Below are 60,948 nucleotides of genomic sequence, written 5' to 3' on the forward strand. Positions count from 1 at the left end.
CTCTTGAAATTTAAAAGTGATTAGATGATGCATAATTCAAATATTTAAATTTACATGAAATTGGTTAAGGTAATAAATAGAAAGGCTAACTATACATTCAGAAGTTAACTAACAACTCAGAATTACCTTTTGGTGAATGCAAATTGAACTTTTCCCAAAATCTTTAGCTATCTTGTATTCATTCGTATAGTTGTTAGTTGTTGGTTGACTTCTAATCATATAATTAATATTTTCGGGAGTGATTATACACTCACTGTCAAACAAAAAAAAAGGCGTCATGTAATGAGTTTAGCATCGTATAAAACGTAAAATTTATAAAATTAATTATAGAAAAGCATTGAATGCAAAACTAAAGTGTTTTTCATTAGAAATAATTACATATTAAACAATTTAAAAAAAACTAACGCGCATACAAAAAATCAGTCTATAAATTAATTATTATATTTATGTATAAATATATATAGTTTAATTTATTTTTAATATATATTTTATATATAATAATAACCAATTTTTTATATATACATAACATGATTGTAATTTTAAATATAATTTGATATAATTAATTTTGTTTGATCATTTAATATGATTAAATTTTACTTTTTCCCTTATAAATTGAAAGTATTTTTGTGTTTGATAGATATATAGTTATTCGTATTTTTTTTATCGATTTAAACTTAAAAAAAGTAATTTTATGATAAATTATTAATATTTTTGTAACCTAAAAATTTAAAATTTGATTCTTATTATTTTCAAAAAAATTTTTAGACAAGTAGTTCTATAATCGTAATTAACCTAATAAATCTTTAATTATAAATCTTGACAAGAGAATAATTAGTCAATTTTTGTTAACAATTGATATATTTTGAGAGACAGAAAAAAGCTTTGACCATTAATAATTATGTTAGTTTAGTACTATTCTTAACAAAAAAGAAAGAGAAAAATTTTCAGAAGGATTAAATATTTATTTTGAAATTTCGGTCCCTATAAAATTGTAATTTTGGTTTTGATCTAGTAAAATTTAAAAGATACGTATTTTAATTCCTACTTTTAGTTTGCTCCATTATTTATTAATGTGATAAGTTAAATGTTAATAATGTGTGACGTGTAACACTTAATTGAATAAACTAATAACAAAGATTAAAATAAATATTTTTAAAATTTACTGGATACCAAAATTTGAGGGAAACAAATTTATAAGAACTAAGATTTAAAAAAGTTGTGTCAGAATATATCACTAGACACTAATTAGTTTTAGGAATTTGGATTGGATTTTCAAAAGGAGTATTTATTTTAAGGTTGTGAGAATCGGATCGATTATTAAATCAGTTAAATAACTAGTTTAATAGTTTAATAGTTCAACCGGAGTTAAATCGTGGTTGAACTAATTTAATTAAATATAGAGTAAAATCATAAAAAATTCAATACATAATTTTAAAACGTTAAATGCAATAATTTTTAAACTAATAAGATTCAAAATTTAACAATTTTACAAAATAAACAATACATAATTTATCATTAAAAGGTCATAAACAACTTCAAATATCAAAATTTATAACTAAAGAAATTAAAACACACATAAATGATAAATACAATGTTTTGCAACCAAAAGAAACAATATTCAACAAACAATACTTCAACTAAACAAAGATACTAGAAGTCATAATCATCATTAAGTATTATTGTACAGTAATCAAAAGAAACAATATTCAACAAATAATACTTCAACTAAATAATATTCCCAAGCCAGGTCAGATTTTCCTCGAGAGGAACCTGTCTGAGATTCTTGTACAGCATTATGTTGTTGTTGCTGATCATTTTGTGACTGTTCCATCTAAATTCAGAATGAGCAACCCAGAATCCAGACCAATATATCAATTCATAGTTCATAATTCATACAATTTATATGGCATTCAACAGAGCAGAATTGACAAAATCAAAAAATTGAACAGAGCAGAATTGAAAAGATAAAAAAAAAATTAAAGAACATAGCAGAGCAGAATTCTCAAATTCAACATACATCAAATTTATTCTCAAATTCAACATACAACAAATTTATTCAACATTTGATTAGTCATATAAAAAATAAAATTAAAAAATTAAAAAACAGAAGAACAGAAGCCCAGAACAAAAAATGAAAAACAGCACAAACAGAAGCTAGAAGGCAGAAACCCAGAACTTACCGCAAGAGAAGAACGAACAGAAGCCAGAAACCCAGAGCCCGCGACGGTGTGCGACGACCCGCAACGGTGAGCGACGACCCCGCAACGGTGGGAGTGTTCTTCACGGCGTCGGTTGTTCGTCATATGCAAAAGCTCCAGCCTCGAGCTTAGGGTTGGAAGTGGAGTGTTCTTCGAAGATTTTGGGAGATTAGGAGTTTAGGGTAAACTGGTAAAGTGGTTGGCTTCTACACACATTCTTCAGCCTGTTTTTTTTATTATTATAAAAAAGCCAAACGACGCCGTTTCATTAGTAAGAAAAACCGGTACTTAAAAAAATCGGACCGATTCGTCCAGTTTGTCGATTAACCACCAGTTTGATCGATTTTTTGCAGCACGGTTTTACAGGTGGACCGGACCGGCTAGATGATCGATTTTCGGTTAATCCAGTTGAACTGACTGGTCCGGTCCGATTTTCAGAACATTGATTTATTTTTCCCTCTTAAATAAGAGGACCTTTTTTTTAGAAAACATAATTTTGTATTTGAATAGAAAATATAAGAAACATTGTATTTAATATTAATTAATTAATTAATATTTTTTTTGCTTTTTAAAAGAGTAAGATATTTCTCACATAAAATAAAAGAGATTTTTTTAATATTTTTTATAAGATTTGTATTCAAAATTCCTTTAAAAGTTAAAACAATTAATTACGTGTATATAAAAAAATAATTACTAAATATTATGTACATATATATATATTATTATTTCAAACATTTTAAATATATATTTTACATGCTAATATATATTTTAAACAAATGATTAATTTGATAACAAAGGTTACTTGAAATTTGTTCGTTTTTGGGCTTGAATGTGAGGTTCAGACTCTTTTTGAGGCAGCGTTCGACTTCTGCTAGCATCGAGGTACGGGTGGTGCCTATAAGGAACTCCGATACTTAAGTTAGCAAAGATTTTAGTCATGTTTTTAGTAGATTGGATTTTGAATACCCTGAGGGTGTTAATGCATTTATAGTAGAATAAATAACCACTTTCTAGAGTAGTTCCACCTTTAGTGGTGGATAACCGTTCCCTTTTATCTAAGGGTTGTTAAGATCTCCCTTCTAAATTAGTAGGAGATATCTTAGAAGTTGGTTGAGATTCATCTTATTTGAATAAGTCAGGCCAAATTGGCGCCGCGTGGACCAACCTTATGAGATCGGATAGGTTCCAGAGTATTGTCTGGACTCTTGCTCTGTAGACTGGGCTTTTAACCCTTTTGGACCTGGCTAAATTGTGGGTTATGGTATGAACAGTGCCCCTATTCGAGGTCGAGCTTCATGAAGTCAGACTCAAGCAATCAGATTATCAAGTCGAAATGTCGGGTTGTAAAGAGTTAGTTTATGGTATGAAGCCAAGATGATCAGTTGACTCGATGTGATTTGAATATTGTAATGTTTTGTACAACTTGTTCAGTTCGAGTTGTTTTGAGGATACAAGACTTGTTTTAATACAAATTACCATTCTGAAATTTATTTTGATTTTGTACAACTCGTTTTATGCCGAGTTGTTTTGAAGATTGTAGATTTGTAGCACGACTTTGTTTTTTGTACAAATCGCTTATTTTGAGACGTAATTATTTCTTGATCGGATTTCATGCAACTCGTTTAAGTCGAGTTATTTTGTGGCTTAATGACTTGTTTTAATGCAAATCATTTTTGAAACTTATAGTTATAATTTCGTACGACTTGTTTTGATACAAATCGTTTATTTTAAAATTCGTAATTATTAATGCAAGTAGTTTTAAGGTTTTAAGATTTATTTCATTTCAAATTGTTTAGTTAAAACATGGTTATTTCTTGATCTGATTTTATACAACTAATTTAAATTTGAGTTGTTTTTAGGACTTCACAACTTGTTTTAAGTACAAGTTGTTTACTTTGAGTCCTTTTAAAGTATCATATTATCTTTATAACCATCAGACTTCATTGCTTTATCCATTATGCCTCTGCTCATGGTCAAGTTTTATGAAGTCGGATTCGAGCAATCAAGTGGATCTAATTATTGAATGAAGCCTTTCACTGATTTGTTCAACTTGTTTGGTTCAAGTTGTTTCTAGAGTAATAGAATTTTATACAACTTATTTTTAATACAAATCGCTTAGGACATATGGTTATTTTTTACTCGATTTTGTTCAACTCATGAGCTTGATTTGTTTTAAATGATGAGGCCGTATTCTAACCATTGGACACCAATTTGAATCTCGTCGCTTTATCTGAGCGACCAATTAAAAGGTCGACTCGTGATTTTCATGCTTTGTCGAGCATAAATTGGTGCATTAGTTGAAGGGATAATATGCTTATTTCCTCCTCTTTCTAGTTTTTACAAGGTTGTCAGCCTTGTGTATGATACATCTCGTTGTTACTCGAGCTATTTTAATTGGAGGATTTGTGTTTACCTTTTTGACTTTTTACAACTCATTTTATATCGAGTTGTTTCAATTTTGCTTTACTGATTCATTTTGACACAAATCACTTTTTAATTCTTTGCTTTAATGATTTATTTTGATACAAATCACTTTTAAAGTTTTGCTTTCAGGTTGACATGTCTTGTTCTTGACACAAGTTCGTTAAAAATATGGTTGACTGGCACAACTCGTTTAAACCGAGTTGTCCTCATGTTGTTGTGGATGCTAGAACAAGTTTTCTTTGGATAACTTGTTTTTGTGAAGTTGTTCTATTTTATACGACTAGATCGTTTATTTTTATTAGAACTTGTAAGATGAGCTCGTGAGCTTGGAATTTTGTACGATTTATTTGTTACTCGTGTGGGTCGAGTTGTTAAATCGTATTTATGCCTCGAAGGGTGTATTTAGTTAAGTTACTTTTGCGACTTTTTATAAACACAACTCTTTCAACCCGTTTGGCCCGAGCTATTTCGAGGTGCTTTTTTTCAATTCGCGTATGTAACTTCTTTCCACCAATCAGTTCCTCGTTGCTTCATTCGAGCGACCTCTATAAGGTCGACCCGTAATTTTTGCGGTTTGTTGAACTTCAATTAATGTGTTTTAATTATAAAAACTCAATTTTCATAAGAAATTGTAGTATCCCCTGTGTTGGAGGTGTGTCGTGACCTAGGCAGTTTGTCACCCTTAAGGTTTGACACTTTGTAGTATCCCCCTGATCGGTTGTATTTAAATTCGCTGATGTTGCATTCTGTTGCATAGACATAAGTTGAAAAAAACATTTCATTATTTTTACGAACAATATTTTTCATTCTTTCTTCGTTACTGACTCAATATGAGACATTTTGTTATTATTTTTTTTTGTGCATTTGAAACATGCAACTGCTCCATTACCCTGACTGGGTATCTGTGGTTGTGTGTGGATTGGCACTCGAAGATGGAATCTTTAGAGTGGAGGCATGCACGTGTAAGTAGAAATTTGGTATCCAGGATCAAAAAAGGTGGCGTCAGCATCGGAATCCCTATAAATGCGACTTGGAGGACCGAGAGTCAGTAGCGGTCAAAAACTCTGCCGTGATTCTTCCCAAGGTTGTAATGTCGGCCCAACAGCGGATTCCGAGTTTGAGAAGAAAATCAAGTTCTATGTCGTGACTTATCCTATTGCGTGGAAGCAATAGTTCGCCATGAAGAGTAGAAGAGTAGGTGCAAGAGAGAGTGGAAGCTTTGATTTTGCTACCACCATGGAAAGGTCGGATTCACATGAAATCCTTCGGAGTTATTCACTCATCTTTGTTGCAGAAGAATCATTGTATGTCAGCAATGCACTTTTTGATATTTGTTTATCAAAAAATGCCTTGTTTTCATGTGGAATTTAGTTCTTCGTAACAATTTTGAATTAATCAAGCTGTTTGAACTGGATGCATAGGGAAGCCAGCACACATTTTGTTAAGGATAATTGTGTCGCTGATTTTAATATGTTTGCATCTTGTTCTTTTCTAGCAGTTGTCTGACCATTTTGTTGATCATCTGCCATTATCAAGGGTTGATCTCTAAGTCCCCAGCAACGACGCCAATGTTCTAATGGTTATCTGAATCTGGGATGCTTTTGGACCTGAATATAAGGTCCAGACTCCTTTTGAGGTAGCGTCCGACTTCTGCTAATATCGAGGTGCCGCCATCCGAGTTCCTCTTGAGGAGGTGGGGGGGATAGTATCTGCAAGGAACTCCGATGCTTAAGTTAGCAAGATTTTTAGGTAAATTTTTAGTAGATTGGATTCTAAATATACTTGAGGGTGTTAGTGTATTTATAGTAGAATAGATAACCACTTTTTAGAGTGGTTCCACCTTTAGTGGTGTATAACTATTCCCGTTTATCTAGGGATTGTCAAGGCCCTTCTAAATTAATAGGAGATATCTTATGAATTGTTTAAGATTCATCTTATTTAAATAAGTCAGGCCAAATTAAATTGGCGCTGCGTGGGCCGACCTTATTGAGATCGGATAGATTTTAGAGTGTGATATGGATTATTATTCTATAAATTGGACTTATATATATATATATATATATATATATATATATATATATATATATATATTTTAAAAACAATTAATCCAAAGAAACGCTTAACAAAACCAAGCAAGATATAATTTGAACTTTACTTCGTCGGTCCCGTTCTATCTATCTATATATTACTCATAATGGTATATACTTTAAATCTCTTAATAATAAATGAAAAGTTATTTATAAATAAGATTGACTTAGATTTTCTAAAAGATTGACATTAAGAAAAAAAAATTTTATATACGGTATCTTTTAACCCAATAGACTAAGGACTAATTTATCATGGATCTAAACTCTATTTAAGTGTCTGACTTTGACTAACGGGTTGCTACTGTAGTGCCTGAAACAGCTTCAGTACCTTGTTGTATGACTCTTTTCAATCCCCATAGATCTGCACAATTGCCTTCTATTTCGCTATCCACACCTTTCTGTAGGAGGATTTGAAGTGATAGCTCGCCTGTACCACACCTTGCAACACTGGAATGTTGACGGAGGAGTTGGACTGTATCAACGGCAATATGACCCTATAGATGAGACTGCTGTTTAACTGACGATGGTTTTGAGACATGGTGGGTGCTAAACAACTGTACACTCCACCAACCCTCCGAGCCTCCCTAACACAACAAAATAGTATTGGTTCAGTCATATCTCAAATCTACTTAATATATTGCACAAAAGTACTCAAAAGTACAATTAAAGTTGAACTTACCAGTATCCGAGGTTTTGTCGAAGGGCCACACAGAGGCTCCATTGACACCCATTCGCAGCTTGCCAGCATTGCACATGGTACTTTAATCGGTCCGATTCAATCACCCGGTACTCAACACTCCTGCGAATACTGTAGTTCTTCACACCCTGTAGCACTGCATCTCGGCATTTGAACCTGTGACCGACCCGAAATTCTACCCCCACCGTCTAGGTTGTAATATTTTTCTCCCGTATCAGAAAACAGAGTCCTCTCATGCATGGCGTCTAGATCCAGACTATGATAGTGACTTAGCACTGCCGATAGCGTCAGAATTGGGTGAGGTGGAGGCAAGACATGGCGCGCCACAGTCTAGGCAGGCGTCTCAGATACAAACTCCTCCTCATCGCCCCCTTCGAAAGAATCACTGTCGGCACTATCCGCCACGTATTCTTCGTTTGACTCCTCGTTGCCCTCCTCCGCCTCGTCAACTGGAATGGCGAGATGGATCGGTGGTGGTGCAAGAGGTCGATCGTCTTGGACATAGGTCGAGTGTACAGAACCACCACCACCAATATCTCCAACCTCGGTATAAAGCTCCATCACTTGTTCCGCCATGATCCTTCCATGGATGTCGAACATGAGTCGAACATGCTTGTCCCCTAGAAGCTGAAATAGTAGAAACCGGAAAACTCCATTACCCATGGGTGCTAGCAACTTATACCCCACCCTTCCGATCTCCCGCGCTTTTGTACCACCAAGGTTGTTCAATATCAAACTCTTCAACTCCGACAACGTACTTACACGTTGAGTGCGCAACAATATCGGATTCTTACACTCAAATGTCACCCCGTTGTCGTCATTTCTCATACGACAATTGGGATAAACACACACAAGTATACAATTATGTATACGCTGTTACTGGCCACTGTTGCGTTATTTTTGTGAAAAAAATAAGATAGAAAAAGATATAAAATATGTGTGGAGAGTGCCAAAAATTACACCTCCTTTTATAGCAGTTAAAATTTTGTCTTCTTATATCTCGTTATGTAAAAATTTATCTCGTTTATAATGTAAATAAAATAAGAGAGGAATATTTATTTCGGTAGATATTTTTTAAATTATTTATTTCAGTAATTATTATAATTATTTTATTTATTAAAATAAAAAATCCAATAAGAATTAAAATGAAACAAAAAACTGAAAAAGAAATTAAAGAATGAATTTGATGGGTGGACGTGGACCACACATCAAGTCAGATGGATTTTGCTTCAAAGTCAAAGTCAAAGTTTACCACCAGTAATCAAGCATCCTGTCTCATCGGACGGCTAATATTCACTTAAAAAGAGTGGCCACTGAGCTGAGACTCACGTGAGACTGGAAAACGAAAAGCTGAGAAGATAGTAGTGAAGTACACTGTACAAAGTACACACCTCTGTTGTTCTTCCCTTTTCCCATTTATACGAGGAAAGCCATTTCACCTCTCGCTTTTACATTTTAAGTTGAGTGAGTTCGTCTCTTAATTCAGCAGAGTATTGTAAGTGCAGGTGCTTTCTCCCGAATCCTTTTTCTCCTTCATAGGTTTCATCCATCATGTTGCTTTGATTATTTATTATCTTGCTGCCTCTTTCAATTCGCTTCATTTTCCGATCCAGAAAGAAAAAAAAAAAAGCAATCTCTCTCTGGGTTTATGCTTCTTTGTGGTTGTCAAATATGATCTTCTTGTTATGGTCCTCAAGATGTGATTGATTGTATGCCTTTCTATATAAAGCCGGATTAACGACCATTAAAAAAAAAGAAGGATTCAGAGTTCTTTATGAATTATTAAAACTCAAGTTGATTCTTCTGAATTTTGTTTTGGTTGCAACAAATCATGATTATGTAGATTGACAGGCTCTCTTTTATTCCCTTTTGTGTTGCGCTTTTTTATTTAATGTTTTTTGAGTGCTTATGAAGCAGCTATTGTCTGCAGAAGTTCTATATGGCTAACCACGAAGATTCAAGTTCAAGGAACTCAGGTTTCTCTCATGCTAAGCTCAATGAGAGAATTCTTTCTTCGCTCTCACGGAGAACTGTTGCTGCCCATCCCTGGCATGACTTGGAGATTGGTACATATTATTGTGCTGCAACAATTTCTCTTTAGTTTCAATAATTGAGGTGTGAGATTACTGAAGAGCATTATTGTACTGTAGCGGTATCTAACTGAAAATTCACAAATGTTTCTGTATGCCCAGGCCCAGGAGCTCCAGTAGTTTTCAACTGTGTAAGTTTTTAAGTCTTCCATAACTTAAATTGGGAAAGCTTTTTATTTTCTCTCTTGAATCAATTGAATAGTTTATCTCTATTGTTATGGCTTTCCTATATGTGGCCATCTCCTAGCACTACTGTTACATTTCATGAACATAGATTACTCTACCAAACTCTCAATGCTACTGTGTTTTCTAAGCAAAATAAATGGATTTCCATGGCAGGTGGTTGAAATTGGCAAAGGTAGCAAGGTTAAGTATGAGCTGGACAAGGCAAGTGGACTTATAAAGGTGTGGTTCCCATCTTTCATTGCTTAAATTGTTCCACCGTACGTGTTGTTTCCAATTCAGCGCTTTTAGTTTGTGGTTGTTAATGTTCTTTTTAGTATATCATGCAATCATTTGCCGCCTTACTGTACATAGTTACTTAGCAAGTGCTTGTCAAAAAGGGATACTTAGAAAGTGCTGTTGTTTATGATTGATTTTTTCCATGGATGTACCGAAGCATAACTCACTCATCAGTTGAATATCACAGGTTGATCGTGTTCTTTACTCGTCAGTTGTATACCCACACAACTATGGTTTTATCCCAAGGACCATTTGTGAAGACAGCGATCCAATGGACGTTCTGATTCTGATGCAGGTAGTAATGCTTAACTTTTTTGTTCTATATATTTAACAGAAATATGTCTGTTTTCAGCCAAGATTTGAACTGGACTAAATTTGAAACTTATGCTTTGTAAAGGAGCCTGTGCTACCTGGTTCCTTCCTGCGCGCTCGTGCCATTGGATTGATGCCCATGATTGACCAGGTGAAAGTTACCTCCTTCTTGCCTGCAAACTAATAATTTGCTTTGTTTTTGTAGTCTTTACTGTTTGTTTGGCCAATTAGCTGATCGGTTGCTTCTCTGCTAGTGAATTGAACAAAAAGTCTAAGTGGTTGTCCTTTTTTTTATTTTATGTCCTTATTACCTCTGTATGGTGAAAACATTGCCTTACCTTGTATATTTAATGTAACATGATGAAATTTTTTTCCATTAACCTTTCTAATCCCATAGCTTTATCATGGGAGTGGTATATGATTGAAATTAGTGCTCATTTCATCGTAACAACAAAATATAATTGAGAGATACAATGAAAATTGTTTAATATCATATTAGTGTGCCTCAGCATGATTAGAGCGATCATATTAAGACTATACATCAGATATTGTGGTTAACGAGCTGCCGATGACTTTTGCTCATTTTATTTATGACTCACATTTGGCTTTCATTAGTGTACAAATTTGAAAAATATCCTGTTTCCAATAAAGGTGAACATTTGGAGAAAAGATTTTAATGCTTATTAACGATTTTTTTTGGCAGGGAGAAAAGGATGACAAGATCATAGCAGTTTGTGCAGATGACCCAGAGTTTCGCCATTTTACAGACATCAAGCAGCTCGCTCCACATAGGCTGGCTGAAATCAGAAGATTCTTTGAGGACTGTATCCTGTTATTTACATTCAGGATATAATTATGCATGCCATTCATTCTATAGCTATTCATAATTATACCCATTGATGAATATTTTCTGGGTGCCAATGGATAAAGTCTCCCCTATGTTTCTACAATCCATAAACTTCCTCCTTTCAATGTTATCATACCATATACCCAAGTTAGCTGTAAATCCTTAGTGTGCCTTGTCAGACAAGAAGAATGAGAACAAAAAAGTTGATGTTGAAGACTTTCTCCCAGCTGAAAATGCCATTGACGCCATCAAGTACTCCATGTGAGCTATTTCCTTTTGCAATATTACGATTTCCTTCGTCTTCATATGCTTGTTGTGTGTCTGGTGTTTGATTCTTGGCACCAATGTTTAATGATGCTTGATTTATTCTACCTAAGCAGATTTTTCCCCCCTTCTTTTTGGTAGGGATCTTTATGCTGCTTACATTGTTGAGAGCTTAAGGCAGTGACATTTTTGGGAAACTGACCGGCTGATTACAATGATATCTGAAATACATTCTAGTATCTACTATGCAAAATGTGAATGAGGGTCCTCAAACATTCTGATCTCTGTAATTTTTGTTGTCGCATTTGTGCTGCTCTTACGCCACTAGTGCAACTTTCCATGTCTAAAATCTAAATTTTCTGATATTATATGGTTGCAGTTATACTGCTACCAAATAATGAGCTCATGAGTCATGTCCCTTATTATAGCCCTATATTCTTCTGTTGTGGATATTGTTGTTTTCAGTTTTCACCATGCATCACGCGATCCTCTTGCCCATGAATGAATCTACGTCTTGGTTAGTTCATCCAAATTTAAAATTTTTACTACAAATGGAACTTACTACTAGTCTACTAGCAATAAGTAATTACACAGTTTTTAGATTTTAGAAAGAGCGATTGATTTGATCACTTAGGTAGTGTTTGTTTTCAGAGATTAAAACTGGAATTGAAAAACTGGGACTCAAAACTAGGGGTGTGCATGGGCCGGGTGAAACCGGATTTGGTGTGACCCAGACCCGACCCGAAATATATACCGGGCCTATTTTTAAGACCCGAACCCGACCCTAGACCCGATGAAATATATACACTTTCGGGCCACGATTATACCGGATAAAAACCGGGTGAAAACCGGGCCGTTAACATTATATTACCTTGATACCTTCTTGTAAGTTAGCATGTAAAAATATTCAAATTTCCAAGACTCCAATCATTATTTGACATAGTAAAATTCACTTAGAAATATATACTAAGAACCAACTCTTCTCTAAAATTAAAGCATAACCATAATCAATACTAATATTGCCTAATAACACCAAATATTTAAATCAATACAAATAACACAATATTATGCATTAGTCTAAAGTCTTATGCATTTTAAACATAAAATAGTAACTTATAGTCTTATATATAATGACTAATAACACAAAATATTAAGGTTTACAACACTTAAATTTCACATAATAATAGCCATTATCCATCACTAATAACACAAAATATTAATTATATATGATGATCGGGCCACCGGGCCGATCTCGGGTGACCCGAGCTATGGCCCGGACCCGACCCGAAATTATGACCGGGTCTATTTTTGAGACCCATACCCGACCCTAGACCCGATGAAATCACACCAAATTAGCCCCTAAAGTGTTCGGGACTGGGCCGGGTCTTCGAGCCGGGTCGGGTCATGCACACCCCTACTCAAAACTGTGTTTGATGATACAATTTCAATTTTGAGACACAAATTTCAGTTCTATCTGTATCTCCAAAAAATAGAAATACAAAAGACTAAAAATTTTGGGGATGGAGACAAAAATTTTAACATTTTCTTTAATAATTAAGGATGTTTAAAAAATATTTTCATTTCATATTTATATTTATTTTGAACCAAATAAAATACTAAGACATAATTCTTTCTTTCAATCTCAGCTCTCTTTCAAATGTGGAGAAATTCGCTTCTTTTTTCTGAGCACACATGCACGCCATAGTATGAGTTCCTACTCGATTGATTAGGTTAAAACCCCAATTTCTAATTTTCTATTAAAAAGCTTCATGATTTCCCACAACCAAAGCCTCACCTGTGAGTATTTGCTTTACTTGAATTAGTGGTTTAATGGGTACTAATATCATTATTAATTCAGTTTTTTATTTATTAAACATGTAGATTAATAAAAAAATGTGAGATTAATCTAAATGATAGTATTTTAATGGCAGCAGTATTTTGGTCCGCAATTTTGGACGATTTTTTTTAGCCAAATTCTAATTAGTTCTTAATATTTTAATATTTTAGACGTACTATTTTAGTCCAGTAAATTTTAAACGAATTTAATGTTATCTCATTGTTAAATTTGACACAAATAATTAAAGTTATGAAAACCGAATCGGTCAATAAATCAGTCAAAGGATTGATTCAATAGTCTTATCATAGTCGAATAGATTTAATTAAATATAAAATAAAATTATTAAAAATACAATATAAATTTTTAAATATTCAAATTCATATAATAATAAAATGTAAAATTTTACAACTCACATAATACTAATCTATATTTCATCTTTGAAATTTCATATTCAAATCCAAACATTAAAATTTATAATTTAAAAAAATCAAAATGCACATAAAGTTATAAAATAAATAAAAATAAAACAACCAAAATAACCTAGACTAAGAAAAATCCGAGGGGTCACTTTACTTTCGTGCCTAATTTTGATTTTTGAGTGACATTATTCAGAGTTATTAAAACTAGTAAACCGAATCTTACACCGATTCAGTCCAGAATAGGACGGTTTAAGATAAAGAATCAAGACAAATCGGTCAAACCTGATACACAATGCATGATTTGGGGTTTAAATCCCTCTCCTCAAAGAAGGAGGCATGTATGAATATGCTATCAAAGTGTCATACTTTTTGTTAATATATATATATATATATACAAATTATAATGTATACTGATATCTTTTATCAAATAATTTATTTTTATTTAATTTATTTTAATTTTAATTATAAATTTATTTTTTTATAATTATATAATATCTATTAATATTATTTTTTTTAATAAATACTTATAGTATATAATAGTATAATAGGTATAAATTAATTAATAAATTATTAAAATTTAAAAATAATAATTATTTTAATATAAAAATAAAATAAAAATATTTATAAAATATTTTGTACCTATTCATATTATTTTAAAATGACTTAATTATTATTAAAATGCTAGTGAAGATATGTATTTTAAATTTTATTTTTAAGTTTTTGACTATTTTATAATTTTTTATTTATATCAAGTTAATCGATTCAATGGGTGATTCACCAGTTGAACCAATAAACCAATAACGTAATAGTGGTTTGATCACTAGTTCGATTTTGATAACTATAACGTTATTACTCATTACTAATTAAAATAGGGGTACTCTACTGTACAGATTAGAATGGTATAAAGAGAAAATATAATTCTTTTTATAGTTATTTTTTATTATTTTATTATTATTCAAAATATAAATCCTACCTTTATTAATCTTTCTTTCATTCTATTAAAAGAAAAATATGTAAACTTATATGTTTACCGTATAATTCACCATTAAAATATCTCTGTATATTATACTAATACTATATACCATGCATTATAGCTTCTTTAGAGTGCAATTATTTTTGTTAGCAAGTTAATAAACATGACTAAAGATAGGGGTGGCAACACTACCCGAACCCGCGGGTACCCACCCCGCCCCTACCCGCTCGGGACGGGTAATTACCCGCTCCCGCACCGGGGCGGGTTTTAACGGGACGGGTTCTTCGGCGGGGCAGGTCGGGGTCGAGTTTAGGTTGAACCCGACCCTACCCGCCCCGGTATATATAATATATATGTAAATATATATATTTTTAATATATAATATACATAACATATATAAAATAATTAGTAAAATGATTAATAATATTATATCATATATAAATTTTTACTTTAATTGATATTATGTATGTAAATGGTGGTTATATAATTTTTAAAATTTAATTTTATTTGTTGGATTTAATAATTATAGGGGCGGATAGGGGCGGGGTAGGTACCCGCAGGGACGGGTTAGGGTTTAACATTTTACAACTCGCGAGTAGGGTGGGGGCGGATTTGATGCGGATTTTCTGTAGGGCGGGGCGGGGTCGGGTAGAGCAAAAACCCGCCCCTACCCGCCCCGTTGCCACCCCTAACTAAAGGTTGCTTGGACGTGGCACTTGATGAAGGAATTAGTAACACAAAATTAAAATAAAATCCAAGACGAAATAGATAAAGAAATCAACAAGACAACGACCATGTGTCCGTTTGGAAGTGTATTATTATTACCTATGCTCCAAAGAGGGAAATGCAAATGCAAATCAAAGAAGGAAATTGGCCACAATCCCATCTTTTACCTGAAATTTAGTCCGAATTCCAAATATTCCAAAAGCTAGAGCCACATGTTGAAGCCCTTTTTTTTTTTTTTCAATTCCACAGAACCAGACAACCATCAGGCATCAGTGCACCGAAATTGCTGCAAAAGAAAGTGGTGCTGTGATTATGTGCACTACATACTGCATAACGAAATCTTGTTGCGAAATAGAAGAAGGGAGAAAGGTGAATTTAAAGGCAAGGGTCCAGAAAAGGATAAGGAATGCAACTGCAAACCCTGAAAGTCTTGCTGCAAACAAGATAAGTGCAGCACGACGACATAGCGACGACGACATGAGCTAGTGACCGGGAGCAGAGATGAGGCGACGCCGGCAACTGCGGAGCTAGCCGATGGAGAGGAGTAGGAGGCCAGGGTGAGGCTAGTTCGGCAGTGACGTGAGGCTTCTATGACAATGCCGGCAGCGACGGAACCCTCCGGTCGACGGAGAGTAGTTCGGCGATGGAGAAGATGGCGGTGAGTGGCTGCTCTCTCTTATCGGATGTGGGGGTGAGAGTGGGTTTAGGCTGTTAGTGTTAGGGTTGGGGTTGGTGGGTTAGTAATTTTGATTTTTAAATTTTTTTTTTTGAAAAAGCTCTACTTCCATGTAAAAATTACATGAATGGTATCCAAGTAATTTTCACTCCACGCTCCCACACTCTGTTTGTTTTACACACGCCTCTTATAACCTATATAACGAATCCTTATTTTGCGTTATCAACGTAAACTTTTTTATACAACGTAAACCTCTTTCTTCTTCTTCTTCTTCAACCTAATTAAATTCGTTGTTCTCCTCTTTCGCGTTTTTCTTCTCTGCATTATGGATCTGGATTGATTCAACCCAATTATTTTCGTCGTTCATCTTCTTCTTCGTTTTTTTTTTCTTCGATCTGCACTTTTGAATTGAAACAATGATAATCAACTTCAAATGAGTTGAATGAGTGCGATTTTGATGATTCTCAAACACATCAATTTGATGAGGTTTGGATTATTGAATTCTGAATAGAATTTAATGGAATGAAATTTTTAATTTTATTTGAAGTGAATTGAATGAATTGAGGTGATCTACATCTGAATTGAATTCAATTGAATTGATTATATGTAACTGTGAGTAATTGTGAGTGTCAGTAATTGTGAGTAACTCTGAGTAAATGTGAACTTTTCGGTTCGGTAAGTACTAAAGAGGTGGTTCATTACTTTCATGTTTTCGGTTCGGTCCGCAGAAAGGAGTCTAACAAAAATTAGACCAATATGTTCTGTTTTCTTCCCTAAGCACTATATAATTGTTTCACTATAATTAAGATTTCGGTTCACTATAACTAAGATTTTGGTTCACTATGAGTACTGTGTTCGGTTCACCATTAGTACTGTGTTCAGTTCATTCTGCACTATTCAAAACTCTTCTTCCTCACCTTCTACTGCGTCTTCACCAGAGAGAGAAAGAGGAAAAGACAAAAAAAATACAGCAGCAACAATAACAAAAGAATGACAATAGGGTTTCAGGGTTTAGGGTTTATGGGTTCCGGGTTCAGTGTACAGGGGTTCAGTGTGTTTCAAACTTTCGGTTCGCCCCGTGTATTAATTTCGGTTCACCGTGTTCATGGTTGAAGATTTAAGGTTTAGGGGTCTAGAGTTTAGGGTTCAGAGTTCAGGGTTTTAGGGGTTTAGGATTTAGGATTTAGGGTTTAGCATTTAGAGTTCAGAGTTAAGTGTTCAGGGTTCGGGTTCAAGGTTTAAGGTTTAGCATTCAGGGTTCAGGGTTCGGGTTCAGGGTTTAGGGTTTAGGTTTTATGGTGTAGGATTTAGGGTTTAGGTTTTAGGGATTTAGGGTTTATGGGTTCAAGGTTTAGTGTTCAGGGTTCTGGTTTTAGTGTTTAGGGTTCAGTGTTTAATTAGGGGTTCATATTTTTTTGGTAAACAGGAGAGCGATTTGGATTACTCTTCTGAAATGAATCAAACTGACAAAGTTTTGGATTATTCAATTTTGAATCGAATTGAATGGAATGCAATTGCTAATTTGAATTGAATTAAATGGATGGAGGTGTATTGAATTGAATTGAATTGAATTGATAATATGTAAATTGTAGGCAGAGTTATTTGAATTTGATTTTATATAATGGATTATGTTTCGTTCACTCAGTACTATACAATTGTATTATTTTCGGTTCACCATGAGTACTATGTTCAGTTCAACATGAGTACTGTGTTCGGTTCACTATAAGTACTGTGTTTGGTTCATTCTGCAGAAAGCTGTTTGAATTTGATTTTATATAATAGATTATGTTTCGTTCACTCAGTACTATACAATTGTATTATTTTAGGGACAAGGGCACTTACGTCTGGAAGAGTCTATGCAAGACTTGAAAAGTGTTGAAGGAGAGGTCTTGCTCGATGTATTGGAGATTTGAATCAGAATTTTTAGTATTTTAAATAGAGAAGAGAAGGGCAATTACCTAATGAAATGGATTATGTTTAGATTTCTTATTCGAATTTTTGGATAGTGGAACTTTGGTTGTCTAGTAGGTGGCACCTTGAGAATATATATTACCCTCCAAATTAGAATTTGAAAGGCAATATTCTTTTCTACAATCTAGAAGTGCAAGCGGACTCGAAAATGAGTTGCTATCGGTCCAAGGAAATTGCCTTGGCTTTGGGGCCAATGTGTTCTAGAAAATCACAAATTTTGGATTGGCTTTGTTTTACGGAGACTCTACCCCTAACCGTTTTTCGCTTCAGGAGAGATATGCCATCCATAGATAGGTGCCTAAGATGCCTTTCTTATCGGGAATTGGTTTTATATTGCATTCAGGAAGATTGTCCGCAAACTCAGCTAGTTTGGCAAAGGTTGAACATTTCGTATTAGTCTCTAGGTTTAAAGAACTGGTTCTTGCTTTATAGTAAAGAGAATCCTTTCATATTCTTTCCTAAATTTTGGTAGATATGGTGAACAAGGAATAATAATATCTTTAATCTTCGTGAACACTGGCCTTCGAAGAAAGTGTCTTGTATGGCTTTAGTTTTAGAAAAGGAGTTTAGGAGTGTTTTTGAGTTGCAACGTGCATCTCTCCCTTCTATAGTAAGTGATTCTTGGAATCTCCTTCTGAAGGTACCTCTAAAATTATGATGCTAGTTATTCTAGAACTGGTAATAATATTAGTTTTGCTTGTATTATCAGAGATTATAATGGGAATTGACAAAAGGGGTGTTTAGGAATAATTAATAGTAATAGTATCTTCAAGGATAATTATCTACTATTTGGATAGCATATCTCTTAACTTGGAATGTGGGTCAAGGAGATATTTGTGAAACAGATTGTTTGGAGGCTTTCAATCTTGTTAATAATCATCATGATGGTTGCGAATTTGTTGATCTATTGGTACTTAAGATCAGGGATATCATGACTTGAAAATAGCGTGTTGACCTTCATTTGATTATGAGATATGCGAATACACTAGCAGACATCATGACAAAGACGACAATTAGGCTACACAATTATCATGTGGAGCTTCCCTCACCTTAGAAGAAGTTTGAGAGTGATCTTAAGTGAGACTGTACCTCTATTTAAGTAGTTCCTTGAACTTTGTTTTTTCTTTCTTTTCCTTTGTTTAGTTTCTTTTTAAGTCACAAAAAAATCACTATTAATTTTGTAATTTTAGAAAATGTGTGTCCTGTTATTTTAATTTAAAAATAATTATTTTTTAATTTATCATTTTATTAACTTTCTCACTTTAAATATCTTGATCCAAAAAACAAATCATGGAGACTAAGAACCAAAATAAACATAGATGCCGAACAAAAGATCGTTACAATAGACCCAAAAAAATTAAATTATGTATAATTGTGTATAGTCTTTTTGATCGAGAAAAAAAAAAGAGTTTAATTCGGGTTTATACCTATTAAACTCAATTCTAGAAATATTAATTGATTAATTAATAATAACCGTATGTTATGTCTGAAATCACTAGTAATTAGTGCTAGTAAAACTAAAAACTAAAAAATGAAAATAATTTCGTTTGATGATCAATTAGGATATTAGTTAATCACAAAAGAAATATCTGCTAATATAAAAACAAACATCTGAATGTCTAAAAAATTTGTCAAAGCAAAAAAGAAACATCTGAATAAGTACAAAAGAAATATCCGCTAAAGCACAAAAAAAATCCAAATAAAACAAAAAAAAACATCCAGTTTCATCTCACGTAAGCATCCAAAACTCACAATATATTCAAATCATCTTCCTCCAAAACAGAAAAAAAAAAAAGAGAAAATCCATAAACGATGTTGCATGGATGTCGTTACCGTTTTAGTGGGTGTGATCTAGAGAAGATGACGACGACTAGCAGAGTGGCTGGCGACGAGGTGGTCAACGGCACTGCGTGAATGACGCGAGCATCTCCTCCCTGTTTCTTCCTTCATGAGCGCCCTGACGTGAACAACGGTGGAGGCAGTGGTTGCGGCTGAGACCTTCACAGACGAGGAGCGAGCAATCTTCGAACAATGTAGCGGTGCAGTGGCATCATTCTTTCTTTGCGAGTTCCCCTGCGTGAATGGTGGACGAGGTAGAGTAACTGCATCTGGCGGCGCTGTGAATCACGATGAAGAAGGTGTTTGCGGTTGTTTTTGCTACAACGAACAGTGATTGACACCAATTGAAGACGGTGCAACAACATGACTGGAGCAGAAAAGAAAGGAGAGGGTAAATCATGTAAGTGGTAGTGAAAAAGAAAAGGAAGGATGATATTTTTTTTGGTGACTAAACAAGGAAAGAAACAAAGCAAAAACTATTCTAAATCCGAGCGGATGATTCGTTGGAGATCAACACTAGGCTCAGACCAAATAATATGATTAGAGTTACTCTTGGCACCATATTTAGCCATCCAATCCGCAGCTCTATTTGCTTCTCGGGACACCCATTCAACGTGAACAAGCCAAGGACGAGATAAAAGCTCCTGAATCTTGTGAACCAAATCTGTTACTTCAGATGGATACCCACTTGTAAGCTCATGCATGATGGGCAGAATGTCAAGGCAATCTGTTTCACATATAATATCCCTCAAACCGCAATCCCAAGCTAAAACCAGCCCCCTCCAAGCAGCAAATAATTCACATCTGATTATAGACCAAGGGGGAATGCTTCCAGAGCAGCCCGAAATCCAATCTCCCTTAGAATCTCTAATAATACACCAAAATCCCGCTAAATTTGAATCCATATACAAGCTTGCATCACAATTAACTTTAAAACTATTGCCTACCGGTGGTTCCCAACACAGGCAATTTCGGAGAGACCTAAAGGCATTACTTCGATTCCTGTAAACCTGTAAGTCCTTGGCGGTAATTCTGGCCAAGGCAACAACCTTATGGTCTGTCCAAGGGTTGTCAGTGTTGAATATGTCATTGCACCTATGTCTCCATACCCACCAAAGCCCTGCACCAAAGGACGCCTCATTGTTAGCCAAGGCCTTCGGAAACCACTCTTCAAGAGCAGTACCAGCCGTCGAGTCCAGGATACTAGGATCCAACATATACCAGATTGCCTTTGATCGTTCACAGTCTCTAAGGCAATGCTCCATAGTCTCCTGCGCCTTGTTACATCTCTTACACATATCTGAAGAAGCTAAATGCCGCTTGAATCGAAAGGTCTCAGTTGGTAGAGCATCATGTAAGCTAAGCCACATAGTAAATTTGAACTTCTCTGGAATGTTTATGTTCCACAACCAGTTCCAATTACTGTTGGCATTCCAATTTAATGTTTTCTTTAATAACCATCTGTAACCCTCCCTTGCACTATACTTTTTTGTTGCTGCAGGCCACCACTCCCACTGTGGCTCCAACTCAGTCAAACTAGGATATCTCAGACCACAAATAAACTGCTTAATCTCATGCGGAATAGGCGTGGTAAGACTATCAACCTCCCAAGACACCCCTTTCCACAAGTCAGCCACCATGAAATCTGATTCAGAAATGTGTACATAAGGAACAAGGTTGCAAAGCTTACCAAAAGGAGTCCACTCATCATACCAAACTGATTTGTGGACATCTCCAATATTCCAATAAAGCCCTTCCTTGAGATGCTCATAGGCACTAACAATGTTCTTCCAGGTAGCCGATGAAGAATTTCTACTGTTTCCGTTCATACCAGATTGATTTCTGAGATATTTATGCTTCAGAACCTGCACCCATAACTTCTCACTATTATTTAGACAATCCCATACCAACTTTCCCAGAAGCGCCATGTTAGCACAGGAAGTATCCCTAATACCCAATCCTCCTGCCTTTTTAGGAGTTATGGCGACCTCCCACCTGACCAGAGGCAGCCCTTTTCCAGTCGCTTGGCCTTTCCACAAGAATTGTCTCATCAAGGAATCAATTTTATTACATGCATACTTCGGGAGAAGAGAAATTTGCATTTCATAAACTGGGATAGAGGCCATAACCGATTTAACAAGACAAAGCCTCCCTGCCTTATTCAGTAGGCGTCCTTTCCAACTGGAGAGCTTTCTCGAAATTTTTTCAATAATCTCCTGAGCCGTCTTCCTGGAAGCTCTGGCATGACCGATGTTAATTCCCAGGTATTTACCCAAATCATTGCAGAACCGGATGTTAGAGACCCCTGAGAGAACCTCTTTTCTCCTCTCCGACACCCTCTTGGAACACTGGGCCTTTGACTTATGAAGATTTACCTTTAAACCTGACGCTCTAGAAAACAAGTCCAAACAATGCATGACCTCTATTACTTGAGCTTTTGATGCCTTACAGAAAAGCAAAAGATCATCTGCAAACATCAAATGAGAGAGTCGTGGTCCATTCCTAGAAACCGCAACTGGGTTCCACAAACCTTGGGAAACTCTATGAGAGATAAAGCAGGCAAGCATTTCCATACAGAGTACAAATAGATAAGGAGACATAGGATCTCCTTGCCTCAACCCTCTCTTCGGATTGAAATTTTGGAGCCTGTTCCCATTCCACAAAACTGCCAACGAAGAGGAAGTCACACAATTCAATATAAGATTAATGGTAGCCTTTGGAAACCCAAACCGGACCAAAGTAGCTTCCAGAAAACGCCAGTCTACCCTGTCATAAGCTTTTTCCAAATCAATCTTGAATGCCATGGTCCCTTTTCGAGACTTGATGTTCCTCATGAAGTGCATAATCTCTTGAGCAATGATAATATTCTCTGTGGTTCCTCTTCCTGGAATGAACCCTCCTTGCAAAGGACCAATGATCTCCGACAGGAAAGGTCTGAACCTGTTAACTAGAACCTTTGTGACAATTTTATAAATTACATTACATAAGCTAATAGGCCGAAACTCCCGTAAGGAAGAGGGAACTTCCACTTTAGGAATTAGAACAATGAGAGTATCGAAAATAGCCGCATTCAATGGCTCACCCTCAAAGGCTCGCTTGACCAGTCTACACACATCGTTGCTAAGAGAGTCCCAGAACTCTTTGTAGAAAATTGCTTGAAATCCATCTGGCCCTGGGGCTTTAAATGAACTCATGGTCATCACAGCTCTTTTAACCTCTTCAGATGTCACCGGTTCCACTAACTTTTGACAAGCCTCAGTACTAAGAGACGGGTAAGGAAAAGGCCCCATGGCGTCCAGGTCAATATCCTCCCTTGTAGAAAAGAGCTTTTGAAAGAAAGAATTTGCCGCCATTTCTAGAGTCGTAGTCTCCGTGGTCCAAGACCCATCCTCCAAAAATAACCCATGAATTTTGTTCCTCTTTCTCCTGATAACTGTCTGCAGATGAAAAAATTTTGTATTTCTGTCTCCACATCTCACCCATTGTTCTCTAGATTTTTGATACCACAACAACTCTTCTTGAAGAAGGACAGCATTCAGTTCCTGATGCAAAACTTGCTCTTTGATCCTAAGCTGTTGATCCTCCCGACTTTCCAGAGTAATCTGAACGTCATTCAAAAGCCTCTCCAACTCCCTTTTCTTAACAAAAATATTGCCAAAAACCTTTTTATTGAAGCTAGTTGCATCTTTTTGAACCTCCAACAAACATTTAACTACATCCGGAGCTCCTCTATTCCAAGCTGTATCAACAACATTCCTAAAAAGAGGATGAGTCATCCACGCATCCTGGAATCTGAACGGACGATGGCCCTTGGTAGCCCTCTTTGCCATCTTGCACCTAGTGAATAATGGGCAATGATCAGAGTGAAGGCGCGCCAGCACCTCAGTATAAGCCTCCGGAAACATTAGTCGCCAGTCCTGGTTGATGACTGCTCTATCAAGCTTCTTGGCCACCTGCACCCCACCTTTCACCTTCCTGTACCAAGTGAATCTTCTCCCAATAGCCCCCATATCAAACAGCCCACAATCCTCCAATGTTTTCGCAAATTGTTCTGCTCTGGCAAGTCTAAATTGCCCCCCTCTAACTTCACTCTGCAACAAAACATCATTAAAGTCCCCTAACACAATCCAAGGTCCGTGGATCATATTAGCAATCCTTGTCAAGTCACCCCACAGTTCTTTACGCCGATGTATATGCGGATTAGCATACACCGCACTGCAGTAACTAGATGTATTGCCCATAGTGATTTCAAAACTGATACATTGATCAACTACATCCAATACTCTCACAGAAATATTTGAATTAGAACATAGAACCTAGATACCCCCACTATGACCATTAGCCTCAACAATACCAACACCCTGGTAACCTAGATTATTCCAAAAAGATTTCATCCTCTCGAAAGCAATATGGGTTTCAAACAGAATGAAAAAAGTAGGATGAAATTTATTCGCTAACTCCTTACTATGAACCCGGGCCAATTTATTAGAGGCACCTCTAATATTCCAAAATAGAAAGCTTAAATCTAAATAATCCATAAAATAATTTGCATTGTAAAAAGGACCAACCTCAGCTGAAGTCCCTAACGAGATGATGAAGATCCACCATCATATCCCCCTGAGTCTTGCTTGTCCTTGTCCGGTTGTTGCCCGGTTTGTCTGTGTCCCTCCACTGACAACCCTTCCAATTTGCCGATTTGCTGCTTGCTGGTGTCGCCAAGGCAGTCCGGAGTCGACGGCGAATTCTGCAAAGAAGAAGGGCGCAACCTCTTGTGTCCGTTTTTGATAATGGCAGTGAAAGTCGGCACCGCAACGGAGACAGATTTGCCCTTCACCCCTTGCTGTTTGGAAGATGCCATGCGTGCCTTAGATCCGCTAACCGACCCGGTCTTCACCCCTGATTCGGCTCCTCTCATACGTAGCCCAAAGTCACGGTTCTGGTCCAATTTCTGATTTGAGCGCACCGGCATTTTATCTTTAGATGTTTGTTGGGCTTTGTTTGATTGACTCAATTTTCCTCTCATTTTACCGCTGACTTTGATCCAGCCAGCCTCATTTTCCAAATGTTGGGATCCCACTTCCTTCCTATGCAACGTATCATCTAATTCCTCCCCAATTTCTGCAACTATCACTGACTCTTTGGGATTGCATCCAAATTCAAAAATTTTCTCTTTTGAAGCTTCCTGTGGCTGCACCAACCGGGCCGCCGTCTCGGTCACTGATGTTTCCTTTCGATCCACCCTTTCCGAATCTATTGGGGTCATTCTGCAGTCAGTTGCTGGATGCCCGAAACAATTGCACTTGTCACAAATAAGGTGTAAGCATTCATACTCCACCTTATATTCAAACTCATCGACAATCACACTCCGGACCACCGGCAAACCAAGATTAATTTGCACGCAAGCCCGAGCAAATTTTCCCCTTTCCGCCAACTTAGTAGCCAGATCCACCTTGACTGGTCTTCCCACAGCAGAAGCGATTCTCATCATGGCTTTATCCTGATAGTACCATATGCTCAAACCAGAGATTCGAATCCAAACCATAGTCTCCCCGAAAGTGTCCTCACAAGGTTTAAAATCCGGTGTCCATGGCTTGACCGCAATATAGTGATCGAAGATCATCCATGGCCCCCCTAGTAAAACCTTCTCTCGATCGTCCATGCGATCAAATTTAACGAGGAAGTACCCAAAACCCACATCCAAGATTTCATATCCACCGGTGATCCTCCATACCCCTTTCAATTTGTGAAACATGGCCGTGTAACTAAGGTTTTTTCCAAGAACCTTAATCACAATTGCTTCCTTGTATGGTTCAGAAAGGATGTTCCTAGCCTCTTCGGAGAAGCAAACTCTTGGAGGCATAGGATCTCCTGTTTTCCAGTGACCACTGCCATGGAATCCTCATCTAGAGCTTCAGCCCGATTTATCCCTGTGGCTACCGTAGAACCAATAACCTTGTCACGGAACGAAATTTTGGAAGTCACCCTGGAACTAAGGTCGCCCTTACTTGATCCCTCCTTCACACCTGATGCAAACCCTCCCACACTCTCCCCCTTATCTCTTTCGATTGCATGGCCATCTTCTTCACCGTGTTTCACCCTCAAACGCTCTCTCCCGCTCTCTCCTTCTCTCATTCTCTCTGAGTACGGAGTACGTACTCTTTCTCTGCTAGGGTTTTTTTTTTTCTTGGTAAAGGAAGGATGATATAATGATACGGTTGTTATTTTCTAAATTGAAAATAGAATTAATTAGATTTGAGTAAGATTGTGAGACAATTTTTTAGTATTATTGTGTCTTTTATTATGATTTACAAGTGTAATTACCCGTGCCATGCACGTGATAAGATTGAAATTATAATTTTAAATTATTTTTTAAAATTAATTTAAATTATAATAATTTGATTAATAAAAAATTAATATGTTATGCATTGTTTGTTTTTTTTTTTAAATTTAGTATTAATTGGATTAACTCTAAAATAGTTATTAATCGATTTTAATAATCTACTTTCTTTAATAAATCAGACATATATACTGAATGTGATCATAAATAATATAGTAATAGTTAAATCTACCAACAAACATATTGACTATTATCACACTCTAAAACAAATTAAATATAAAGGCTATTAGCACGCACTTATAAATCTATAAAATCGCATTGTCTTTAATTCGTGCAAGGGTTTATTTATCAAATAAACTTAAAATATAAACAAAAAATATTTATAAAATGGACCTAGCATCACTTGAAAGAATCATAGAAAATAATCAACTTACCTTATCATCCATAAGAACCATTTTTATGTAAGTCATGTTGTTCTTGTCAAATTTGGATGAGACTTTTCATAACCTTATAATTCTTACCTTTATTTTTCAAACTTTTTCATTACATAATCTATCATAGGTAATTCTGTTGATAGAATCGTAGTTAGTATCCTTTAGGTATGAAAAATAATAAACAGAAGAACTTTTATGTCTGAAGTACGAATTTTCTAGATGATAAATAATTGTAACAATTCACTATTAATCCTTATATATATATACACACACTAATTATACACGGTAATAGTTAACAAATATTTTCAATGGAGATAGTTACTCAATATATATGTTATCGACATTAATTATATGCCAATATTTTTATGAAAGAGCTAAAAGAGGATATATATAAATATATATAATATTATTGCTATACAGGAAGCATACATAAATTGCTAAATTTTTTTATTATGTTATACAACTTAAAATTATACTATCATATTATTATTAATCCTAGATACTTGCTATAATTATATCAAATTTAATTATGAATCTAAATAAATAAAATAAATAACATTCAATATTACTTTTTTCTTTTTTACATTCAATATTACTGTAAATATAAAAAGTAAAATAATTAATGAAAAAATATGAGCAGAAAATAAAACATATTAATTAAAATTCAATTTGTTATCTAATTAATCTTGTGTCCATACTATATAACTTTACAAAAATATTATGAATCACAATCTTTTTTATTCTTAAAAAAAAAAAGAAAAACACTATATGTAGCCTTTAGTAGTACAAAAAATAATTATTAATACTCTAATTTTTTAAAATATATTTTACCTTTTTAAAATATAATGCATGTACCGTGTAGACTTTATTATTATTATTATTATTATTATTATTATTATTATTATTATTATTATTATTATTATTATTATTATTATTATTATTATTATTATCCACTAATTGATATCAAATTAAATAGTCACTACTAATGTGTGCATCAATTATCTCTTAATAAAATTATTGCACTTGAATGAGAATTAGAACTATATCAATTGATATAATTAGAATGATTAAAAATATCGATGATTTATAAGTAGTTTAATAACGCATTAAATATTAATTTAATATAATTATAATGAAGATATTTTCTTAAATTAATATAATCATGCATTATTCATGAGTTAATTGTAATATAATTAAAATAAATTTATTTGAAAAAAAAAATTCATGTATAATTTTCAGAAATTATAATAATTTTTTTATTTATATATACGTATATATTAATTTTGTTAAATAATTATATATATATATATATATATATATATAAAATATATGAATTATATTTTATTAAACTTCATGTTACTAGCTATTAAAAACATTTAAATCACATGTATTAATTTTTTTGTTATAATTATTTTGTTTTATATATATGATTATTTTTTATTCTACAATCGTGCAATAATATTTTTTATAATATTATTGCTATATATGAAGCAGCTTTATATTACTATAATTATATCAAATTTAATTATGACTGTAAATAAATAAAATAAAAAACAATCAAAACTAATTTTTTTATAGTCAAAATTTACTGTAAATATAAAAAATAAAATCACTAATGATTAAAAATTTGAGTAGAAAATAAAAATTCATAAGCTAAATTTAATTTGTTAATTAATTAATTTTATGTCCATATAATAATAATAATAATAATATTATTATTATTATTATATTGATTAAAACTATGAATACATACTAATAAAATTATTACATACGAATGAGAATTAGAACTATATCAATTATATTAATTATATAAATTATTATTATTATTATTATTATTATTATTATTATTATTATTATTATTATTATTGAGTAATGATGATAATTCATGTGATAATGAATATTACCTATAAAATATCTAAAATTAAATAATATTCAAGTATAATTATGTGACAATTATAATTCAAAAATTATTGTATATGAAGTCCCGTGAATTATTATTATAATTGATATAATAATTGCTATAATTACTACATATTCTCAATCTTATCGGTTGTATCAATTTAACATATCAATTATATTCAAATTAGTAGTTAATTATTTTTATGAAAAGTCTTGCTATAATTAGGTTATACTTATGAGATTATCTTGTATTAAATATTATAATTAATTTAATAAAGATATTTATTAAGTATATATGTTATCTATATTAATTATATGTCAATATTTTTAAGAAGGAGTTTAAAAAAGTGATATATAAATATATATAATATTATTGTTATATAAAAAATAAATTTAAATAATATATTAAATATTAATTTGATATAATTATAATAAAAATATTTTCCTAAAATAATATAATTATACATTATTTATGAGCTAATTATAATACAATTAAATATATAATATTATTCTATATTATTTATTTACTGTCATGATTTGATTTGATTGTTTTCTAGTTTATTTACTTACATAAATGATTAAAATATATAACATAACTATCGTAATTATTATAATTTTATGATATAATTATAATTAACATGTTTTATCATAATTAAATATTAATTTGATATAATTATAATAAAAAAAGTTTTCTAAAATAACATAATCATACATTATTTATGAACTAATTATAATACAATTAAAGATATTATTATATCATAATGTCTACTTACTATATTAATATAATATCAAAAGATACATGTTTCATTATTTTTTATAGATAAAATCGGTTTTTATTGGTAACTAAATTGTGTTTAGGTCAACGAAAACTATATGTTTAGGTAGAGATTTTTTGTCAAATATAATGAAAATACAAATAAAGAAATAAAGGATAAAAATAAACTTAAATAATATATCTGGCACCACTTTATTTTATTAATTATTAAATTATTTAAAAATAGTACATCCACGAAAAATACTCATAATATATAAATTGAGGTAATAATTTAAAATTTTCTAATTATAATTTAATCAAATATTAATATTAAAACCAAATTACTTAAACAATATTGAATCTATTCTAGTTCTTAGTCACGTATAATATAGAGTCATTCTCGTAATGATAACTAACTGAAATAACATCGTAAATATCAACATTTAGAATTCGTACAAATTCAAACCATCCTCTTGTTAAATAAGCTTCATCATCCGCTATTCATGCAATGCGGCAAGGTATAGAATTGCCACACAGAGAAACCAAACTAATCCTTATTCCTCTCAATGGCATTGCATGCATGCAAAAGAAAGGCGGTAATTTCTGAAAAAAATCACAATATGTTATAAAATTATTTTAATAATGAACAACTTAAAATAAGAAAATTTAAATATATTACCAATCGTTGAAATTGCATATCCGAGTTTGTCACGAATTTAGCAAAACTGAACTTAAACTGAGAGAATTCAATCTCATTATGTGCTCCACTTTGAAGATTTTCGGGCAAACGTAAAAAGCATGGAGGGGATGGAACTTGAACTTGCCCTATAAAATTTCGTGGATGCAATTCCTCAATCAAAAATCGAGCTCCTCCCAAGAAAGCTAACTTTAACCACATTCCATTAGGTTGGTCATAATAGGTGAGTAGATCCAACCATCCTTCGGTAAAGTAGAGATTATTGCCCCTTCTTTGAACACTTACATCCATGTAGTTAGAACCTGAATCAGTGAAGACAACTCGATAAGGTATTTCATAGATGTGATGCATTGTAAACGATTGTGGTAAATGACAATCGAACTGGAACATTAGACGATAAGAATAACTTAGAGTAACAACAATTAATAAATTATTAAAAGAATAATATAATAGAATGAGTATATGAAAAATATTATAAAAAATTATAAATTATACCTTAAAAGGATCAACTTCAATAAAAAACGAAGAATACATTTTAATTCTATGAAGTAGTAAAAAAATACTAAATATAAAATTATGAGCTGACTCTCAAATTTAGATTCATGTACCACAAAAAAATACTATTTATAGACCTTAGTAAAACAAAAATAAATATGTAAATTACTTATTATTAAGGCAATTTTTTATTATGTACAGTAATTACGCATTATAATTGATAAGTAGTTTAATAGTGCATTAAATATTGATTTGATATAATTATAATGAAGATATGTTCTTAAATTAGTATAATTATATATTATTCATTAAATATTAATTATAATATAATAATATAATTATAATAAAGGTGTTTTTTATAAAATAATTTAGAATAGATGAAAAATTTTATTCGTTTTGGAGGAAAAACGGACTCACGAAAGATTGATACGTCACCCTTATTAGCTGGGGAAAAACCCAATTTTAATATATTAAGTAGATAGATATTGTAGTTGGTTGGAATTGGCCTAGTTGATTCTCTAGACTTTTTCAAATGCGCAAATTAAGACAGTAGGGTCTAAACTGCAAAAACTTAAAATGAGGAGGAAGGTAAGCAAATACGTGTAGCTTGCAAGGGCCAAGGTGAAAATAAAGGAAACTAGGCGGGGCGAGATTCCCTAACTCACACAACAGGGCACAGGAGAGAAAGAGAAGGGAACGAAAGAAGATCGAGTTGCGGTGGCCACTCACTACTAAGAACCACCAAATTACACTAACCACTACCACTGCTCACTGTGCACCGCGCCGTTATAGAGAGAGAGAGAGAAGATGGGAACACTGGGCAGAGCTTTTTACACCGTTGGATTCTGGATCCGCGAGACTGGCCAAGCCCTTGATCGCCTTGGCTCCCGCCTCCAGGGCAATTACTTCTTCCAGGAACAACGTACGTACCTACCATTTCACTTTTCTTCTTTCTCCATTTTCGATTCAATTAGGGTTACAATTAGAAAACAATGTATAATGTATAATAGATTCTGTATTTAATTGCTTTGATTTGATGTCTGTGTTCAGTGTCAAGGCATCGACCTCTGATGAATGTCTTCGATAAGGTTCCTGTGGTCCACCGGGATGCTTTCGTGGCACCTAGCGCCTCCATCACCGGCGATGTTCACGTTGGCCATGGTTCTTCCATTTGGTATGGATGTGTTCTTAGAGGTAATCTACACTCGCCTCCACCTCCACCTCCACCTCCACCATTTTTATTGTTTATATACATACATATCATATGCTGTTTTATTGAATATATGCTGCAATAGCTTAGTCTATGGGATAAGAGTAAGACCAAACAGTTCAGTTTTATTTTTCTGCACTCAACTGCTGCATTGGACATGCCATAACTTCGTAAACCTGCTTAGTATGCTAATTATCCTTTTACCATCTTATAAATTTATAGAGAATCGGTTGAGAGTGCCAAGCTTGACTTAGGCTTTCCTTTGTTGATCTGAGATTAGGAAGGGGAGCTTTAAAAGTAGTCTACTCACTTATTCATAGTACCATACAATTTTAAGTGTGCTGAGACTCGTTCAGTTGCAGGACTCTAAACTTTGGGTTAATGATTTTTCATTCCAATTGCATATCTTTTACAAGCACTAATGAGCGAAGAACTGAATACAGAACCGATTATAATCCCACCTCCATTTCTACTTTGCTCCCTATTTTCCACCACTCCAAATCTTATCTTTCCTTCCAAGCCTACCATTGGTCATAATGCTCACAGGCTCCCCACACATGAAATCGCTCTGTCTAGAATATCAATCTAGTGGGTATGGCTGATTAGATATTAAAGTGTTTGCTTTAACTAGAATGTTAAGTCCCGAGTAACAAAGTAAGGCTTTCTAAAATGCGTCTTTTTCGTTCAAAAGATGGTAAATCAGATATATCTGCTTCTTGGTGTGATCCAGATTGATTGATCGATTGCTGCCTATCTACTTTAGTCTACTCCTTTCTTAATGTTGATCAAGAATGACCTCACATTTGTTTCTTAGTTTCCTACTCTTTTCACTGCTTCAACTCTTTGCATTCAGATGGTATTGTCGAAAACTGTTTTAGCTATCTTATTCCTACACAACTGCACACATGGCTTATATTACATTTATAACGTGGTTGAGTATTAATATTTCCCAATCGCTCCTCTTCTGTTTATTTGTGCATAGCCTGTTGTTTTTTACTTTTAACTAATTCATATTCTTTGTGTGAAGGTGATGTTAACAACATTAGTATTGGATCTGGAACTAATATACAAGACAATACTCTTGTTCATGTTGCCAAGTCTAATTTGAGTGGAAAGGTTTTGCCAACTATCATTGGAGATAATGTCACTGTCGGTGAGTGGAAGCCGTGATCATGTTTTGCATGCCTTAATTAAAAGAATGGGTCTAATGTGATCTTTATCTAAGATTTGTATACCATGGTTATATGTTGAACATTAGGACATAGTGCTGTGTTACAAGGATGCACTGTTGAGGATGAGGCATTTATTGGCATGGGCGCAACCTTGCTTGATGGTGTATATATTGAGAAGCACGCCATGGTTGCTGCTGGAGCTCTTGTCAGGCAGAACACAAGGATTCCCTATGGAGAGGTTTGTATGAGCCTTTTGTTTTCCTCCAAAGGGAATAGCTCTCTTGCAATTAGATAAATGGAAGTTGCTTAAGTAGGTGATTCAATTAGGCCTAAAATGAATGATTAAGAGTTTTTCAGTTCATTTCACCGATGCCTTTGACTATGATTTTAAGCCGAATGACTGCTTTCAAATGCAGGTTTGGGGAGGTAATCCAGCAAGGTTTCTGAGGAAGCTCACTGAAGACGAAATGGCCTTCTTCTCACAATCTGCCTTAAATTATTCCAATTTGGCTCAGGCTCATGCAGCTGAGAATGAGAAAGAACTTGATGCAACTGAATTTGAGAAAGTAGTTCGAAAGAAGTTTGCTCGTGGTGATGGAGAACATGATTCAGTGCCTAACCTTTCGGATGATGTTTTGCTAGACAAATCATCAAAGGCTTCTTAGAGTTTTCTTTTCTTTTTCTTTTTTAATCTAAGTGAGAATATTTTATCTGCGATTTTATGGAGAATGGCCGCATTTGTTTCCAATAAGTTTGTGGGCTCGTACTGATATCTCAAATATTCAAAAAAGAACATGCTGCATCTTGGCGTATAGCTATACTGTGTGGCCAATTCGAGCTTTACTTTCTGTTTCTTGGTGAGAAAAAGAGTGGAACTATTTGGTAATGTTTCAGTCATCCAGAGACATATATCTACAATTCTATAACGTTGTAGTTGGACATGTATTCTAGAATAATAAAGGATATCAGTTCAGATAAGCCAGTTGAATCTGTATTTTCATCGATAATAATTTCTGTTCTCTTCATCACCTGTCATGTTATATATTATCGTATAATAATGTCTTCTTTTGTATATATCACTCAGGAAATAAGCCGTTTGCTTTCTCGGATAGTGCGTGCATCTAAAATGATTGTCTTTGAGATTTCTCAGATACGCAATATTCCTTTTTACTTGGGTGATGCGTAAAGAAAACGAACTGCTTTTTAAGGCTTGGTACTGGATCGTACTACAGGAAACGGCACATAGTGAATCAAGTTAATTATTAGTTTATTATTATAAATATTATAAACAAGCTGTTCTCTTCACATAATGGCTTCTATGAGTCTATCGATAGCATTTATCGTTATTTCAATACCTTTTCACATAATACCCGTTGTTTCCCACTTTCCCTTCCATATGTACCCAATAAAACAGGAAAATAATGCACGATTTGAAAAAATTCCGTTGCCGGGAATCGAACCCGGGTCTCCTGGGTGAAAGCCAGATATCCTAACCGCTGGACGACAACGGAAGTTATTGACATTATAAGAATATATATTATTATTACATATAGTTGATGTTAACGTTGGGTTTATGTTCACCACATTGAACAATTCATGATTTGCTAACGTATTTATTAATTTTTTCCATTATGAAACAAACAAACTGATTGATGTAATGATGTTTATTGCAAGGATCATTAGCGGAGGAGAATCAGGAGATTCTAATGATCCGTGACTGCATAAGTGAAATTATAAAGTGGCGGACATAAAGGGTCCCATTGGCTGTGGCTATGAGGCTTGTATAAGGTCTATGTTCTTTGATTACTTGATTTTTAAATCTTCTCAGCGGTACTAGCAGGTTGAAATGACATAATCACCCATGCTTTGGTCATAGAGCAAAAAGCTTCATTCCTCATTGTAATGTAATTGGTCATCACTTAAAAAGTGATGAAGTAAAACCATTTGAATCCTCCCTTTTTCTTTTGCAAACGGTATGACATCCTCTTATGAAAACAAAAAGCAAAAAAGAAAAAATAAATAATTATTTTTTAAAGGAGGAGAAGAAGGAAAAAAGAGTACAATAGTAGCTTAACATACGGCTGATTGTAGGCTATATGGGGACAAACCAAAAGATGATCCTTCAATCAAATAAAAGGCAATAATCTTGGCTTCATAAATTGCATTCAGATTCCCATCACTGTTGGTTTGGTTTCTTTTGGGTGTTATGTGTTTCTCTCAATACCTTCTATATATATACACAAATAACACAAAATTGGAATTGTCATCCTGTATTTCATGTGAATATATTTAGTTATATACAATTATACATACATACAACTAATATAACAAGCATTATTGTATTCAATGCTAGAAAATGGAGCGTGAACCGAGGCTCAAAATTTACAATTGACACAAAAAAAAAAAATATATATTAAATGTTTTACTAAAGAAATATGATATAAAGAAGTTATAGAATTTGGATAATCACTCCATTCTAAATTTTTAACTAAATCTCTATGGAGATATAAAATAGTAATTTGTGATTTTTCATCTAAAATTAAGTTCTAATTACACTCAAAATATTCACTAACAAAAAATTAAGCTCCAAAAAACAAAGAAAAAATATCAAAAAAACGAAACCAATATTCTCTAACAAAAAATGTAACTAATAACTTGACACATAAAATAAATATAGAGACACAATATACGAAAAAAATCCAATAATTTTTTTTTAATATTCACTAATTATGACTCATAACCCTTAATAAAATGGTATACATAAACTTAAGGCCAAACTATCTATTTATCCTATTCTTATGGAAGTAAAAGGATATCCAACTAAACAACTTGCAAATAAGTTCTCCTAATGGTCATAATATAAAGATTAGTCAATATTTTTAACTATATTATAATATGACACTTGTAACTAAACATTTGTAGTTCATGATAATTCTACTATGTTCTTCAACTTGATATTTATGTAACTTGATATTTGTTTAACTTGTGCACATTCATTTCCAACACATTAACAAATCAAAATTGATTTTAACTTTTTCACATTTAATTCATTTTTTTTCTTTTTTTTTTATGAATGGAGGATTAATAATGTATAAAAAGAAAAAAACTTAAGAGTCAATAATTTTAATTAGTTAATAGACACTATACTTTTAGCTAATTGTAATATCTAATAAATTATTTTACATTTGATTTGATCTTTCCTCAGTAAAAATGTAATTTACAGAGTCTCAACATCCTGTAGCTACTAGTTCTGGTTCCCCTTATCAGCCTGCAACAGTTTTAGTCACCAATTCGAGTAAGAAGTAAGAACGAGGCTTTCAAGGTAAATGATGTTGATGCTACAACATCTCCCGTCACTTTCATAAGCATGTTATAATTGCTAATTTGTTATATGCATGTTATAAAGTGTTAAGTATCCTGTCTATTCATCTGTTTTGTCTATTACTAAATAAGATATAAACGACATTTAATTTAGATTTATACTTTTTTCATAAAATATTTCATGTCTCTAGAGGTTAGGCATGAATCTCGAGTTCTTTTATGAAGCAATTAAGCGTTTGGATGTTGCAAGCAGCAACACCACCACCCTCTAACATGTAACCTCTATCATTTCAATGCGCGTGTTCCTTGTCTTATCATACTCATGAGCCCTCTTTTCATTTTCTCGTGCTTAATCAGTGATAGGCTTTTCTTTAATTAATTACAAAAGGTTTGGTTTCAATTTTACGTTTCAATATATTATTGGTGTTTAATGATTGCAACTGCTCACGTCCTTGTGTTTCCTTGGGTGAGAATAGGCCAGCGCAACCATCAAAGTCCTACAACGACATACAAACCTTTAATAAATAAATAAACAAGCTTTAGAAAATTATATTAAATAAATTATTTAGACCAAGTCTAAATAATTGAAAAATAAGTCTGATTCTTAATATCTTGTATAACTTTTATTTGTACTGGATGCCTCACGATCTTAACAAAAACCTTACCAAAACAGACAACATATTTTGGATATTAATTACCTTAATTAAACTAGAATAATATTATACATCCAAATATTTTTGTTAATCAAATCTAACTAAATTAGTCTAATATAACAAAAATCAATTATGACTAATATTATCTAAATCTTATTATTTAACTTGGTTGGATTTGATTCATAAAAAGACTTGGATGTGTAGCATTACTCAATTATCTATTGGGTTTCCATTTTCAATGTATTACAGTAATTAATATAAAACTGCAATAATTTATTTTTTAAAATGAAGCAATGAACATAATTTTTGTCTTGTGATCATGGCGTATCATTAGATCTATATTGTGGAATGAATAATAATGTTATTCATATCGTATTTCAACTTAAATAATTAATAATGAATTAAATTTAGTGTGGTTAATTAACTCATTCATCTATCTTTTATTATTACGAATAGCTTTCAAGTGACAGATTTGGCGAAAACAATATGATCAAATCGAATATGAATATGTTTGTTCGATCGTTATGCTTTACCAATGCAACTTTATTTTATGATGAAGTGACTAACTGACTATGATTCTTTGGCTACCTAAACTCAAATAATAATGCTCTTCTACAACTGTATGAATGGAGCAAAAGCTAGGTATTGGCTTTCCACCGGATGTAATAGCCAAACTGTTGATTAAGTTATGAAGTGATTGCCTACACCATATATATTTTACTGGTTTAATTTGCTAATTATTACTGCTAATTGATAGGTTGAAGATATAACAAAAAAGAGGTATGAAATCCGATTTTATTAAAACAAAAAAAAAAAAAAAACTGGGCGCTATCAATCTAATTTTTAATTATTTATTTATTTTTGTATTATCCAAACGTTCATTACAAAAAATTCGTTAAAAACTGTTAGAATTATTGTTGAATTTTGGGTGGAATGTTTCCATCAATTTTACCGTCAAAATTTCCAAAAAATTGTCATAATAATTTATCTAGCCAAAAAATTATCGTCAAATTTGGTATCTCATCCCAAATTCAACAGTAATTTTTTGTGCGAATTTGGATTTTATTGGCGCCAAGTTTACTGTCAGATTTTGTGACCGAAAAATCCAAGAATAACATCAATGAATGAAACGTGTCGTTTTGATAATCGTCAGTTTGTTAACATCGGATTTTGTCACCAATAAATCCGACAGTAAATTTGGAGTAAATTTAAAATGTTCGCTCCTTCTCCGTCACTTCTGCATAGCCTCTCTCTCTCTTCTCTTTTTCTTTCTTCTCTTTTCCTCTCATCCATTGAAGGTAGCCCCTACAAGCCTACTGCCGCAACTGCTCCTCTATCATCGCTGCTATGTAGAACGTTTCCGTCACTACTGTGGGAGTCGTAGAGCACAACTCTGCCACGTCTCCATTCACCTATGACGTTGTCCCGTCGCCATTGAAGGTCACCACTGTACCGCCATCGTCACTACTAAAGACCACCGCGCCAAAAGTAAGTAGTTTTTCCATCGATGTTTTTTTAATAAAAAGAGAAAATCTTAAACCCTAATGTCCACTACCACCACCAGAGAAAACAATGTTGCCACTATTCATCACAGCATTACCACCATTGCGCCACCGCCACTGTTAGAAGTAATTTTTCGGTGAATGTTTTTATTTACATAATTTTTTTATTAATTTAGGATTTTATTATGACTTATTACATTTTTTTAATAAAATGTGTTATTAGAGTTTTAATATATTGTTTGTTAGATTAATTTAGTCTAATTAGAAATTAAATAAGATTTGGTTAGTTAAGTTGTTAATTAAGGTAATTAGTTAGATAAATTAGATTTTTTGAAGAATTTTTTTTATTAATTTAGGTTAGGTTAGTTAAAACTTTTGTTAAATTTATTATTATTTTTTTATGAAATGTGTGATTAGGGTTATATTTTTGTTAGATTAATTTAGTCTAATTAGGAATTGAATAAAGTTAAGTTAGGTAAGTTTTAAATTAAAGTAATTATTTAGATAAAGTAGTTCTTTTTATAATTGTTTTATCAATAGGGTTTTATTAAAATTTTTATTAAACTTTTTTTATTACATAATATTGGCTTTAGTTTAGGGTTTGAGTTAGAATAATTTATAGTTAAAATTAGATAAAGTAAGTTAATTTAGGATTAATTAAGATCTTGGGTTTAGGTTGAGTAGCTAATTATGTAAATTTATAGTTTAAAATTTATTGGATTAGTTTAGAGTTTATTGGATTAGTTTAGGATAATTCACTTCATTTAATTTTTATAATTTTTTTACAAATTTTATTAATTTTATTTATTAATTGTTAACCTTTGCCAACTTTATTTCTACTTTATAATTTTTTTTTTGTTTAAATATTGTATAGCGTTATCGTGCTGCTTATATATATGGATTGTTCATGCAGTATCGAGGTTGTTTTTTTTCTTTTAGATATATTAAATTGTTTTTAGTTTTTTGCCAAATTTACTTTCCTAAGATAGAATTTTAGGACAGAAGTGGGAGAAGGTTGCCTAGTGTCTTCTCGAAACCTTTATTTGTTGAAAAATTGTGGAGTAATAAGGGGATACACACTAAAACGACTAGGATTTTATGTTTGCTCGAATGTTTCTTTATTTTAATATATGGTTGCGATTGTTGAACGGTGAAAACTGAGAAATTTTGTTGGTGGAGGTCTTTGAATTAAGAAAAAAATTCTACTAAAATTTTTGTTAAAATTATTTAAAGACATGTTTAGTTTGTAAAAGTTAAAAATTAAATTTGGTGGAAGTCGCTAATAATAGCTGAAAGTTTGTCAATTTTTTTAAAAAATTTGACAAGGATGTGTTGATTGTTTGTTTTAATATTATATATTGAATTTGGATTATGGTATTTAACTATTTTAATTATTTGTTTCAGATAAACGTGACAAGTAAAGGTAGTGTTGGGAGTTGGTGGTCATTCCCCACCCCGGACTACCTAGTCATCCTCTATATGGGTTATGTCTTTGATTTCGTAGGCACAAGCTCTAGGGGGACTATCCTTTCATTATGGTCCTGAATCTAAATTATCAGTCTTATAGTCGTTGCTCCACCTCGAACTGAGTCAGAGTGGACTCCTCTACCGCTTCCACCTCATCAGCAGAATCCTACATCCACGCCACCTGTGACCGATCCCGTAGCAGTGTCAGCTTCTTCTCATGGATCCCATTCAAATCGCGCAGCACTGCAAATCACTAAAATAATGATTTGGTCTGATGGCATAATTGTCTAAACATTAAACTTCTTTAATTTGTATATTCTATTTATATTTAGTTCTCATTTAATGTATATTTTTTTAATAAGTGTAAATTATTTCATCGTATATTTACACAGGATAATAACATTTGTATCATGAGTGTACAAATATTATCAAATTGCCTACAATCACCCTTGGCGCCAGGCACAGACCCAGCAACAAGCATGAGGGGGCACTTGCCCCTCACTATGTTTTTATTTTTTATTTTTTAAAAAAATAGTTATATATAATGTGCCCTTATTTCAAATTTTAAATGACTCTACTATAAATAAATTAAATTAAATTGGCCAAAGTTTTAAATTTTTTTCTTATTTTTATATTTTCAACTTTCTTTTTCTATTTCTTGTCTAGTAGTCATCTTCGCTTCATCAAAAGATAAATTTTAAATTCTTCATTTTTTTTATATAGCTCTCTATGACTCTATTTTTCTTCCAATTTCATTGTTTCTCTTTCTGAAATTTTCAATTGTAAATTTTAATTCAAACAATTATAGTTTATGTATTAATTTAATATTTTATTTTCTTCATGACTTTATATATTTTATTTTATTCTCAATTTATTCATCCTTATTATTTGTTTTATATCTTTTATTCTATTATATGTACCTATGTTGCATATAAAATTTTAAAATAAATTGTTTAACTTACTAATTTAGAATATATTTTTTATTTTTAAAAATAGTAATGAAAAATATTTAAATTACAATACATAATTAAATAGATGCATAAAATCTTTTATAATATTATATCAAAATTAAATTAAAAAATATATATAACAAATTTAATTATTTTAAAAAGAAATAAAGAAAAAAATATAAATTATATTTTTATTATTTTATATAAACATACTTTTTATATACAAATTTAATTTTTTTAGTATTTATATATAATTCTAGTTTCAAATTATAAATATTAGTGTATCATTAACCGCTAATGTGCTAATTGATTCAGTTTTTTATTATTAAATATGTATAAAAAATTAGTTAGGATAACAAATTTTTATAATTTAATTAAAATATTTTAAGTTTAAGTTTTAGGAATAAAAAATATTTTTTTATAAATTATATATAATGAATAATATTTTAAGAATAAAAGTGTTCACTAACTTTTTTAATTTTTATATCTGCATATAATTAATAACGTTTAACAAATTTTATTTTAATGTATATATTTTTACCTCCACTCCTAAAATTGTTTGGGTCCGTCACTGCTTGGCGCAATTACAAGAAGGTCCCTGCCGAGGACAGAGAAAGATGTTTTTAATATGTGGGTATATAGTAAGTTAATTATTCAACGTTAATTACTTTCAATTATGATTTTATTTACTTTTTTCTAATTTTTAATCATCTATTATTTTATTGTGCAGAAGAAATTCACATGGGATGAGGCTCACGACCAGATAATTAAGAAGATCTTCTATTATCGCATGGCAAAGTGTCTTCAACAGATATTAAAGGACGTATATATAGATGAGGAAGGATCGCTTGACACAGTGGCTTTGACTGACATTAAAAAAGCCATTTATGTATACTGGGAGACGGATGAAGGCTTCAGACGTCGTCAAATCACAAATAGGGCCAACAGGACGTCGGCTAGGGTGTCGAGATACATAAGAGGTTCGACCATGATTATGAAGATAAAGACCAAAATGGTATAACTTCTTTTCATATGCTTATCTTGTTTTATCTTTGTTTTTTTAATTAATTGTCAAATTTTGTAGTATGCTTATCCAATATGTGCAAACAAAATTTCTACAGCATCTTATTTTGATGCTGGAGGTTTTTAAGTAAATCCACACACTCAAGAAGAATAGGAATGAAAAGACGAAATTCATGAGGCAAGAGCTCAAACAGGAGTTAGAGCACATACAACGCATGTGGCGATAGATGAACATCTACTATAAGCAAATGCGCGCAAGGGGTAGTGGTGTAGGAGGCGGCAGCTCCTCATTTGTACTTTAATTTCACCAACTCAGACAGCACTGCCGCATCAAAACTAGCAAAAAGACCATAAAAAAGAAGATGACAACGATGATTACGAATATTTATAGAATTTAGTGTTTTATTTTGTATAGTTATATATCACTAGTCGTCATTTCATTGACGATATTATTTTGTTATAATGTAATTTTTTATTTTAATGAAACATTTAGTTATTGTTAATATTTATTTAGTTTTAATCATGTTATAATTATGATAATTAAAATTAAATATAAATTATCTTTTGATTAAAAAAATATTACCATCGAATTTTGTATAAGATAAATTCGATGACATTTATTTTTTAATTATTTTATTAAATAATATTATTATTGAAATTTCTGACTGTAATTAAGACGAGAAAAAATTAAAAAGTGTGCTAATATTACTGTTAAAAAAAATCTGATAATAACATGCATCACTCTAAATTGATTGTTCTACAAATATTTATCGTCAAAATTTTTTATAGTAATTAGTATTAGAAACTCAAAATTCGCCGATAAATCATACGGCCTACGTTTATACCTTGAATTTTTTTCCCGATAATTTCAAAGATTTTCGACATTTTTTTAGTGGTTTACTACCTGCAATAATGATTAAATCATGCACATAAAAATAAGAGACTTTGAAAAAAAAAAAATATCAACCAGAATACTCTCTTTATAACTTATAAGTTTATATACATCTAGATTTAAACTATTGAGTAAATATTTAAAAAACCCAATATCGAGATGTCAATTTTGCTAGACCGACCTATTAATTATGGGAATTTATTTGATAAAGTGTGATGATTGTAATTTATTTTAAGAGAGTGTATATTATATATGATGTTTTTTTATTATAAAAATAATAATTTTCATTTTTTTATTACAAAACACTCTTTTATCATAACAAGATCTTTAATTTGATGCCTAATTAATAGTTTTATCTATACTTTTATAAAAAAAATACTAATTTATCACAATAACATGCAAAAATACTTTCATTACTTGATAGATGTGAAATTAATAAAGTTAATTTTAAAAAATAAATAAATAAATAATAATTAAATAAAATAAAAGATAATAAATAATCTTAGTTTATAATTTTAGAATTTTAATGGTTGAAAAAGAGAAAAATTATATACTTTTAATTAATATATGGTTTATATTAAAAAGACTCATCTATAAATTGAGTTTTTTTTTTTAATTTATTTTAATTAAGTCATTCAGATAGAATAACATAATATTTTTTTGAGTAGTTTTCTCCTATATATGTAGAGAGAGTATTATTGTAGTCTCCTTGTGATAGAGAAAAGTTGTAATTCTCAAAGAAAGTTATTCAATTGTTTCCACATTTTATACAAATTTCTAATTTTTCATCTCTATATTTTGCTGTGTCATTTTTCTTGTACCTAACAGTGGTATCAAAGCCAAAGGTTGCTGATTAATTTTTTTTCCGCTACGAATTACCGTCCAAAAAAAAGGTAGCAAAGTATGAAATTCTAAAATTTAGTGGGAGTAATTTTTCCGTATGAAAATTGAAGATAAAAGCCATTATAAGAAAAGACAATTGTGTGACAGTAATTGAATGTAGACCCACTGAAATTACAGATGAAAAATAGAAGGAGATGGACAACAATGTTGTTGTAAACTTACACTTGGCACTAGTTGACTCAGTTTTATCAAGTGTAGCAGAGAAAAAGACAGCAAAAAAAATTTGGGATGCTCTCACCAAATTATATGAAGTTAAGTCACTTCACAACAAGATATTCTTGAAAAGAATACTTTATACTCTTCGAATGAGTGAGTCCACATCAGCAACGGATCACATCAACAATCTAAATATGTTATTTTTCCAACTCTCATCGTTGGAATATACCATAGCAGAAAACGAACGTGTAGAGCTCTTACTTCAAAGTCTACCAGATTCATATGATTAGCGTATCATTAACTTAACTAATAATGTTTTGATTGATTATCTTTCTTTTGATGATATGGCTGCTGCGGTTCTTGAAGAAGAATCTAGGCGCAAGAATAAGGAAGATAGATTAGAGAACTCAAAATAAGCAGAGGCTTTATTGATGACAAGAGGAAGATCAATGAGCGTGGTTCTAGTGGGAGTCAAAGTAGACCAAAGTCACAAAGTAAAAAGCAGGTCAAATGCTACAATTGTGGTAAGAGAGGACACTTCAAGAAAGATTGTTGGAATAAAAAGAGTATAGAGAAGGTTTTAGAAGGATCAAGTTCTCAAGGATGTGTTGCGAGCACCTCTGATGATAGAAAAATCCTGTATGGGGAAGCAACAATTGGTTTTAAAGGCAGCAAACAGCTCACTGATGTTTGGATTATTGATTCAGGAGCAACCTGGCACATGACTCCTCATCGTGATTGGTTTTGTACATATGAACCTATCTTGGAAGGATCGATGTCTATGGAAAATGATCATGCCTTAGAAATTGTTGGAATGGGTACTGTCAAAATAAAAATGTTTGATGGTTTTATTCGTTCACTTCAAGGGGTAAGACACGTGAAAGGCTTGAAGAAGAATTTGTTGTCAATTGGGCAATTGGATGAACTTGGTTGCAAGACCCATATTGAATGTGGGATCTTGAAAGTTGTTAAAGGAGCTCTTGTGGTAATAAAAGCAGAAAAGATTGCAGCAAATCTATACATGCTTGTGGGAGATACTTTGTAAGAGGCAGAGACATCAGTTGCTTCAGCAAGCCAAGAAAAAATGACGATGATATGGCATTGTAAACTAGGCCACATGTCAGAACGAGGCTTGAAGATTCTTGTATAACGAAATCTCATTTCCGGGCTCAAATCGATAAACTTACCATTTTGTAAGCACTGCATTACAAGCAAGCAACATAGATTGAAATTCGGTAGATCAACTGTTCGGAGCAAACATATATTGGAGTTGATTCATTCTGATGTGTGGAAATCACCCGAGATGTCCCTAGGAGGAGCAAAATATCTTGTATCATTTATTGATGATTACTCTAGGAGGCTATGGGTGTACCTGATCAAGAAGAAGTCAGACGTATTTGCGATGCTTAAAGAGTTCAAAGCAAAGTTAGAAATTGAATCCGAAAAGAAGATCAAGTGTTTAAGGGCAGATAATGGAGGAGAATATGTCGATGGTGATTTTCTTTCATTTTGCAAACAAGCAAGTATTCAGCGGCAATTCACAGTTGCATATACGCCTCAGCAAAATAGTGTAGCAAAGCGAATGAATAGGACTCTCCTAGAAAGAGCACGAGCTATGTTGCAAACTGCAGGTTTAGCCAAGTTTTTTTAGGCAGAAGCTATTAAAACCGCCTGTTATGTGATAAATCGGTCACCATCAACTGCAATTGGGTTGAAGACACCAATGAAGATGTGGCAAGGTAAACCAGTTAATTATTCTTCTTTACATATATTTGGTTGTCCTGTATACGTGATGTACAATTTTCAGGAAAGAACAAAACTGGACCCAAAGTATAGAAAATGTATATTATTGGGTTATGCTGACGGAATTAAAGGGTATCGCCTGTGGGATCCCACTGCCTGCAAGGTAGTTGTCAGTAGAGATGTGATATTTGTAGAAGATGAATTGCAAAAAGAACAAGAAAATGACAGCACTATTGAAAAAATAACCACTGTTCAAATAGATGAAAAATGCAGAGAAGGTGATCTTTCTGAAGCAGAACCACAACACGAAGAACAAGAAGCAGGGGCCAACGACATAGAAGTTCGTCGATCCACTCGACAAAGAAGAACACCATCATGGCACTCAAATTATGTTTTGACAAACCATGATGTATATTGTCTTCTGACAGAAGATGGAGAGCCAACAACTTTTATGGAGGCTATGCGCAATCCAGACACTTCTATGTGGATGACAGAAATGCAAGAAAAAAATTGAGGCATTACATAGGAACCATACCTGGAAACTTGTTGAACTTCCAGCAGGTCGAAAAGTCATTGGTAACAAATGAGTTTATAAGATCAAACGATATAGTAATGATAAGGTGGAACGATATCGTGCAAGATTGGTTGTCAAGGGATATGCTCAGAAAGAAGGTATTGATTTCAATGAAATATTTTCTCCAGTGGTGGGACTAATTACTATTAGAGTAGTTTTGGCTATGTGTGCTGTATTTGATTTACATCTAGAGCAATTAGATGTAAAGACTGCTTGGAGAACTTGAAGAAGATATATATATGCTCCAACCAGAAGATTTTGAAGAACAAGGAAAAAAAAACTTGGTTTGCAGGTTAACTAAATCTCTGTACAGTCTAAAGCAGGCGCCAAGGTGTTGGTACAAGAGATCTGATTCTTTCATTATTAGCCTTGGATATAACAGACTTAGTTCAAATCATTGTACCTATTACAAGAGGTCTGGTGATAATGATTTCATCATTCTGCTGTTGTATGTGGATGACATGTTGGTGGAGGTCCCAACAAAGAATGAATCCAAGAATTGAAGGCACAGTTGGCTAGAGAGTTTGATATGAAAGAGTTGGGACTAGCAAATAAGATTTTAGGGATGCAAATCCACCGAGACAAAAGGATAGAACGATTTGGCTATCGTAAAAGAATTATTTGAAGAAGATCATGCAACGCTTCAATATGCAAGAATGTAAGTCAATTTCAACCCCACTTCATATGAATTTTAAATTATCCTCAAGTATGTGCTCTAGTAGTGAAGCAAAGAGGATGAAAATGTCTCGAGTACCATATGCATCAGTGGTGGGAAGCCTTATGTATGCCATGATCTGTATAAGGCCAGATATTGCTCAAGCAGTTGCGGTGGTAAGTCGATTTATGGCAGATCCGAGTAAAGAGCATTGAAATGTTGTTAAGAGGATCTTGAGATACATCAAAGGGACCTCAGATGTTGCATTATGTTTTGGAGGATCGGAATTCATTATTAATGGATATGTCGATTCAGACTTTGCAGGTGATCTTGATAAACGAAAATCTACTACAGGCTATGTGTTTACACTTGCAGGAGGAGCTATGAGCTGGCTATCTAAATTACAAACTGTTGTAGCTTTATCTACTACAGAAGCTCAATATATAGCAGCTACACAAGCATGCAAGAAAGCTATTTGGATCCTAAAGTTGATGGAGGAACTCGGGCACAAACAATAGAAGATTCTTGTATATTGTGACAGTCAGAGTTCTTTGCACATTGCAAGGAATCCTGCATTTCATTCAAGAACAAAACACATTAGAGTACAATATCACTTTGATCGGGAAGTAGTAGATGAAGGAAGTGTTCATATGCAGAACATTCACACTAAAGATAATCTAGCAGATGCCATGACAAAACCAATCAACACTGAAAATTTTGAATGGTATAGATTCTCATATGGCCTATCGAATACATGAGCAACATGAATTTTAAAAATTTATCAAAATTAGCTTTAAGTGGGAGATTGTGAAAATTAGTAAAGCTAATTTTAGAAAATAAATAAATAAATAATAATTAAATAAAATGAAAGGTAATAAACAATCCTAGTTTATAACCTTAAAATTTTAGGATTTGGATTCTCTAAATTTTGAATTTCATTTTAAAGGGTAAAATGTAATCTCTTACCATTTATTTTATAGGTGGGACTAAGAGAAAATATGAGAGAGAAACCATTCAAAGGTGAAAGATCACACTTTATCCTCTAAAATAAAAGTTCAAAATTTAGAGGATCCAAATTCAGAATTTTAATGGTTGAAAAAGAAAAGAATTATATACCTCTAATTGACGGATGATTCATATTGAAGAGACTCAACTGTAAATTGAGTTTTTCTTTAATTCATTTCAATCAAGTCATCTAGATAGAATAACATAATATTTCTTTGAGTAGTTTTCTCCTATATATGTAGAGAGAAGTGTGTTTTTCTTTTGTCAAAAGAGAGTGTTATTGTAGTCTCTTTGTAATAGAGAAAAGTTATAATTCTCAAAGAAAGTCATATTTTAATTTTATACAAATTTCTAATTTTTCATCTTTATATTTTGCTGTGTTATTTGTCTTGTACCTTAAAAAAAATTGATGAAGTTGTACATATAAATACTACAGTAGCTTCTGGAAATAGAGAACTGATAACAAACGGAATAACAAACTAGTCTAGATGTGTTAACAAACTTGTTTTAACTATCTACAATACTGTAATAGTTTTTTTTGTTGACTTACTGTAATAGAATTTACTTAACAAAAAGAACTACAAAAATAATGTAAGAAAAATATATCTTAAATAAACATATATAAGCAAAAAATGACTTAATTTATTAAAATTTATAAAAACTATTTTTTAAAGTAAAAACTTTAATTTTTTTTAACTAATGATATCGTTAACAGATATTATGAATATGAAAAATGAATTTTTTTAATTGAATGATTACAAAAGTTTTAAGATGTTTTAAAATGACTTAACAATATATATTTGGGTAAAAGTGAATATCTCAATATTTTCATATTTATTTATTTTGAGTAGATGAAGAAGAACAAATTATGATCGGGTGGGAATAATATTGAAGCCAGACAGCTTAGCATGCAGATGCGTCCAAAGGAACAAATCCAAGTAGTCCTAAATTCGAAGGTAGTACTTGGAGTGCGTGTAAGTTGTAACCTTTGTCTGAATGCAATGGTCATGGACTCATGGGTCAGCAGGGTCTCCGTTGTTTTTGTTTTTAGCATAAAGCATACCACCCTTCTTGATTCCATTTTCGGTGTTCCAAATTCCAATTCACGCATCAAATAAAATTACGTTTGCAACTCGACATCTCTTTCTCTCTCTCGTTTTATTAATTAACGTTGCAAATATCCACTAATTCCCGCCTGCCCTACCAGCTGCTACACGTTATACTCGTTGAGAAAATATCACCAAATTCTGTTTGGGTCACAAAATAATTTGGTTACTTGCAAATTTGGGTCACACAATTATTTGATCATGTAAATTATGAGATAATATAATTTTCATAATTTGAAAACATACTTTATTTATCATTAGTTGAAAAATGGTAATAGATTTATCCTTTCATACAAAATTTATGTACAGGGAGAAAGAATACGTTTCCGAAACTTTAGTAAAATCAATTTGTGAAACAGAGAAATTTGATAGCGTTGATTAGATATTTTATAAAGTTAATTGTCTTCAATATTAAACATATATATATAATGCACCTCAAAATTTTTTTAATTTTACAAAACTATGTTAATAAATTTTAGAATAATTACCCAAATTAGTGCCAAAAGATTTTAAAAACGGATATTTTAGTTCCAAAGAAAATAAATATACAAAAATATCCCCAAAATTTTATTCCAGTAGACAAATCAGTCCTCAGTCTATTTTTCGATAGAATAATTACTCAAATCAGTCTCTAAAGATTTTAAAAGCAAATATTTTAATTTTTAAAAAAATTAATACACAAATTAATATCCAACATTTTTTTTCTGTAAGATATAATAGTCCCATCTATTTTTTGACATAATGTACTAATGGAGAATACAAATTTAACACACTTTTTTTGTTAACATAATTTTTGCACACATTATAAATCAAAGAAAATAATACGTACTTACCACATAAATGTGTATACTAAGTTAGTCTAATTATAAAGTAAAAATTTAGTTAACTTTTTAAATTAATTAATAATTTAAAAATCAAATTGAGATTCAACTGAAAATAAAAAAATAACTTTAATTAAACTTAATTTTTAGTTATTACACAAACTAAATTATATTAAATATAAAAATATCAAATAACTTTAATTTTAAAATTTTTATAAAATAATCTCTAATAATTTTAATTATTATTATTTTTATTATTATTATTGAGTGACTATATATATATATATACTTTTTAATTTTATTTGTATATTAAATTTACTGTTTATTTTATATTTCAATAACTCAATAATTAATTAGTTTATATATATATATATATATTATATTTTTTAAATATTTATTTAAGAATATTAATAAATATGATATAATTATGAACAGAAAAATATATTAGGATTAATAAAAATATTTTTTATTTTTAAATTTATATTATTCAATAAAATTTAATATTTATTTTAATAATTGTGTACAATTAAAAAAATTATTAATTTGAGAAATTATATATAAAATTAAAAATAAAAACAAATATATATAAAAAATAATATTTATTTATGTTAAAAAATAGATAAAAAATTATTATGCCTGTTAGAATAAAATCTTAAAGATATTTTTGTATATTATTTTATTAGAATTAAAATATTTATTTTTAAAATTCTTAAAAATTGATTTCAACAATTACTAATATGATATTACTCTATAAAAATAATTTTGATTAAATAATTTGTTTTAATTCTGCTTTAGAAAAAAAAAAAAAAAAACAACGCTTTAACGTCACCTAATAATTATGGAGCCTTCTTTCGACATTTCACGCGTAGCTTCTGCTTTTCATATTTTTGTTTTTTTAATTCGGTATTCCCATTTTCTCTTTCGTCTTCGTCCACTGTTTTTCCGAACAGTCTCTGCAGTCCGCACTCTCACCGAAGCTGAACCGCTAAAGAGAGAGAAAGAGAAACACAGCGAACCCTAAGTAAGAGGCTACATTCCCAATATGGAAACGTTGGCGCATTCTCGGCAACCAAACAAGCCTGCCGTTCCTCTCTCCGGCAAGATCAACGCCGGAGGATTCTCCGGGAAGACCTTATACGACGACATCTACGGCGGTCCTCCTCCCAAGCTCGTCGCTTCGGGCCTATCCCCTCGCTTTGAAGACTACAGCGAGATTTTTGGAAGCTTCCACGCACCACGCGCCTCTTCCATCCCCGTGCTGGATCTTCCGGCGGTCGACGAGGCCGACGCCTTCTTTGATCCCCGGAGCTCTGCTTTCAGCTACACCGAAGTTTTCGGAGCCCTTGATTTTGCGGCTTCCTTCGAGGACTTGTTTCACCAACCAAATGGCTTCGACGGCGTTTCTTCTGACGAAGCATGGTATCAATGCTATACCTATCAGTTTCCGTTAAAAGTTAGCTTTCTCTCCGTGTTGAGTGCTCAATGTTCACTGAAATGCGTGATCCGTTTTTCTTCTTTTGTTTGAGGCATAGAGCAGCTTAGTTGCTTTCTGTTACTGACGTTTAACTTGGTTATGGTGACTTTGATTTGAGAACTGGTGTCACTGTTGTGGTTTGATTCAATGAACTGTGGCGCTTGAAAAACTTTGTTGTTGAAATTGGCGCTGCTTTGGTGTTTTGGGGGCACTAAGAGTTTTTCTTCTTTTTATCTTTTTATTGCTTATAATAGTGAACAATAACTGCTTAAATCTTTTAAATTTTGTTTGCATTTTATCTTATATGCACTTCTGGTATCTGCAAATTACGTGTGCTGTAATTTTGAATTATTTTTGTGAATATTGTCAAAAGTGCTTGATTGAGTCATTCTTTCTTCAAATATATAATTTCTTTCAGTATACCTCAATATCTTTAAAGTTGTGAAGACTGTCTTTGTACAAGATCTTTTTTCAATGTTATGATATTCTTTCATCATCTACAGGACTCCTGAAGACACTGACTCATTCTCTGGAGAGTCAGACCATTTCGCAAATAACCAAACCATGCCAAATAGAGATTATTTCCAGTCTGTTGATGGTGATACAGAGTTCAACATTTCGTATCATAACGCCAATGGTGCAAGCACTGAACATAGATCAAAGGGCAAAAGCCACATGACTCAGATGCATGAAATTCCTGGTTCCACTCTAGTATATGATGAAACCATAATGTTTCATAAGAATGATCCATCATTTGGTGCAGACAAGGTGAAGGCTAACCATCCCAGGAAAACGTCACGTCCACGTAATTTTACTTCTAGGGAACGGGCTTTTCTTAGTGATGTAAATCTTCACAATGATTCTCATTCCGCCGAGATGTTCATAACTGTATCCGATATCAGCCTCAGAAGTATGCCATCTCAGGTGCCACCACCCTCTCGTCCACCTCCTATACTAGATGCCAAAAATAGGGACCCTTATGGATTTCATCCAAATAGTAGGCAGGTTGCTTCTGAAGAGACACGGCGTGACACTTCACCACCTTTATTTGATGTGGAGGTTGATACAAATGCATCTGCTGCTGCTACAAAAGAAGCAACGCAAAAAGGTGAAGCAAGACTCCAGAGTGCCAAAGAAATGAAAGAGAGAAAGAAGGGGGCTCATGATAGCCGTGTAGAATCAAGTTATGATGTAAAAGATAGTGAAAGGAAGACTAGATCAAATTGTTTCAATGATGGGACATTGCAGGAGACTTGTGATAGGAGAACTTCCAAATTGAGATTTTCTGCTTCAGATGAAAGACAGAAAGGAGGGAAGGCCGCCCCCGAAACTCCAGATACAATGGAAGGGAAAAGAATTTTAAACATGTTCACTGAAGAGCATCCAAATGAATCCCGGTCATCTCAGGAATCAGATAGAAGTAATGGAGATGTTACATGGAAAGAAGAAACGGAGTTTTTTGAATTGGTCGGAACAGATGAATCTCGAAAGAGAACTCAGCCAACAAAGCCTACTAAAATTTTGGTGCAAGATACCAGAATCCATGGCAATAGCCACAAGGGAATAGTGGCAGCACCTGGTATGCAAGAAGGGTATAAGAAAGTAATAGCAACTGAGGAATATTATCAAGAGGAGGAATACGAGCAGAAATTTAATGCTGCAAAAGAGGTGGATCAAACCAACAAGAACATTCTGGGACCTAAAGCATCTAATGAGGAGTACAACCAAAACAAACAGGTGAAGAAGGGAAAGGTCACCGAGATATTTGAGCAGGAAGAGAATGAGAAGGGTGTAAGAGTGGCACCCCAGAATGGAAAAACTGAGAAGAATGCAACTGAAGCGGACCAATCAGGAAGCTTAAAAGATGTGCCTAAGATGCGAGACAAAGTGCAAAAACAATTGCACATTAAGAAATTGGAAGTGGTTGATAGACAAACATCAAGTGAAGTCCAGTTGGGGGAGAGGCTCGAGGAAAATAAGAAGAAACTGAAAGAGGCTGAAAAGCAAAGTCAGAGTGTGAAAACGCAGAAGCAGCCTGACAAAATCAAAGAAAATGGAAAAAGACAAAGAGAAGCTTTAGTTTTTGGACAAGCAGGGGATAAGGAAAAACTGAAAGATTCTGTGGAGCTAGAAGAGAATGAAGAGCAACTTAAAGAAGAATTTGAAATGGAGGTTAATGAGATAAGACTGCAAGAGGATTTTAAGCAGAGGGAAAAGCAAGCATATGAAAGAGATCTAAACAAAAGGGAACATAATGAGGCTTTTGATGGGTATGGAGACAGGAATACACAAGCTGGTGACAATGAAGGAACCCAGAATGTTCTGCATCAAGCTCCAAGAGAAGAATGGAATGCTGACATGTTGAACGAGGCTCTAAGGAAAAATGAATTTGAAAGCTCATCAACCCAGACATTTGATGGGGAAGGAAGTTCAATTGTATCAAATGAGGAGGGTAATCACACAGATCGTTTTGAGAATATGGGCAACGATGTTAGTGGAATGGGAGAGGATAACAACTCTGGCAGCAAAGATTTGGATCAAATGCAGGGTATTGAAGTAAAGGGCAACATGAAGATTGCTAAAGCAACTGATGAGACATTAGAAGAAGAGATTGGCAAAAACCTTTTAGCTGCTCAGTCAGCTTCCATCCGATTAGAAAATATTGGAAAACTGAAGGTATCTCAAGAACCTGTTGCTGATAAAGAAATTGGAAAAACAAGATCTGAATGCAAAGGTCAAGAGACTAAACTGGAAGATCTAAGGGTGGAAAATCAAGCGGCAAATAAAAAAGTCAGAGTGCCTGAAATAATCCTAGGTGATAAACAGGATTTGCGGCCCACATCAGGAAAGGTGGATGATGGCATGATGAAGGCTGATTATGGAAGGAATACAGCAGCTAAAGGTGGCACAATGCTGGAAGCTGTAAATGTCCAGGGAACTGCTCAATCTACAGAGATAAAAGAAAAAAGTCTCAATGAAACTTCTGCCACTGTACCAAAGGATGCTGAAAGAATGAGAAGAGAAAGAGAGTCAGAAAAAGACCGTCTTAGAAAGATAGAAGAGGAGCAGGACAGGGAAAGGGAAAGGGAAAGGGAAAGAGAAAAAGACAGAATGGCTGTTGACAAAGCAATGCTAGAGGTTGAGAGGGAAAGGGAAAGAGAAAAAGATAGGATGGCTGTTGATAGAGCAACTTTCGAGGCTCGTGACAGGGCATATGCTGAAGCTTGTGAGAGAGCAGAAAGGGCTGCATTTGAGAGAGCAACTGCGGAAGCTCGACAAAGGGCATTGGCTGAGGCCAGGGAAAGACTTGAGAAGGCATGTGCTGAGGCCAGGGATTGGTCATACGCTGATAAGGTAGCTACCGAGGCTAGATTGAAAGCAGAACGGGCTGCTGTTGAACGAGCAACTGCAGAAGCTCAGGAGCGTGCCAAGGAGAAATTAAAAGTTGAGAGGGCTGCATTTGAGTCCAGAGAACGGTTACAAAGATCTGTATCAGACCAATATGCTGCTTCTTCGAGAAATTGTGGAACACAAGTCTGTTCACCCTCTGTAAGTATCCCCAGAATTCTGCTAGAGATAAGTTGCTTAATTTCCATCTAAAGTTCTGATGACTCAAATGGCAGGATACTCAGTTTCAAAACTTCAGCTCATCTGCAGGTTCCAGACATCCATATTCTCTTTATGGTGGTATGTAAAATGCAAAACTCCTCCCATTCTTTAGTATAAATTCTCATTGAACATTCTACCACATGAAGCTCGATAAACTCTTAACGAGAAATTGTTCTTTGCTTAAAGCTTCCTCCTTTTCCGAGAGATCTGAAGTAGAAGGTGAATCAGCCCGGAGATGTAGATCTAGACTGGAGAGACACCGCCGAACAGCTGAGCGTGCAGTAAGATATTCAATCTTTTAACAATTCACATATAAAATGTTCACATTCAATGGTGTGCTCACGAGTTTTATGGAAATTCTAGGCAAAAGCTTTGGCAGAAAAGAACATGCGTGACCATCTGGCTCAGAAGGAGCAAGCTGAAAGACATGTAAGTATGTCGCACTTTATTTCCAGGTTCTCAATTATTGTTTCTATCATTGTGTTTCATTGATTACTTAAGTCTGATGCTGTTTTCAGAGACTAGCTGAGACTCTGGATGCTGAAGTAAAGAGGTGGTCAAGTGGAAAAGAAGGGAACTTGCGTGCATTACTTTCTACCTTGCAATATGTAGGTTGAAAATTCCAAATGCACATGCAAATATTTGTAGGTTCTGGCTGAGTCATTTGGTTTGCTTGGTCATGATGCTCTTAAGTCCTTTTTATTTAGGACCTTTTGAGTTTCAATGGGCAGCATCCCATGAGATATCCTAGTTCTGAATAATCTAGACTTTGATTGTTTTAAGCTGTAGACACTTGACACTACTGTCTTGTTCCCTTTCCTAACTTGTATTCTTTATCAGATCCTTGGACCTGACTCTGGGTGGCAGCCAATCCCATTGACGGAGGTCATTACTTCCGCAGCTGTAAAAAAAGCTTATAGGAAGGCTACCCTTTGTGTTCATCCTGACAAATTACAGCAACGTGGAGCAAGTGTTCAACACAAATACATATGTGAAAAGGTCTTTGATCTTTTGAAGGTATGTCCATGCCATCTATACCTGTTTATTATTATTATTATTATTATTATTATTATTATTATTTGAAGCATATACATAATACATGATAGTTTGGCTTTATCATATTCTCTACGATGTGTAGCTGCACATCGGAATAATTGGACAAGAATTTTTTAATGTGCATTACCTATTCCTCTTATTTTGGATTTTCTTTTCTTCCTTTCCAGGATGCTTGGAACAAATTCAACTCAGAAGAGCGGTAGCTTGCTCGGCAGTCAGAGCTCTTTTCTTGGTACTCCTTTCATGCATGTATACTTCCCCTCCCCTTCCCTCGGTGGGCAGTATTCCTTCAGGGAATGCATAGTTCCTCTTTTTTAAACCTAAGTAATCATTTTTTGTGAATACCTATCCTCTTTAAGAATGCTCCCCGAGGATTGAGTTAAAATTTTAGAGAGGGAAAAAAAAAGGGTTTGAAGAGTAAAATTTTTACCCTCTAAACCCTTTCTCTCCCTCCTCTCTAAAATCGTAACTCAAACACACACCCGTAGTTTTCAGTATTTATATGTATGAAGGAAATTCTAGCCCGTGTGCTATTGCATGGAAATTTAAGAAATTCACAAGTAAATAGATATAGATCATGAGCCTATACTGGCTTCTCTATGACCAAATTACGGAATCCCTTTAATGTTCTAACCATTATTATGAATGGAAACACCATGAAAACCAGTTGGCAGCATGCCGCTGAAGCCACATTTTAGCAAACAATTCATGATCCATTTGAAGACCATGCCATAGTGTTCTCAAGGTTGCATGCTCTGAAGGGAGGGGCCGAGTGGTGTCAGTTTGTTTGGGTTTATGTGATGTGTATGAGTGAATCCTAAGTGAGGGACTTTTAAGAGATGCAATTGAGTGGACAGGTGGTGTGCAAAGGCAACAACAGATTTTTTTCATTTGTTGAGGGGGAAATATATTCTTGAAGGTGACCCCGCAATAAACTAAACTATGGTCCACAATGTGAGGGAGCAGGTCCCAGTTACTAGACTACTAGGCCAATGGACAACATTGTTGAATGTTAAGTGATAAAAAGTTAAAAACCCTGGTGGCCACGCTTGAATCTTTAGTTGGAAGCCACTTAACTATTTTACGTGGCAGACATTAGAAGGTGGTCTGTGTGGTGAACTGAAAAGAATGACGATGGTAAAAGGATCATTCGAGTAATGTGAGATTAGTTGTATGGGGATCACTTTTTGTGGCTGCAATCTAGGTTTCCAGCTTGCTCTCTGTTTGATTATTAAAATATGGCGCATGTAATGCACACGAAGCTTTAGTGTTGCTTCATTCCTTCAACGTGATTTGCTTGTCAAATTCAGAAAAATGGATAATCAAGTCGTCCTTTGAATTGTCTGCGCTCCATATAATAAGTCAGCAATTGAATGCGCTGTTTAATATTTTGATCTTTTTCACACAACTATTCTGGTGTCTCTACCAATAATTCATTTAATAAACAAATAACAAATAACCATATGTGAAACTTTTGAATGTCAGCCATTTTCAGTATCTTTTGTTATTATTTGACTAGTACAAACACTAAATTATTTTTAACAAATAAATTTTATTAATCTATGTATACAAACTCTGAAAAATGTGAATGTAAACTGTATTGATTTGTGTGTAAAATCTGGTAAATATAGATGTAAATTATGTTTTTTGTGTACAAAATTTTGGTAAATATGTATACAAATTATTGTTGGTTAAGTGTTAGCTAAAAATGATAATATTTGTTAGTCATGTAGCATTCCTCTAAAATAATATATGCTGAAATATAATTAAAAGCTTTGCTTATTCAAATGCTTAATCCAACAAAGTCGTTCATGGATAGGGATGAAACCTCAAATTGAAGTCAATTATGGGCATCTAAAGTCTAAGCACGAAGCAGGATCAATGTGATGCCTTCTTATGGATGAATTTATATTTTACTTGTTTCACTCTTCCAAGATCATGATTTTTATGATAGACGACAATTGCTAAACTAAACAGTACATTTAAAAATAAGCTAGTTTTAGTTTGGAATTCACACAATGCTGAGCTTCTGTAATGCCATGCTTGTCAACTCCCTCGGGCTAATTTCTTAAGCATCCGGCAACTTATTTGAATGCTTCAATGTTTTTATTGTGTAAACAATAAAAGTTTGCGAATCCAATGTGATAGTTAACACAAATATTGACGAATGATGTGGATAGAGTCATAGAGGCACTTTGACTGAGCAAATCAAGATTGGTGTAGCAAAGAAAATTTAAATGATCACATTCACAATTTAATATTTTGAATTTCGTTGATCCTGAATTGTTGACAGTAAGTTTCATTTAATTAAGGATGGAATTGTTGAGACGGCACAAAAAGTCAACAGATATTGCATCACTCATAATTGTATTCAAAGTTTCAAACCAGAATTTTGATAATATCAGAGCAACCATTAAATCAATAATCAAAACATGACAACCTCTTCGAACAATATATAGTCCCATTTATTATTATTGTTAGTGCTACATTCCCATCAAAATTCCCACCCACCCCTTTTTTTACTTTCACATCTATACATATCTAATTAATCAATCAAATTCTTGGTATTCACAGAGGAGGAAATCAGCAGCCATGTTTAGATCCTTTAGCACTCGGAGAGGCCCTTCAAAGTATGAGAAATTAGAGAAAGATGGTGCTGCCAATGGAATTTCCAATGAGGAGTTGAAGAGGAGCACAAGTTTGCCTTCTAGCAGGGGATTCAACTCCTCCATGACTGGTTCAACAACCATTGGTGACATCAATCTTCAGAGAAACCCCACTAAGAAGGCCAGCAGTAATCAGAAGAGTACTCACCCTCATCCACTCTTCGGCTTCTTCGATCTTCGCCGGAAGAAGAAAACGACAGCTAGGCCTGAATTCATCAGGTATCTCGAGTATATGAAGGAAGGAGGTGTGTGGGATTCCAATTCCAATAAGCCTGTTATCTACTACAAATGATCCATGAACTTGCTAGGCTTTTGAATTCAAATGTATGTTAAATTGTTAATGTTTCTTCCTTGCTAGCTCTGTATAAATATTGAAAAATCACATTAAGAAGATGTAAAGCAAATCATAAGGGATTATTGTTGTTGTTGGTCCTCAAGTTAGTTAATATGAATCAGTTGCAGACATGCATGCTCATAATTGCTTTTGATCATGTAAGTTTACATATGTTCTATGTGATAGAATTAACAACAATTTTAATCAAGTTGGTCACTGATGTCATCTTTATGAAGCTACTTATTTTATAATCCTAAAACTGTTAACCAAAGGTATATAGATAGGTTATATATTTAACACAGTAGATAATCCATGTTATACCTTTCAAATCAAGATTTAAGAATGAATAATTTCAAGCTTAAGGGGGTAACTTGAGGTGATGGAGTTGTTAATATGATGATACTAGATGAGAAAAACATATTTAATTATCAGCATCATGCTTGAGTAAAATATGGCTGTTCAATCTGGGTGATGCAAAAATCTGTGTAGACAGGGTAGCCGCCATCGCTGACCAATGCTATCAAGAGACATATCGTTATCATTTGCGTAGTTGCTCTGCTATTCTTGAATTATACAATTCTGAATTCTCACGATAAATCTTCATGAGAGTTTATTAATATAACTAAGAAGTAATAAATGAGTATGAGCAACCACGAGACTTTGATATGAGTATTAGTTTGGTAGCTGATTTTTGTATATATCTAACGTGGTTGTTAAATATTATGATTCGTATTTGATAACTAGAAATACTATTTAAGCCGACGAATGTCATTGGCTTAGAACCGGCCGGCGGTGGATACCGGAAATTAACTACTAACGACCATAAAAAATGTTTATCCACTCCCTTAGCTTCTGATTTTTCACTGTTTCATATAAACCCGGAATTTCGTCCCTTTGGGCCTTTTGGATTTTGTTGGACTGAGCTTTTCCAGATGCGGTGACAGAGGTAAACAAAATGTAAGTGGTACATATTATTCCATCCACCACCACCACCACCACCACCGTGAGAGAGGGACAAACGGTTGATTCTGATGCACTTTCTCCAATACCAATATGGTATTCCGTATTCATTAGTTGAATCTTACTTTACTATTCTCCAAAGTCAACACTTGTGTGATGATAATACATGATGCAACAGTTAGTGCCAGGTTATGCTAATGACATGTAATAATCCTAAGAATAGATAGTCAACATTAGTTAGTTAACAAACAGCTAAGAAATACGTTAGATTTACATCATCCTTTAGAAAACGACGTCGTTTTCCTTTTAGGGTTGGGGAAAAGTAAAATCAAAACCCTAGCCTAGCCTCAACGTCTACATCCTCTCGTCACTCTCTCCCTGAACTACCGAGGGTGTGTTTGACAAACGCGTTACAAGAGAAAAAATACGTTTAGCCTTTTTAAAAGTTTCAATTTTTGGTTTGGCAAACTTTTGATTCATGTATACAGAAGTGATTTTACTTTTAAAACCACGTTTACAATAAGCTACAATTTTGAGTTTCTGCATTTCACCAACGGACTTTTAGCCATCAATACTCCATCTTTATTTATCTTTTACCAACTTTATCTTTTATGCATGTTATTATATTATTTATAGAATTCTTATTATTTTTGTTTACATAAACTCTTTTTTTATTATTTATTATTTTTATTTTTTATTAATTATTTATTTGATATTATACAATTTTATAATTACAATTTTTTGTATTATTTTTATTATCTTTTTATAATATAATTTATTATTCTATTAAGTAAAGTAAATTAAACAAAAAATTAATTGTAAATAATAATAATAATAATAAATTATAACATATTAAAAAAGAGTATTAAGAGTATTAAAAATATACTATATAAAAAATATCATAAATTTTTTTTTATTTATTTCAATTACTACCAAGATAAACATTTAATTTTTTTTATTATTCTTAGTACTCTCTAAAATTTATATTTTGTTAGTTTTAATTAAAAATATATTTTACCAATTTTTATATATTATTTTTATTTTAGTGTATAAATATTAATTTTATTATAGAATTAATTAATAAAATCTATTTAAATATCTAAATTAAAATGATAAGATAATATACAAAAATTATTTAAGTTGGTGTCTATTTTAGTAATTTTTTATCTAAAAGTGATTTTGAGTAGTATAATTCAAACAACATTTATTTTACTATAATTCATTTTGATGCAAAGATTGCCAAACATAAATCACCTTA

General features: G+C 33.0%; 4 protein-coding genes, 1 long non-coding RNA gene and 1 other non-coding gene across 11 annotated transcripts; 4 read left to right on the forward strand and 2 right to left on the reverse strand.

Annotated features, from left to right (window-relative positions):
* The first annotated feature begins 8,706 nt into the window (after nucleotides 1-8,706).
* Nucleotides 8,707-11,814, forward strand: LOC112749449 (soluble inorganic pyrophosphatase). Of its 4 annotated transcripts, none has more exons than XM_025797699.3 (9): nucleotides 8,707-8,911; nucleotides 9,337-9,472; nucleotides 9,599-9,627; nucleotides 9,836-9,901; nucleotides 10,146-10,253; nucleotides 10,356-10,421; nucleotides 10,974-11,094; nucleotides 11,297-11,378; nucleotides 11,523-11,814. In XM_025797699.3, exons 2-9 carry the CDS (start codon nucleotides 9,346-9,348, stop codon nucleotides 11,563-11,565), a joined length of 642 nt encoding a protein of 213 aa, XP_025653484.1. In that variant the 5' UTR covers nucleotides 8,707-8,911; nucleotides 9,337-9,345; the 3' UTR covers nucleotides 11,566-11,814. The 4 variants fall into 4 exon arrangements, with proteins under 4 accessions (XP_025653484.1, XP_072074695.1, XP_025653485.1 ...); XM_072218594.1 differs by having other exon boundaries at nucleotides 8,713-8,901; nucleotides 9,340-9,472; XM_025797700.3 differs by having other exon boundaries at nucleotides 8,724-8,901.
* A 3,538-nt stretch (nucleotides 11,815-15,352) lies between these two features.
* LOC140179469 (uncharacterized) lies at nucleotides 15,353-16,078 on the reverse strand. The gene is made up of 2 exons (XR_011872942.1): nucleotides 15,757-16,078; nucleotides 15,353-15,622 (listed from the first exon to the last, which is right to left on the reverse strand). It is a non-coding gene; the product is annotated as an uncharacterized lncRNA (long non-coding RNA).
* A 14,857-nt stretch (nucleotides 16,079-30,935) lies between these two features.
* Nucleotides 30,936-33,798, forward strand: LOC112749467 (gamma carbonic anhydrase 1, mitochondrial). Its single transcript, XM_025797715.3, has 5 exons — nucleotides 30,936-31,360; nucleotides 31,489-31,632; nucleotides 32,676-32,801; nucleotides 32,907-33,058; nucleotides 33,237-33,798. Exons 1-5 carry the CDS (start codon nucleotides 31,246-31,248, stop codon nucleotides 33,483-33,485), a joined length of 786 nt encoding a protein of 261 aa, XP_025653500.1. The 5' UTR covers nucleotides 30,936-31,245; the 3' UTR covers nucleotides 33,486-33,798.
* A 461-nt stretch (nucleotides 33,799-34,259) lies between these two features.
* Nucleotides 34,260-34,331, reverse strand: TRNAE-UUC (transfer RNA glutamic acid (anticodon UUC)). The gene has a single exon. It is a non-coding gene; the product is annotated as a tRNA-Glu (tRNA).
* Nucleotides 34,332-50,440: 16,109 nt separating this feature from the next.
* Nucleotides 50,441-57,209, forward strand: LOC112749468 (uncharacterized). Of its 3 annotated transcripts, XM_072218592.1 has the most exons (9): nucleotides 50,441-51,010; nucleotides 51,569-54,614; nucleotides 54,689-54,752; nucleotides 54,861-54,955; nucleotides 55,038-55,103; nucleotides 55,193-55,282; nucleotides 55,515-55,691; nucleotides 55,898-55,962; nucleotides 56,398-57,209. In XM_072218592.1, exons 1-8 carry the CDS (start codon nucleotides 50,634-50,636, stop codon nucleotides 55,931-55,933), a joined length of 3,951 nt encoding a protein of 1,316 aa, XP_072074693.1. In that variant the 5' UTR covers nucleotides 50,441-50,633; the 3' UTR covers nucleotides 55,934-55,962; nucleotides 56,398-57,209. The 3 variants fall into 3 exon arrangements, with proteins under 3 accessions (XP_072074693.1, XP_025653501.1, XP_025653502.1); XM_025797716.3 differs by lacking the exon at nucleotides 56,398-57,209 and having other exon boundaries at nucleotides 55,898-56,338; XM_025797717.3 differs by lacking the exon at nucleotides 56,398-57,209 and having other exon boundaries at nucleotides 54,698-54,752; nucleotides 55,898-56,338.
* Nucleotides 57,210-58,322: 1,113 nt separating this feature from the next.
* Nucleotides 58,323-58,688, forward strand: LOC112749469 (uncharacterized). Its single transcript, XM_025797718.3, has one exon. The coding sequence runs from the start codon at nucleotides 58,323-58,325 to the stop codon at nucleotides 58,686-58,688; it is 366 nt and encodes a 121-aa protein (XP_025653503.1).
* Nucleotides 58,689-60,948: the final 2,260 nt, after the last annotated feature.

Source organism: Arachis hypogaea, chromosome 15 (assembly GCF_003086295.3).
Source record: "Arachis hypogaea cultivar Tifrunner chromosome 15, arahy.Tifrunner.gnm2.J5K5, whole genome shotgun sequence".
NCBI classification, from domain to species: Eukaryota; Viridiplantae; Streptophyta; class Magnoliopsida; order Fabales; family Fabaceae; genus Arachis; species Arachis hypogaea.

Excerpts from the sequence above, each read along its gene's own strand:
- LOC112749467 (XM_025797715.3), top strand. The coding sequence starts at position 31,246 with ATGGGAACACTGGGCAGAGCTTTTTACACCGTTGGATTCTGGATCCGC. Across the intron at positions 31,633-32,675 it reads GTATGGATGTGTTCTTAGAG|GTGATGTTAACAACATTAGT; the intron begins GTAATCTACACT and ends CTTTGTGTGAAG. Across the intron at positions 32,802-32,906 it reads TGGAGATAATGTCACTGTCG|GACATAGTGCTGTGTTACAA; the intron begins GTGAGTGGAAGC and ends GTTGAACATTAG.
- LOC112749468 (XM_072218592.1), top strand. The coding sequence starts at position 50,634 with ATGGAAACGTTGGCGCATTCTCGGCAACCAAACAAGCCTGCCGTTCCT. Across the intron at positions 51,011-51,568 it reads GTTTCTTCTGACGAAGCATG|GACTCCTGAAGACACTGACT; the intron begins GTATCAATGCTA and ends CATCATCTACAG. Across the intron at positions 54,615-54,688 it reads CACAAGTCTGTTCACCCTCT|GATACTCAGTTTCAAAACTT; the intron begins GTAAGTATCCCC and ends CTCAAATGGCAG.
- LOC112749469 (XM_025797718.3), top strand. The coding sequence starts at position 58,323 with ATGTTTAGATCCTTTAGCACTCGGAGAGGCCCTTCAAAGTATGAGAAA.
- LOC112749449 (XM_025797699.3), top strand. The coding sequence starts at position 9,346 with ATGGCTAACCACGAAGATTCAAGTTCAAGGAACTCAGGTTTCTCTCAT. Across the intron at positions 9,473-9,598 it reads CTGGCATGACTTGGAGATTG|GCCCAGGAGCTCCAGTAGTT; the intron begins GTACATATTATT and ends CTGTATGCCCAG. Across the intron at positions 9,628-9,835 it reads CTCCAGTAGTTTTCAACTGT|GTGGTTGAAATTGGCAAAGG; the intron begins GTAAGTTTTTAA and ends TTTCCATGGCAG.